Genomic DNA, 72,089 nt, shown 5'->3' with positions numbered 1-72,089 from the left:
TGGCAGCACCTAGTGGAACGCAGCCATTTTTCCCTCCACAATAGAAAGCATGAGCAGGGAACAAAGGCGGTCTTTATGTCCCTTTCCCACCCTCTTGCCTTCTCCCTCTCCTTCCTTCCCTTTCTCTCCTCAGCACCATTGTGTTCTTGAGGAGCAATGTCAGGAGTAAGGAACACCGAGCTTGTTTCCTGCTTTGTTATTTCATTTCGCCCTTCACCTGAGAGACGGCCGGTCTCTTGACAGGATGTGTTTGTTTAAGCACTTAAAGTACTTTTATAAAGATATTTTTTGGATGGGTCTAGCCAAAACTGGCAATTTTTTTTCTTTATTGGGGGGTTCTTCAACTGCAGACACTTTAAACTGCTTTAAAAAGTGGTTTATTTTTATGTTTTACTACATTCTTCAACACATACAAGATATACACTCACCTAAAGGATTATTAGGAACACCTGTTCAATTTCTCATTAATGCAATTATCTAATCAACCAATCAATCACATGGCAGTTGCTTCAATGCATTTAGGGGTGTGGTCCTGGTCAAGACAATCTCCTGAACTCCAAACTGAATGTCAGAATAGGAAAGAAAGATGATTTAAGCAATTTTGAGCGTGGCATGGTTGTTGGTGTCAGACGGGTCTAAGTATTTCACAATCTGCTTAGTTACTAGGATTTTCACGCACAACCATTTATATGGTTTACAAAGAATGGTGTGAAAAGGGAAAAACATCCAGTATGTGGCAGTCCTGTGGGCAAAAAAGCCTTGTTGATGCTAGAGGTCAGAGGAGAATGGGACGACTGATTCAAGCTTAAAGAAGAGAAACTTTGACTGAAATAACCACTCGTTACATCTGAGGTATGCAGCAAAGCATTTGTGAAGCCACAACACGCACAACCTTGAGGCGGATGGGCTACAACAGCAGAAGACCCCACCGGGTACAACTCATATCCACTACAAATAGGAAAAAGAGGCTACAATTTGCACAAGCTTACCAAAATTGGACAGTTGAAGACTGGAAAAATGTTGCCTGGTCTGATGAGTCTCGATTTCAGTTGAGACATTCAGATGGTAGAGTCAGAATTTGGCGTAAACAGAATGAGAACATGGATCCATCATGCCTTGTTAACACTGTGCAGGCTGGTGGTGTAATGGTGTGGGGGATGTTTTCTTGGCACACTTTAGGCCCCTTAGTGCCAATTGGGCATTGTTTAAATGCCACAGCCTTACCTGAGCATTGTTTCTGACATTGTCCATCCCTTTATGACCACCATGTACCCATTCTCTGATGGCTACTTCCAGCAGGATAATGCACCATGTCACAAAGCTTAAATCATTCAAATTGGTTTCTTGAACATGACAATGAGTTCACTGTACTAAAATGGCCCCCACAGTCACCAGATCTCAACCCAACAGAGCATCTTTGGGATGTGGAGGAACAGGAGCTTCGTGCCCTAGATGTGCATCCCACAAATCTCGATCAACTGCAAGATGCTATCCTATCAATATGGGCCAACATTTCTAAAGAATGCTTTCAGCACCTTGTTGAATCAATGCCACATAGAATTAAGGCAGTTCTGAAGGCGAAAGGGGGTCAAACAAGGGGGTGCAATGAATGTATCCAAATTTTGTTTCAGAAATGTCTAGAATTTCATATAATAAATGAATAAATACTGTAGTATCTTCACATGTTATTGACATCATTGTAACTTCAATGAAAATGATGCAAAATAGATCAAAGATTGAAGTTCTGTATTGAAGTAAAGTTAAAGTGTCTCTAGTTCATTTGCACTTAGTTCATGCAGCCCTTTATTATTTATAAAATAGGGAAAAATAGAGTAAGGAGATCTTCTCAAAACCATCCTTTCATCTCTGACTTGCCTATGTGCTCATCTTCCCTGGATGTCACCATCCTTTATCTTTCATTTCGGTCCTTTTCACAAGAGAATGCTTCAATTCCTCAAATCCTTATTCAAAGCCAATTTCACAGCACTGGAGGAGAGGCGTGAAGTGCTGACGCAGCATAGCGATAGCAGGAGGACAGGAAGTGAATAGAACGGAGAGGATGAGAGGAGCATTGTGAAGGGATGGACAGATAAAAAGAGAAGGATTTGGACAGTTGTGCATGGGAAAAGACACATAGAAATGATGGAGAGAATAAAACACAATGCAAAGTATGTCAGGGGAGTGAAACAACTTTTCCCTCTATTACAAGCATTTTGTAATCACTTCACATTCACTACATATTTTCCATTCCAGTAGTGGAAACTTGCATGCAAGAAATTCCACTCCCAAGTCAGTCCACAGTAAGATTTGCATTGTACTGTAGACACTGTAAACACTGTTTTTATCATGTCTGGGCACAAAATGTATTTAGTGAGTTCACACTTGCATTAGTATGATGAAACTTCATCTATTTATTTCCACAATGCATGTTAAAGTTTGTAACAAGTAAGATTCCATTCCACAGAAATTTTTCGTTGTTTACTTTCTTTTTACTTACCATGGTCCACTTTGTATTCATTTCTTTTTCATTCTAATGCAAGGCTAATAATTAGTCACACTCTTGTTTTTCTCTGGGATTTTTTTCAGTTGCATCATGGGCCATTAAAGCGTTCTGTGTTGGGTTTTAGATGCATTGTAAAACATTCTTGGTAAAAATTCAGCTCCATACTTGTTTCCACACTGAAATGCTTACATCCTCTGGTAGAAAGATAGGAAGAGCAGCTTGGAGAGGAAATAAAATAAAATTATCTTGGCCTGAGAAGTGCAAAACAAAACAACAAATTAAAAACACAAATGCAAATCTAAAAACAAAATGCCAAGTCAAAAAAAAAACACAATAACAAATGATAAAACAAAACAACAAATGAGAAAATAAAATAACAAGTCAGGAAACAAAATAAGAAGTAAGAAAACACAACAATAAATTTACAAACCGGAAAAGGTAGTTACATTGCGGAAATAGAATTAACCTATTGCTAAGCCCCACCCTTCGAATGCAGACGAGCCAATGGCAGTTGAGTATCAGTTGCACTGGGACCGGAACTTGGACATAGAAAAGCACAGACTGATCTCACGGAACGTCGTGTTATAGTCACAAAAAATGTATTAATTTAGTCGTGTCCATGGCACAAAATTCAGCTTTTTTCGTGCCTTGAGCATGAATGTCTTTTTCGTGTCACTCGTACAAATTTCTATGAATAGTTTTTCTTTTTTGTGGCATTTTATGTATTGTTTTCTTATTGTTTTTTTCATATTTTCTTACCATTATCGCTTGGGGTTGGGGTTAGAATCACTTTCTGTTACATTTTTAGACATCCAAACCCCAACTCTAACCCGAACTCCAGACGAGAATATTTTTAAAAGCGGAGAAAAAACATGTAGAAACCATCCCCAAACCCCAAATCCAGTGTTGGGCAAGTTACTGAAAATTAGTAATTAGTTACATTTACTAGTTATTTATTTTAAAAGTAATTGAGTTACTCTACCAGTTACTGTATATCAAAAGTAATTAGTTACTAGGGAAAGTAACTTTTAAGTTACTTTTATGACTGTTACTGAACAGTCAAACAATAACATGATATGGATGGGTTATTTTACACGTAAGACTCTAATATATCACATACTGTAGGAGCCTATTTTGCTTTAGATTCAGCCGTTGAATATTTTTATTAGAAATTATCTTAATATGTAAGCTTAGTTTATTTATGTATATCATTTAGATCATTTAGACAAATATTCTGTGTTTACATTGAAAATATTTAGTGTGTTAAAATTGTGTATTGTCTCTTTAAGAATTTGGAGACAATTGTGTCAACATGTCATATTTTCTAAAAAAAATTATCATTTTTCTGATTCCATATTTATTTTAATAAGCCAGAAACGTCTCTGATGTGTCCTGCTGACAGGCGCGGTGTGCGCGTCCAGCAGCTGATGCAAATTATGGGTCCTCCGAATGTTAGACCGTCTCATTTCAGTTCTCTTTGCGAACTTCTGAGGCTTCCACCTTGACTGAGTGCTCACCTTTTTAGGTCGCATGCTTAGCAGGGCACGGCCATGGAATTGGGACACCGCTTGTGAAGCTTGCGGCGGTAGTGCGCTCTTTGGGCAAATATTGTTTGTATATGTTTTCTGTTGGATTTAAATGATACTCAGGATTAAAGGAAGATATTTAATCAGAAAACGTAGTACGTGGATTGTTTTGTCCGACGGACACAGAGCGAGTGGATTGTTTTGTCGAAGCGAGTGAAACTGAAACTAAATGCACACTCACACATACTATGGAGTTTTAACACGTTTTAACATTTGTACAGCGCAGTGTGAATATTTTTCTGGAAACAACAATCACGGATCGCTCTCTTCCATGAAGGCCGATGTAAACATCTAAGATATATATTAACATTTCTCAGATTTATTGCTTTTGTGGACTACAAATGCAAGTTAATATCATACTGGGATTGCTTGGCAAAGATAATTTACAAACACGCGACCAGATGGATTATGACTTGCGCACAATTTTTAAACAAAGCTATGTTGTCCCGTTCATATTTTTCATGTTCATTCTATATGCACTGTCAGCCATGATGAAGTTTAATGATTCATTGCGCCGCCCACCACGGTCATGAGATGTTAAATCAGAAATGTTTTGTTTGTAATTGTTATTTTTTTACAAAATAAAGTAACGCGAGTAACGAACTCATTTAAATTTTTGTAATTGTAATTGCGTTACTTGATTTAAAAAAATACTCGTTACTGATAAAAGTAGTGGAATTACAGTACTTACTTTGTACTTTTTAATTACTTTGTAACGCGTTACTCCCATCACTGGCCAAATCTAACCCCAACCCCAAGCGACAATGATTTAGAAATGGGGGGGGGGGCAATTCATAAAATGACACGAAAAAGAAAGTCGTGCCATGGACACGAAAACTATTTATAGAAATTTGTGCGCGTAAATCCACAGTAAGGCCAATACAGAGTCTATTTACACGTGCACACTGTGCTATCAGCTGTACTGTATTTCGGTGTATCTTGATTGACAGAGGTGTCGTCCAATCAGCAGTAACCATTCTATTTGTGCAATATACTTACCTTCCGGTTTGTAGATTTGTTGTTGTGTTTTCTGACTTGTTATTTTGTTATTTTAAAATTTCCATTTGTGGTTTTAATTTGTTATTTTAATTGGTTGTTTTGTTTTGCACTTATTGGCCACTGTATGGAATAGATTCATTTTGCTCTCAATATGGCAAAATGGTTAATTGAGAGTGGGGTGAAGACACGGAAAAGAGCATTTAGAGGTGGAATGAAGGAGGGAGAAATGTAAAGGCGGGCGCTTCTCTCCTGCAACCTAACAGCACGTGCGAGTATGTGTGCCACATTCACCCCCCTTTCTGCTCGATTATATGCGTGTTTATGTAAATCAGGTCATTAGGAAGATGCATTGTGTTCTTTTGGGGTAGGGGCAGATGGAAAATGAGGAGCGGAAATAATATCCTTCCTTTTAGTGTTGCTTCCTAAACGTAACGTGATCTTTACATTGAAGCGCCACTGCACACTGTCTACCTCTACCAAACCTTATCTTTTCAGCTTATATCCACTGTTTGCGAGTTTATCATCCGTGCTCTGTCATTTCCTGCCTCTGACATTAAACTGCTTTGTAATCTGGACCCAGTTTTTGTACTGCAAGAAGAGCTCTGGCACACCAAGTTCTCCGGAGCTAAAAGAGCTTTGAAAGTCCTTTATATCTCTGTTCGCCCTCTAGATTCTCCACTCTTGCTCTCTCAAAGGCCTTGATGCTCTATTGAAATGCCAGTCAATCGAAAGCTCATTTTCTTTCTCATTTACAGCCTCGTCTTTCCATGTGCTTTTTTCACAAGTCAGAATTGACACAAACGCAGAGGTATAAAAACATACTTGTGGCTTTGTGGGCATATAACACGCTAAGCCCAGTGTGTTACACACATATTGCGTACATGCAGTGCACCTGCTTATGCATATTGCAGTTTCTTCATGCCAGATTGCATATGGCACATGCGGTCTCTGTCATGTTATGACAGAAGCCAAGCTGAATGAGTCTCGATTCTTCATCTCCAAAGTTCCTTTAATGTCACATTGATCTATGGTTTTCAAGTGATTTTGCATGAGAGCTGCTGTCGTCTTTGCTAGTCATTATCTAGACCTGCTTTTGATCCACAATATAATGCACAATATCATGGCTGCATGACAGTGTGTTGTTTTATAAATCATATTTATTTATTTTATATTATTTTTATTGATGAAAAGCAATTCCCGCACACTATCTGCTTGCTGAAAAATGTAATAATTGTTGCATTGCAACGTTTCAGGTGACTTGATGTTTCTCCATTGTGATTGGTCAGTTGTCCATTTTAAATTTGATGTTGTTTGTAACAATTGTAGTTGCCTGAGGAAGATCAATCGATCGAAACATTGCAACGCAACAATTATTAAATTTTTCAGCAAGCAGATAGTGTGCGGGAATTGCTTTTTTTGTATATTATGAGACTTCTTGTCTTCTTATACCACGCACCTATCCATTCACTTCAGGTGTGCGATGCTAATCTGTTTGAGTTTTTTTGTTATATTATTATTATTATTTTTTTAAATACAACATAATTAGTCTGCTATAGCAGTGGTTTTCAAACTGGGGGCCGCGAGATGGTGCCAGGGGGGCCCCAGTTTTATGACATTTTATGAAATACATTAATGTATTATGAATTCTGTGTAATTAAACCTTAAAAAATAAGGCTACTAACCAAAAGCACTACTTTTTTGTATAATTTAATGGTTATTTTTATTAAAATGTTGAGTTTTAGAACAGTTTTTTGTAACAAATTTTCTTTGGGGGCCCGCGAAGGAATGCACCATACACAAGGGGGGCCGCACGCTGAAAAAGTTTGGGAACCACTGTGCTATAGCATATGGGAAAACACTGTATCTGCCATACAATAAATACATATACCTTAACCTGTTAGCCCTCATTCCATTTTCCGAACCCCCCCACAAAAACTGTCATAGCCAAACTAAAATAGATACAGTTTATAAAGTCTTTGCACTAAAAGCATAAGTTTGGTCTCATTTGAAAGCAGACACTTGGAAGTTTATTAAGAGGTGAACATTAGTTACATTCATAATGAAAAAAGTTGTTATAGAGAGCTTAAATTATTCTTTTTTATAAACTCCACCAAACATGTATGAAATATTGTTATGAAAATCTAAATGAAATTGGCCTTGGAGCAATCTAGAAATGCTCTGCAGTTAAAGCCACAGGTCTGACCATGTTCTGTTTTAAATCTGAAGATGATACCTCTAAAACTCTCTATTTTATGAAATGTTTTTTAGACCCATGTCATGTAAATTTATTTAGAGAAAACAGCAAAAATGCTAAGCTAATGTTTGTTTATTCATATCTCACAACATCCTTTCAGTTTATTGTCCTATTGCTCCGTGTTTTAAACAGACTCATTAAATAAGCATCCGGATGAGTCATTAACAACTTTAATCCGGGATATGGCTGTCTAAATGTTTATTTTATTATTATAAACAATATAATAATTGCTCATAATTTCTATTTAGTGTTTTATTTCCTCCTTTTGTCTCAATTCACTTTCTTTTTATTAAAGTCCTTTCTTACAAAAAGAAACTTACCTTAAAGAAGCTTTACCAGTCAAAATTATTCCTAGAAACACATATCTCATATCTCAAGACAGCAGATGTTTACAGAACAGCTAGTACGTTAGCTTAGCATACCATCAAAACACTACAAATAAAAGCATTTATAATAAAACTCACATTATAACTAGGGATGCACCGATACCACTTTTTCCATCTCCGATCCGATTCCGATACCCGAATTCTGAGTATCGGCCGATTCCGATACCTGCCGATCCGATACTACTGTATTTTTCTTGAGCAATTTAAATTACACACAGACACACACACACACACACACACACACACACACACACACAGACATACACTATATAAATGTCTAAATCTAGCATAATATAATTATATTATATATATATAATTATACTTTTAAATTAAAAACCAATAATTTAAAATGATTTACAAGTTACAAGAACATTAGTAATTATTAACCATGGCAGTGTTTAGGAGAAAATAAAATAGGCACGTTTGATCAAATAAGTATGCTAAATATATTTTCCTTAATTGCGCAAAAAGTCACAGTAAAAAAGCTTTAGTGTGCAGATGATTATTTTTCGGAATTATGCACTTAACCGGACCTTTTATGCACATTTCGGGTGCAGGATTGATGCGCCTAAATCATATTGAGTGCGCATTCTGCGCAATACTGTGCAGCATTGATGCTCTAGAAGCGTCCTCACACTCGCATGGGAATCCTCGCTCCGCAATGGAAAGCTAAGTTCATAACTATTAAAACACAAAAAGATTTGATGCATCGTGTGCTCAGCACATACTGAATTGCATCCATCCAACAACTTACTGAGACTTTATAAAATCAGATCTTTAAAACAGCCTACAGTTATTGAGGGTTCGTGTGTTGAATGACGCGTTTCATCCGTCCGCTTCACCTGTGAATCCTCAGCACATAGTGAATTGCATCCATCCAACAGCTTACTGAGACTTTATGAAATAAGATCTTAAATAAAGCCTAACGTTACAGTTATTGTGTGTGTTATTGTGTGTGTGCCTGTGTTGAATGACGCGTTTTTATCCGTCCGCTTCTCATCAGTGGATTAACTCAGTTTGCAAGTAAGTTACAGTGTTTCTGTGAACATGAATATTTTTAAATGTGCGTTTGTTCCTTCACATGAAGCTATTGAGTGTAAGATGACTTTGATTATAGTGCATAAAAACGTTTATGGTGCTTTTATAATACTTTGACGTTTTAATCGCTTGTCAGTGACAACCATGGGTAATGCGCAGTATCGGAATTGGATCGGTCCTGTTAGTCCGATATCCGATCCAGCAAAAAATGCCGGATCGGCCCCGATACCGATCCAGAATATCGGATCGGTGCATCCCTAATTATAACATCAAAAGTCGAGTGCTTAAACAATCATGCGTGATCTGATGTGGCTTTGGATCATAAAATAAGACCGAAAATAAACAATTTTATGTTATTTATGCTGTTAGCTTAGCATAGCATTATAATATACAGTACTGTTATAAAAATAATAGACATAGCGTTAAAAATACAGACAAACCATATATAATCTTAATCGTGTTTATTGTCTCCATGGTTTTAAAACATCAAAACATCTTTATTTACATGTTATTATAAAAACAGCGATCGCTCGTTGCAGGTGACTGTTCAAGTTCACGTCTGACTGACAGCTGCTGCTGAGCTGACTGACGTCTTATTCTTTCTATGAAAGTTTATGAAAGAGTTTCAGACTTTAGCGCCCTCCGGCTTCACGTATGAATGAAACAAACTGAGTGTGAATGACTGAAGACTAAACTTGCTCATATCGCCATATTTGGAATAAAAATGGGTGAAATATTACCCCCACTGCAGAAATTTGAAGTAAACATATAAAATTTAAGTAATATTTCTCCAAATATGCATACTTTGAATTAAAAGCCCCGATAGATGTTGTTTTATGGAGTGCTTTCATGACGATCACGGAGGAGTATTTTTATCAATGAGTGCGGCTGAGGGTTATATTTCAAATTAAAGGTATGTACCGTTTTTCATTTTCATAACGCCTGACAAAAATGAAGAAATTACTGTTACTAGGATTCTCAGATTAAAATAAAGGTCAAAAACTAAATCTTAAATCAAAACACTTTTTAATGATGTATATTAAACATAATAATCATTATGTCGGAAAAGGATCGGGATGAAGCTGAAGCTTATGAAGCCAAGTTTGGAAAGTGTTTCTGTAACGGAGGCCAGCTATTGAGTAGTTGTGCAGTAAGTAAACCTCACTTCCCAACCTCAATAGGCCCTGTAGTGACAAATGTGCCTGCTTAGAGCGCCTGACTCCCATGCCAGGCCGATGCATGTTTTTAGCATTGTAACAACATTGTAATTAATTTAGTGTGTAATTTAATGTTAAGGGCGTACATCCCGACTGAAACGTCACAGTTGTGTGTTATGTTGAGATTGGCTTGTTTTCCAGCGGTCTTTTGCATGCATGAGCTTTATATAGCAAAAAGGAAACAATAGTGTTTGATAGTTAAATGCAGTTTCAATTCTACGGCACATTTAATATTTTCCTAAAATATATTTTGTTGTTCCTGTGTAGCCTATCTGGTGGAACTTTGCTTTCGAATTCACATATAAAATATGTACAGACTGTAATTTACTTTGGATAAACGCATCTGCCAAATGTATCCACAAAATCCCCATCCAAGTATCAGCTGAGGGACACAAATAACACACGTTTCGTATAATGTTTGTACTGCATATATATAGCTGTCATTTGGCCCTGTACAGCATAATATAAGTGCAACAGTACAAACATGAGCAATGCTAATCTTAAAAAAATAGACTGTGTGCTGCTCACATCTTGGCATTTCTTTTAATAGGCAACAATAACAGTTGCCATGTTGTCAAATCCCTGTTCTGTACTGTCTGTTTTGCAGGATGGCTGCGGTTTTTTTTTTTTACAGAAACTGCTTTGCTGGCTAATTCTAACTAAACAAACCTCTGTGCCAGCCGTCTGTCAATCGAACAGTGCGCCATGCCGACAGGCCTCTTGGGGGCGGGATTAGATGAGAGTTACTCTGTACAAGATGCTAAGATATAAAAGCTGTTTTCTTGGCATCCAGGTGTGCCAGGTCATTTATAACCTTGATAGTATGAGCATTATAGGCTGTTGAATGCACCTACAAATACCTCTCTCTCTCACTGCAAGGTCTCCACCAGTGGCGGCTCGTGACTGCTCTTCCGAAGGCGCGCAAATTCAAAATATGTGTTCGGAGTGTCATGTGTGTTGCTCGTGTTTTCAAAATATGTGTTTGTTGCATCATGTGAACCATGTACATCATGTGTTTTGTCAAAATAAGTGCCTGCTGCACAAATGTCAAAACCGTTTATGATAAAAGAGATGCTCACGTTCACAAAATACACGCAAGACACTCCCTTAACAGTAAACTCTGATTATGCATGAGATTATGCGAGTATCTGGCAAACACGAGCGTCTCTTTTATCATAAACCCTTTTGACACGTCTGCAGCAGGCGCTTACCGTATTTTCCGGACTATAAGTCAAACTTTTTTTCATAGTTTGGTTGGTCCTGCGACTTATAGTCAAGTGCGACTTATATGCCAAAATTAACATGAACCAATATAAAACATTAATGTCTATAGCCACCAGAGGGCGTTTTATGCTGCTCTTCTAGCCCACCCCTGAAAAAATTAACTGAAAACAATTGAAACTGTAAACTTAAAGACAACTGAGAAAGACTTAACAAAATAAACCCAAAAAGAATATCATATTCTGCAGATTACAAACTGCAATTATTAAAATGTGCAGCCGGAAAAAATGCAACTTATAGTCCAGTGCGACTTATATATGTTTTTTTCCTCTTCATGATGCATTTTTTGACTAATGCGACTTATACTCCGGAGCGACTTATAGTCCGAAAAATACGGTATTTTGACAAGACACGTGATGCACATAGGTTCACTTGACGCACTGAACACATATTTTGAAATTACGAACCACACACATGACGGGCTACATACATGTTGTGAAAGAACTTCGCATAGAACGCCCTCGAAAAAGAAGTCTATACAAAAGAATGTATAGAAATTTCGTGTAGCTTTTGTAAATTATCTTCAGTGTGAATAAATCTTATTAGGATGTGCCTCGTTGTAATAAATATGGTCTTGATGGTAATAATATTGCCTTTTTATATTATTGCCTTAGTTATTTAGTGCTGAAATAATGGGTTTAAATTTCATCTAACAGTTGGGATAGACAATAAAAATGTATTTCTCAAGAGTAAGTGGACATAAATATTATAGCCAAAATTGTAGTTGTAAATTGCATTAGATTTGTGCTTACTAAAATGACTTAACCTGTTTATTAGAAGTAGGTGTCCCAAAACATTTTTATAGTGTAGGTACCTTTTAGGTACTAATATGTACTTTTCAGCACAAAAGTGTACTTTTTGAAAGGGTTTTGCCCCAGTGACAGCTTATGCACTTTTTTTGTTAACAGTTTGGGGTAGGTCCTGACCCCCCAATCCCCACATGATTTCCACCTATGCCCCTGATACCCCTCAGGGTCCCTGTCATGTTTCGACACCAGAATATTGCAGACAAATGATGGTGGATTTGTTTGACCTGAGGCGGTGTATTGAGGACCTTGGGGCCACTGGCATATCTTAGCATCAGAATATCATACAGGAATGTGGGTGTTTTTTTAACTCATTTCACAGTACAGAGTAAAACTACAATGTTTTGCACTAAAAGTGCCACTTACAAATAAAAATGTATTTCAATGTCTCTCTTCTTCAGAAATAAGTGTAGTGTAGTACTGTGCTGTTTCTAGGATTTTTTTTTTGCTTTGCACACTGGTTAAATCAGTCTGGAAATGTTACTGAGATGTTTTTATTTTCATTTTGATGTCTCTTTTAATGAGGCATGTTATTAAAGCTGCAGTCATTATAAGACAGCACCCTGAATGGCTGAGCTGTCACTCTGCTAAGTCCCCTTAAAATGAACCTGTCTCTCTCTGTATTATCTAATACATTCACATTAACTTTCCTGGACTTAGCTTCGACTGTAAAGCTCGGAATGGCAAGCTGTCTGATGCTAATACCCCTAAACAGCAGTATGTCGTTTTGCATAGCCAAGCCTGGCCTAGTAGGACAACTGATATGGCTTATGCTGCTAAAACAGATTGCAACGATAGTACTAACAAATCGTTAATCCACTGGCATCTATTCCTGTGGGCCCAAGTGTGACATAGCTCATTACAGAGGCCATCTCCAAAGAAATGAGGAGGGACAGAGCAGGAACTGTGAGAGACGGTTCGGTGAGATCCAGACAAGGGGATTAAGGGGGTAGAGTCAGATTCGTGATCAGGTTAAGATGTGGCTTTTTAAAATGACTTCTTTGGAATTTGTTGTACTTTTGTTATCTTTACTATTATATATGTGTCGAAGCTAACCCATAGGAAGGCATTTTAATGGGACATTTCACTTTTTTTGAAAATATGCAAATTTTCCAGCTTCCCTAGAGTTAAACATTTGATTCTTACCGTTTTGGAATTCATCAAGCTGATCTCCGGATCTGCCACTATTAGCATAGCTTAGCATAATCTATTGAATCGGATTAGCATCGCGCTAACAAATAACCAAAGAGTTTCGATATTTTTCCTATTTAAAACTTGACTCTTCTGTAGTTACATTGGTGTACTGAGACTGACGGAAAATTAAAAGTTGCAATTTTCTAGGCAGATATGGCTATGAACTATACTCTCATTCTGGTGTAATAATCAAGGACTTTGCTGATGTAATATGGGTGCAGCAGGCATAGTGATATTACGCACTGCCCGAAAATAATCCCCTTGGTTACTTTCAATAGCAGGGGACTATTTTCCGGCACTGTATAATATCACTATGCCTGCTGCCGCCATGTAACAGCAGCAAAGTCCTGTCATGTAACTATAGAAGAGTCAAGTTTTAAATAGGAAAAATATCGAAACTCTTTGGTTATTTTTAGCATGATGCTAATGGTCTAATCAGATTCAATGGATTGTGCTAAGCTATGCTAAAAAGTGGTAGCGCCAGACCCGGAGATCAGCTGAATGGATTCCAAAACGATAAAAATCAATTATTTAACTCTAGGGGATCTGGAAATGGGCATATTTTTTTAAAAAAAGTGGAACGTCCCTTTAAATGTTCCTCCTGAGTCTAAATGGAGATCAGCTTCCTGTAGCTAAGTTGGTAACACATTGCATTAACATTTCAAAAGATCATGGGTTCGATCCCAAGGATTGGCAAGGAACACAGATATTGATTAAATGTAAAGCATGTAATGCACTGTAAGTCGCTTTAATGTCTGCCAAATGCATAAAATGCAAATGTCTGCTGCTTCTCAGTATTTTTCCAGAGAAACCATAGTCGAAGGGCAGACATTTCAATATCAATTCAAATATGAATCATCAAAGTCCTCTAAGACCAAATTGTCTAGGCTATGCTTTCCACATTAATTTTGTAATTTTATACTCCTGCTTTATGACCACTATAGCCTTTCTTTACTATCTTCAAAAGAAAGTTGATATCTGAGTGAAAGCACTGAAATTTGAGAAGTCGAGAGCTATAAAAGAACAATCTGAGCAATAATATTTTCCTCTGGGAACATACTAAGTTAATGTGTTGTGTATTGTTGATAGTGGCTACACTGCTGCATGACTTTATGTTTGTTGATCTTACTGACATTGTAATTATCAGGTTTGAAGAATGCACTAGCATGGCTGCATTTGCGCTAAAGGCCGGGCTCCCTGCTGGTCGCTGACTGAAGTCATAGAATATAAGCATAAATCGATTTCACAATGTAACTCTACCAAGAAATTTGACAGAATTCGCTTGCACCCTGTTAAGACACCGCGGTTGCCTCGCTGATGCATTCATGCATTGATAAGCGAGACAGCGTAGTCTTCAGTGCTCAATTATAGAAGATGCGGCCCGGTTAATCCAGCAAATCAGCAGACCGAGCATAGGCCATGATGTTAGCCACAGAGCAAAGCGACAGTTCATCCAGACTACGGTCACGCTCCAGGAGTGAGCATTGCAATCCCATTTAACTTGTGTTATTTATTATTTATTTGTGCTGGCGCATTCCTTCATTCAATATCAAATTGGATTCGTTCCTCTTTTATTTTATCTCTCAACGCTGTTCTTAAGTGCTAGAAATGTGTGACACTTCCCAGGGTATAAAAGTAGCTGTGATTCCCAAAAAAGTCTGCATATGATGCCGGCCAACTTAATTTGCTTACTGCATGGCCATAGACATAATGACAGAGCGGTCTTGAAGTGATACAACTATTGAAGCTCCAAATTGAATTGCACGGCTGCCAAACCTCACTCTAGCGGTCGCAAGCATGTGAGAGCCACAGAGTAGCAAAACGTAATTGTCAGCAAAATGAGATACTGACTAACATCTTATTCATAATAAAAACAGCAATTACGTTTCGGTGAGTACACATTATTTCACCCTCGTACACACATTGGTTTAGTAATTAATTGTAGGGGGTTTTGCACGGTCAGGAGAAGTGCGAATGTGTTTTGGGTAATGACTTTAATTGTTTTGTGAATTGCAAAGAATGCCTTTCGGAGATGATGTCCAGTTAATGGTGAGCATATTGATAATAAATACACAGTACACATTGAATATCTTTTATACAGACTCTGTATACAGTGCAGTGTATATATATATATATATATATATATATATATATATATATATATATATATATATATATATATATATATATATAATCTTTCTGGTTCACTTACAGTGCATTCAAGCTTTACATTTTATCAGCGTGTGCATTACTTGGCACTCGAATCCATAACCTTGGCACTGCTACTGCTACCACATTATGAATGTAAAATCAGAGATGAGATCTTTCCAGGTTCACTTACAGTGCATTCAGGCTTTCATTTTATCTTCATGTGCGTTGTTTTCAATCCATGACCTTGGCATTGTTGCCGCAGTGCTCTACCACAGTGGTTCTCAAACTGGGGGCCGGGGCCCACAGGGGGGCTGCGAGATGGTGCCAGAATTAATTATAAAATACATTAATTCATCATGAATTCTGTGTAATTAAACCTAACAAAAATACGGCTACTAACCAACAGCACTACTTTGTTTAACTTAATATGTTTTGTTTAATTAAAATGTTAAATTTTAGAGCAGTTTTTTGTTATACATTTTCTTTGGGGGGGCCGCGAAAGTAATGCACCGTACATAAGGGGGGCCGCACGCGGAAAAAGTTTGAGAACCACTGCTCTACCACATTAAAAAAATGAATCACAGATGAGATTTCTTTAATTTCTCAGTTGTTTCTCCTAGACAGCAATTTAATTGAATGAAGTGTGAATGATTACTTGTGCTTAAAAGCACTATAACATAGAGGACTGTTGCTTTACAAAATAAACTCTTGGAGGATATTGATAGAATTTGTTACTGAATTGGTTATATTCATACATGAGAGACTAACACGGATAAGGCGCGCTAAACTTTGAGTCCTGTGGTGGCATTGGCTGCATGTAGGTAAGTGGCAAGAGGGAATAGAGTGATAAAAAAGACACATGCACCCTGGTCAAAAGGATTTCAAGGGCTTTTAGTATGTGTGTGCGTGTCTTGTGAAAATATCAAAAGGCTTTAATGTGTTTGACCATTTTGCTTGAGCTATGGCTCTTACTTCCACTATTCATATTAATCGCTCTTTCTCTCTCTCTCTTTCTCTCTCTCTTTCTCTCTCTCTCTCTCTCTCTCTGCCTTTAAATTCTAATTAGTTGGCATGACAAAAACTGTACTTTTTTATTGCCCAAGCGTAGCTGTAAGAATGAGACATTTTGAAATGTTTAATAAAAGTAAAATACAATAGAGAACATAGTGCTTACAAAGTGATGTACAAAATGAAATATCAGTAATGTTCAGTAATATAAAAAGAAATAACGATACCGAGAACACCACAGCAATTAATTTTAAACAGAATAATTCATTTTAATTACGTAATTTTACTTTATTAACACTCATTTAACATTGACAAAATTCTAATACAGAATATATAAGCAGTGTTCTTGACCATACCATAGTAATTTTACTTTAAAGTGAGATGAGAGGGAGTCAAGAGAAGAAAAAGATTAAGAAACTGTGAAACATTGAGAAAATCAATAAGAAACTTTAAATGAAGCAAATTAGCTGAAGCGTGACACGTCTAAATGAATTGGAAATGGAGCACTCTTAAAGGCCCACTGAAGTGCCTTCGAATGTGCGGCATTATTTGATAATTAATGGCACTGTCCAGCAAAGACGTACCGTGACGAGACGTGCGGGACGCTTCAGCATCAGTGGGGGCTCGTGACTGCTCATCCGAGGGACGCAAATTCAAAATAAGTGTTCAGAGTGTCGTGTGTTGCTCGTGTTTTCAAAATATGTGTTTGTTGCGTCATGTGAACCATGTGCATCACTTGTTTTGTCAAAATAAGTGCCTGCTGCACACGAGGCAAAACCGTTTATGATAAAAGAGACGCTCACGTCCACAAAATACACACAAGACACTCCCTTAACAGTAAACTCTGATTACGCATGAGATTATGCAAGGATCTGGCAAAGTGAGCGTCTCTTTTAAACCCTTTAGACGCGTCTGCAGCAGGCACTTATTTTGACAAGACACGTAATGCACATAGGATAACTCGACACGCAGAACACACATATTGAAATTCTGAACCACATGACGGGCTACTTCACATCGAGCGCCCTCGGAAACAGAAGTCACAACAAAAAGTTATGATTCAGCTTTTTGACACAGAGGATTAAAATGCAGATTAACATTCACAATGAGATTTGTCTCCAAACTGGAAAGAGACAGAGATCAGGGAGCTCCTTACTATCTACGCTGAAGTTGAGATCAGTCACCAGCATAATAGAACATCACGTCACACACTCCTTCATGATCTTATCACAAACAAAGATGCACGTGTGTCACCACAACAATAAATTATTGTTCAGCTCTTTGACACAGGGTTTTAAATGCAGTTCAACATTCACAACGAGAAATGTGTCAAACTGGGCTGATGCAGAGATCAGGGAGCTCACCGCTATCCGCGCTGAAGGTATGATCTTTAGCATGACAGAATAGCGCATCACACGCTCCTTTATGATCTAATCATAAACAAAAATCCTACAGAGAGAAATCACGGATAATTAGCAAACTTCAAAAACGTACCAAATAGTGCAAGACTTTAAATATATCACGTGTCTTAAGGGATCTTTAGGCATATGTGTAAATGCATGCACAGATTCTGAAAAATTCATGAACAGTGTGAATGAACCATAATTAAAGATCCCGGGAAAAATTCCCGGATGCATTTTCCGTATATTTTCCGTAATCTGTGTGAAAAGGGCTAGAGATTTAAATCACATCACTAAAAACAATACAAAAATGTTATTTAATTTGAACGTGCAAAAAGAAGCAACAGATCCACAACAGAACCAGGACTCTAACATTATCACATTTTCAGGCAACATTACATTATCAAAGAGCAGGGCGAATTGTCTCTTTTTCATCTACAACAGTGGCCAATTGACATTTTAAAAAGTTTAGCTTTTTTCTCTGTTTGTGCAAAAAGGGAGATGTTTATGTGCGGACACCTGCAAGACGGAGACGGACCATGTCCATCTTGCGCACACACGTGCGTCTCTGTGCAGCTTTAAAGGGTGATTTCATCGATAGGGACATTAATCTTTGTTGAAAGTGGGTCATATTTGTAGTCGAAATGTAACATAAATTTAGAATTTTGTGCCTATTTGACAGAGAAAAGATAGAACGTGACTTTAGAGCACATTTGTATGAAAAACTACAACTCCCACTATGCACCACAATGCACAGCCACTCCCATTAATCGGAACACGGCTCAGACATGCTATTGTGTACATAATGCCACGTTATTAAAACATAAGAAAATAGCCATCACTGTGTCTGACAGATACCAATAATGATTTACTTTTAAACGTGATGTTACATTGTGTTACACACAATAACACTCTGGCCTGGTGTGTAGCAAAGTCTTATTCAAACAGTAACGTGCGGTTTCAGATCCGCAGTACAAATGTCTTTCCAAGTACTTAAAAAAGGGTATGCATTTTAAATGTTTATTTAGTTTTACCAATTTTATTTTTGTCTCTTGTTTACTGTAATTACATCTGTGTAATATCAGCCTCATTGCTTTCACATAGACATATAAAACACCGCTCAGATATGCTATTGTGTACATAAATGCCACGTTAGTATAACAAAGAAAATAGAAACACTCACTTTACAGTCAGACGTCCGTTTATCCCACAAACGCGTCCCCTGCACAATATCTCCACAGACACGCTGCCTCAGCTCTTGGAGCTTGTGCTCGTAAGCCGAAACACGTCTTTGAAATAAGCAAGTGCAAAGTGCCCCGAAACATTCACAAAACAAACGTTTATATCCTTTTCTGATGGAGAAATGTTAAACCGAAAGCACACAGCGAGAGTCCGTCCAAGCTCATATACTCCGCAGCGCATCTGCTCGTAAGTCGAAACACGTCTGTGAAATAAACATGTCCAAACACGCGCAAAGTTGCTCTCTTGCCTGGAAACATTCACCAAACAAACGTCCATATCCTTATCTGATGCAGAAATGTTATAAAGCAAGCACACAGCTAAAGTAGAGGCACTATCAGTCCAAGCTTCTCTACGCAGCAGAGGCCGATGGTTGTGGCGTCTTCCCCGGGCTCCTCTACTCAGCCGAAGCCCAGGCTCCGGCCTACTCATCGGGCTTCTGTTCCTCCATCTGCCTGAGCTCTTTGCTGTATTGTGGCTCATAAAGGTGCAATGAACAGCAGATTAGAGCATCACGCTTGCAAAATCACCCTCTTCTATATCATATTGACTAATTTCCGCTGTTATTGTAACACGAAGTCTGGCTCGCTCCACAACGTCTGTTTAGCTTAGCTTAGCATAAAGATGGCGGATGATCGTTTTTTTCCGTCTGTGTTCGTATATTTTCGTAAGTCCCACCCACTGATCTGTAATAGGTCTGTAGCCCATAGCCCCCAACTTGGAAAAATGAGGAATGAGTGTCTGTAGTCTTTCACCCTCGACAAAGATACAGGACTTCCTTCTTTCAATGATGCAAAATGACGATTTTTACATCATTGAAAGAAGGAAGTGCCTCACTGAAATGAGTATTTCTCCAGTCTCAGGGAATGATGCACGACCATTTAAAAACATGACTGGGGTTCTAACGATACAAAGCTTAATGCAAATGGGTGAAGTTTCCCTTTAAAACCATACTCAAGCACGGACACATCCAGTACAAATGATTTCTCATACAAATTACTTTACCAGACCGTCAGGGCACCACTTATTTGCTTCATTTACAGGACATTTACAAGGTCACTTGTAAATATCTTCATTAGGTTTTCAGCATGTTTGTGTATTTTTACTAGATAAAATGGGATACATGTAATACTGGAACTTTGTAAATAATTATCTTATTCTTTTAAATTTAAGAATTTTAGAATTTGTGTGGTGGTGCACCCATTATGTTACATTTATGCATTTGACAAATCCTATAATAGAATGCAATTTAAAGTAATTTTTGTCAGTTTGTGTTCACTAGTAATTAAACCCATGACCTAGCCGTTGCATGCGTTTTAAAAAACACACCCAGTTCTGTTAAGCATATAGCTCAGTTCTTTATTCATACAAGAAAAGTGAGTTTGTAAAGGTTTAAATGCAAGGTAAATATGTTTAAGGTGAGCTGTCATTTTAAAATCGAAGCGTCAGCCCTACTGTAGCTCTCTAGGGCTTCCTGAAGCTTTATAGCAATACAGCGTGAGAGTGTGTTTGTTCTCCCATTAGGAGTGCTAATGTGTTTTAGCGTTAAAACACGAGAGACTTACCGCAGCGCTCTCACTGTAAGAGTGAGATGAGAGGGAGTCAAGAGAAGAAAGAGATTAAGAAACTGTGAAACATTGAGGAAATCAACAAGAACCTCCAAGTGAAGCAAATTAGCCGAAAGCGTGACACCTCTAAATGAATGGGAAATGGAGCACTCTTAAAGGCCCACTGAAGTGCCTTCGAATGAGCAGCATTATTTGATAATTCATGACACGGTCCAGCAAAGACATACCGTAACAAGATGTGTGGGACACTTCAAGATCTAAAGAACATTTGATTGGACAGGAAATATGATGTGTAGGGTGATGTCATTTTTTAATTTTTTTTTACACATTTTTACACGCACATACCAAACTGTAGGTTTTGAATGCTTACATCTGTATTAGAATTTCGTCAGGGTTATGGACCATACCAGTTTATATTTATTCTTAAGCCTAAATACTAAAAGGAAAAAGTGTAATTTTAATTTCATGGGGACTTAAAAAAAATAGGATCTCTGTCAGGCGCAGAGAAATTGTTATTTTAAGAACCTTTAACTGAAAAGCTCATTGTGGAGTAGTTTTGGGCGATATGCCCCATTTTGAGATCGTTCTATCGTCTGCCTGTTAGAATCACTGATACACGATAGTATTGGGGGGCGGGGCAGTAGTTTACTCATTTATTTATTTGTTAATTTTTTTACTTATTTAAGACAAGTCACTTGATTGGTGGACGAAAAAGAAGCAAGGGCAACAATGTCATGACCGCAACCTTTTTAAAACTGATGCCATTAATTCATTCGCGTCATTAAGTCCAGATGCTCTAATGCTGCGTTTACACCAACTGCGTTTAAGGCATCAAATCGCATCTACCGCGCCTAGTTTGCCGCTTGAACAATTTGAATGCATTTGCGCGTCTAGAGCGAAGTAGACGTGCGGGAAGAGCAAGCATTTGATGCGCGTCAGAAGCAAAATCCGCTTCTTGTGGGAGGGGCAAGTGCTATGTTGTTGTTTGTTTGCAAGATGACTGATGTTGATGTGCATTTATAGAGAGAGTTACCGGTTTGTATTTAGTCACCTTACTATAGGGGGAAACATCACTTTGAAAGTGAAATGTGTATTTACCACTTACCAGGTTGCCCAATGTCCTCTCTGACACTCTTCCAAGCGAGGTCCTTTTTATTCCTGTCTCTATAGACCGTTTCAGCAGTAACAACATAAACAAGCGGCTGTCGCGATCCGCACGTAACTTCCGGTAAAGTCCACTAAGAATAAATAACAACAAAGTTCTTTAAACGTAGTTTATTTATATAACAAGCAAAAAAACAACACATAGATTACCTAGGAAACCAAAACCTTTCTTTATTTTCGACGAGGCATTTGTTTAAGAGATCAGTTAAGCAACTAGTCAGACCATTAAAAAAACGAAACCGGAAGTAAGGTTCGGACCCAGACGTGTATCACGTGCGTCCGATGAAACCGTCTATAGAAATAAGAACTTGTGTCGTATAGCTCCGGTGACTGCTTACGGACAATATCAACTGTTCCTTCAGATTGAATGAGTGACTCCGTGCGGGGCTGCTGCCACAGCAGCAAGCAGGCTCCTGATTGGTTAACGCGGCGCGAAATTCCGCCAAAGTTCAAAATTTTCAACTCGGGCATCAGCTACAAATTCGCATCAAAAGCAAAATGCACATAATGCACAAAAAGCACAATTTGCACGTATCGCGAACTAGACGCGCAAATGAAGCGGAAACACGTTTTCCGTGCCGCACCAAACGCCTCATTCGCGCCTCGAGACCTTGACGCGCATCTTCACATTGACTTAACATTGAAATCACTCGCGCTTCATGCCTCTACCGAGGCTGGTGTAAACGCAGCATAAAATTTCCTGCGTGGCAGGCACCTCGTTGGTTTTAACCCTCTGAGTGCCCAACAACATCTCTAGTGCAAGGAAATGTCAGAGTCGCGCGTATTACAAGTTCAGGTGCTAAAAGGAGTTCATGCCGCGTGCATTCAGGTCCGAGCAAGAGTCCAAGACGCACGCATTACAAGCACTCTCATGCAGAATTAAGCCCACAAACCTTCTCATGCGAGGAAAAGCACACAATGCGTATGTTAATGTGAAACTATGATGATGATAATACTAATAACTATCGCCAACTATTGTCGTTAAAGCCCGCTATTAGCGATATGTCTGACGATCGTCGATACACGATACTATCGTCTATCAGTACAACCCTATTGTGGAGCCAAAAACGTTTCTTCTGTAAAGAACCCTTTTAGCACCTTTATGTTTAATAGTGAAGCACTTCATTGAAAAGCACTAAAGCCTTGTCCTTTTATTTGTCTGTTTCTAATCGCCCTCTTTCTCTCTTTGATTGTCCATGGCTGCGTTTCTCCTGTTTAGCTGTGTTTACAGTCATAATGGCTTCGCATAGAGGCTTTTTAGATGTTGAGGAGCTCTGGCACCTCAGCAGCTACTCAGAGAGAGACGAAAAGGGGAAAAATGACAAATTAGATTCAGCTCATCACCACAGCAACACTGACAGTACGTAGATTTTGTGTTCTGGGACAAAACGAAAGTGGCTTGTTAGATTTAATTGAAGTGAGCGGGGCTAATGGAACCTTATGGAGGACCGAGAGACTTGGAGTCAGGCGAGTTAGGTTTCTCCGTAAACCTCATCCACACTCACGGCTCTGCATGCGGTCGGTGAATGAGCGGGGTCGTAGCGCAATATGCTGTCCTGTATTCTTTACGGATTTGGAGTTGTTTTATTTCGGTCTTCTTGAAAGCAGAACAGATGACAGAACGGCTTAGCCCTGGCACACGCGGACGCCAGAACATGGCACCAGCACAATATGAGCAAATCAAACTCTCTCTCTCTCTCTCTCTCTCTTCCAGTTTGTCTATTAAAATGAGCGATTCCAAGTTATTTGTTTAGCTGTAGATTCTATTTCAGAGCTTGTATTGACCCGAATTGCACCCTTGGGTACTAATGTCTCTCTTTATCTTCTCCTTCCTTAGGCTGCTGCTCCGTCGCCATGACGACCGAGGAGTGTCCCGTGCCGCTTGGCGTGAGCCAGGTGGGGGTGGGGCGGTGCGAGGACTTTGGCTCCTCTCAGGGAGATGACATCATCGAAGAGGTGGGGCCTTGCAATGACGCAAGCAGCGATCTCAGCACCTTGGTCGTGCCGTTTCCTGAGTTGGCGCCAGTGGTTTTCTTCTGTCTCAAACAGACCACCTGCCCACGTAGCTGGTGCATTCGCATGGTGTTGAGCCCATATCCTTTATTACCCACCCAGTACCCTGGGGTTGTGACTTTTCCTGTAGAGATTGGCTACTTAACTTCGGTCCTGGAGGTGCAAAAACTAAACAAGGTCTAGAGCAGGTCTTTATGTTTGTTACGCTTGGTAGTAAACTTTGCTAGGCATTGACCCTCCAGGACCTGAGTTGATTTGCACTGTTGTGAGCACTGGAAAGTTGACTTAGCAAAAGTATAGGCACAATAGACCGTTTACTTAATCCAGCTGGTGTTTAGTCAGAAAGTCAGTGATTAAGTGCTGTGGGATCGCAGTGACAAGCTGATCTAAATGCGGGTGCTGACAACTTCCCACAAGCAGCTTGCCGTCCCTCTCGTCTGATCCACGACACTTAAACAAGTCATTGACATTGATATTAAGTTAAAATGTCAACATGTGAAAATACAGCCCGAAAGACTCTGAAGATTGTTGTGTGTTAAGTCGCATCAATAATATACAATGTGAAATCTTGCGGTTAAATAACGGCTTACAGGACTGTATTATTAATGAAAAGCTTGAATTACATCGGTATGGGTTTTAAAGCACATCGATAAAGTATTCTTGGCGCGGCTTGACTTTTCCTTGCCGTTTGAAGTTAGATTTTTCTCTTTTTGTGCATTCCTGCCAGCCAGCCGTGGCCGCCTTGGGGCCTTAGGCTTCTTTGGAAAGTGTCTTAAATCGTATTTCACGTCTCTGTGTCGTTTGGCTAGGCTCAGCGAAGGCCTTTTATAGACGATGGACACAGGTCTTTTTTTCCACAGAGGCCCAAATCTTTCATGCTGTAGCTTCAATAGTGGGCACCAATCAGCATCTTTCCCTGTTACCACAAAGCTGAACACCCTCAGATCATACCGAACGCTGTATCTGTCTGCAGTCACTGGCTGGCTACAGAGCACAGGGAGGAATTCTGCACACGGAGGCAGTTTTAGAGGAGACAGTAGCGCTTGCATCTACCCAGCATGCCAATTTTTTTCAGTGCGCTAATAGGATGTCTGAGTAACTTGTTAGGACATTAATATGTGTGTTGTAGAGAGGAGGGGTGCGAGAGAGAACCACTGACGACTTCATTAATGGTCAGAAGTATGCCGCGATTGTTAAAAAGGCTTTGAGGGACTGAGGCCATTTTTGCTGGGATGCAGAGACAGAAATTTATTTCACACTTATGGGAAAACATGGAACCGTGGGCTTATTGGTATCAAATGGTTTACATTTCAGAAATGTTGAAATGAATGGAATGCTCTTTATCATGCCCAGGGGCCAATTTGCTAATTATTTAGTATTAAGATATATTAGATAAGGGAGGAGAGAGAGGGTATTACCCCCCCTCCACTTTTCCCTGCACATTTAATGTGTTGGGAAAATTGATCATTATCTTTTTAATAGTTTATATGCACATTGTTGCCCTTGTCAGATCATTTTAATTGGTGATTTATTGTTTAGATATGTGACCCTCAAAGTGTTTGATGTCACTTGGTGTTTGTTTGGATATGAGGTACAGCGTAACCGCAGGGTTTCTCACAGCCAATTAGCTGGTGATTTACATTCGGTTCAGAGTAAAAAATTGCATATTCTTTAACATTTCTATAAAATATTTTTGAAGAATCTATTTGCAGTTTTATTACATACAATAACAGTTCATAGTGCCCAAAAATAACTATAAACCACCATATTCTCATGTCATGCGCTAGCTTTTTGAGTCAAACCTCTTCTGCCTTAGCCATTTGCACCTTTTTTTAATGTGAGTGAAAGTGTTTTGCGCCATTCAAGTAGCCTATCAGGAAGTTTAAGTTATCAGGCTACTGAACCTAATAACTATACACAAATAGACCCACAAATAGTCTTTCTAAGAGAGGACGTTCCCAGCTTCCAGCTATCAGCGGCAAAACTTTATGCAACTCCTGCTACGCTAGCTCCAACTAGGCTACAAGAAGCATCAACAAAGGTCGCAGTGTCTCAGTGGTGGTGACGTGATGGATCATATGTTGCGTGTGTGATGGTAATTTAGACATACAAATATTGCACATATTTTCATTCGCGCTCTACCTGCCCACACTGAGTTAATTATCCACCTGCATCCCCGCTCGTAAATTTTGGGAATGTCACAATCCACCTGTCTTAGACATTTTTATGTTTTATGTTTCAGGACTCTGAAGGGAAGCTTATTAGGATAATTTTTAAAGGTGGGGTGCATGATCTCTGAAAGCCAGTGTTGACATTTGAAAATCGACCTTCTGTTGATAGACCTGCCCCACACATACGCAACCCAGGCAACGATGTTGGTTAGTGGACACGCCCCTTATTAATGATTGGCTACAAGTGTGTTTTGGTACTCGGCCTGACTCCCTTTTCCAAAGTGTTTTACAAAAATTATGCACCTGCCTTTAATGACAACATTTTTGATTCTTTTACAATAGACCTTTGACTTTTCCAACATTTTAACAGCTTTGTTCAGTATGGAATAAAAAGCTCACTAAGATTCTTCTGTTCCGCAGAAGCAAAGCAACATTTAAAGGTTAAGAAGGATAGAGGACGTGTAAATATTTATGGAATTTAAATTTTGTGGTGAATTATTCCTTTGGATCTGGTTATGCCATTCCGCTGAAATTCAAATCATATTAAACTGGATAGATCATCCAGCGGCTTCAAAAGTTTGCATTGTAAAAATGTTTTAGAGATGTATTGTATCGGTGTGCATTTCAAAATAATGTTAAGTAGTCTTAGAAGTAGCATTCTTTCGTTATTCCTGGAGAGACCAATGAATGCTGAACTCTAATTGCTATCTGAATCTAGAACAAAGCATTCAACCACCTTCAACCGCCTCATTGCAATGCCTCCTAGACATCAATCCCCCTCACAGCATACCAACCATTTTAACGCCCATCATTCCAGTGCCCTAATGGAATAATGATATTCCAGACCTTTGACTCCCAGTACGAGGGAGAAGATTAGAATCTGTCAGCGCTTCCGAATACATTTAGTATCGGTTTTCAATCTATACCCTTTTCCTCCTTATAGTTTTCCTTATTTTGGAGGACCTTCAGTTAATAGAATCTATGGGCTCAAATATCTGTGTGTATTTAATGCCTTTATACGTTGTTAAAGTAGATATTGTAGTATGATGGTGATAGAGACTGTCAAAATGAAACACTTGTCATTCTAAAACAAGATTTATATGTAGCTTCGGGGTATTGCTATCGGAGTTGCCAAAATTCTTGATTTTTCTTTCGGTGTAAAATAGGTGTAGCTAATAGAGCCGAATCTCTCGCGTACATCACAGTGTCTGTGCCAGACTGTGGCGGGCTGAGAGACAGGAGTTATAATGCTGATCTTCAGGTCTGATTGCTTTGTGGATGTTCTCTGACTCTGTGTTGCTATGACAGCTCATCACACAGACAAGACAGATGCTCGCTCACCTCCTCAACCTTCTCAGTCTCATCCTGTGTATTTTAAGTTCTTCAGTCATTTTTCAATAGTAGCTTTCTCCTCGTATACCTTTCAGAAATCAAACAAAAAAGTTCCACTGAATGAAGCGTGTTTTGGTGCAGTTAAGAAATGAGGAGCTCATTTCCAAAACACGATAAATCCATTTCAAAAATTGTTTTCAGGAAAAGGACATTTTTTGCCTAGACCCACACATTTTGTGAATATTTAATTTATGTTTTTAGGCTCAGTCTAAAGATGTTGATCAATGATTATTAAATCAAACAACAATATTGTTTAAAAAGCTTTTAAAAAATTCAAAACGCAATAAATCCATTGATTTTTTTTCCTCAAAACGCTAAATCAATCTATTTTTTTTCTAAAATGCTAAAAATGCATATTTTTTCCATAACGATGTAAATCTATTCATTTATTTCCAAAACGCTATAAATCCATAGATTTTTTCTAAAATGCTAAAAATTCATATTTTTTTCCCATAACAATATAAATCTAGCCTGACGTTGTCATACTCAATTCTAGTCAGAATTTGTGACCTGATCCAGCAAAATGAGTCACAGTGACCCAAATTTCAAAATTGAGATTTTGGTATCGATGAAAAGAGGAGACCATAAGCTTTCAAATTATATCCTAATCAAAGTCATACCTTGAATGGTTTTAAAGATATGGACATTTGAATTAAGGTTGTCTGTGCTCTTTTTCCAACTGAAAACCTGAGAAAAACGCCTTTAAAGTTTTTTGCCCGTTTTTTGTAGATATCTTTCAAAATCCATTGCATTTTTAAAGGGTTAAACGATTTATTTTACAGCTTAATTTGACAAAAGACATTAATATAAATGCCATTACAGTAAACCAGGAAACTAGCTTATAAATCAAACAGAATGATGTTTATTGAAAATGTGAAGTAACAGAAAGGTTTCTGTGATTGTTGGGGTTTGAGTTAGGGGAAGGGAATAGAACATTACGTATATGGAATGTCCCCACAAAACAATGTGTGTTTGTGTGTGTGTGTGTGTGTGTGTGTGTGTGTGTGTGTGTGTGTGTGTGTGTGTGTGTGTGTGTTTGTTTTTATCACTTTGTGGGGACCGCAACCTGACAGCACACTCACGTTGTGGGGCCCGAAAAACTTTGTGGGGCCATTTTGCTGGACCCCACAAGGATTATCATTGGAATGAATAGAAAACACTTTGCTGATGTCTAGTGTAGAAATCTGAGTTTGGCCCACAAGTGATGAAAAAAAAAAAATATGTGTTTAAGTGTGCTAAGATTTTGCTCACTACTGCCCCCTTATTTCGCTTAATGGTAGTGCACTCTCACACACTCGCACACTCGCAGCCAATGAACGGCATGCTTGTTTGTCACGTGGGTCAGTAATTGACGTGAAGTCACCTGAAGTGTCGTAATGAAGACGGTTGAGGACATCTTGATGATTACACGAGGTCAGAAGGTCCACGATGGAAATATATCTTCGCTGGAATAATCATTTGGAATATTCATCATAAGGTAATGTACCGAATTACACGTTTGTGATACCTATGCTATGAATAATGAAGAAATCAATAACCTAGATTACGTTAAAAAACTTTGTTACAGAAAGTAGATAGGGCTAACGTTAAATGCTAGCATTAGCAACGTTAGCGCCAGCAGTCAGCCTTCCGTTAAGACCTTACTAACTTAGCTCAGCTAGCGTTATTATCTTAGTAGACACTAATTAACATTTGAACCACCAAAAGTCCCTAGTTTCTGGGCAGCGGAGGTCAGGCACCTCTTTGCAGGACCTCCGCGGGGGTAGGCGAACGCCGGGCATCGGCGGCCGAGAGGGTCGAGGGGGCCTGAAGATTAAACCGCGTCCCGCGGGAGGCTCCGCCACGCGTGTTCCTGGGTAAATTGAGTAAATTTGTACTTTTACTTCGTTACACTGTGCGGCGTTCCTTCGTTACTTTATTTTAATTCATTACGAAATGTGTATTTTATTTTAAAATTGCTGTCTCGTGTTTCTGGGACTAATGACTCGATTGAGTCGGTTCCTTACAATGTATTGAAAATAAATGAATCGTTTGAGTCGTTTTTTTTGCAAAGTGCGCCAAACGTTTTGAATTGTTTTGCGAATCAGTTCGAATGAATTGTTCAGATCGCCTGAAAAACTGAATCTCGATGCGGATTCATCCACAAACACACATAACATACAGTGTTGAATGACTTGAATATGAATGAATCTACTATATTTATTTACTAAAAGCAGAACTTTACACGTGTACCCGCCATTATATACGCGCGACCTGCTCATTGTCAGATACACGCGCAACCTCCGGAAATACCTCCAGAGTTAATTTTTATAGAAATGCTTATCTATTATGTGTTTGTGTAAAGTATTATTTAACTTGCACTGTTTGTGTATGCTGCAATTTTACACATACCGTTACATAGTGTGCCCTTCTTAAGTATTGGGAAAATACAGGCAAACATTTTCTGCTATGGAGTCAAGAAATGTATAACATTAAAAGGTGAATGAGACAAAAGTACAGAATGTAGGTATGACAAAATTTTCAAAAATCCCAAAGGTATGATATTTTTAATATTAGAAATCATTGGAAAAAGTTATATATTGATGTCTATCGAAGCTGTGTGACCGAAAATGTTGTATTCACATGTTTTTACTTATAACTTTATCATTTTATCAAATATCTGCCTAAAATTTTATTTCAAATTAAATCATTAACATTTACTGTTTTAGTCAAAATGGGCATCAGACCCATGGTAACCATGATAACCAATAAAATGTGACATTCTGTTATTTTGATATTTATCTGACCATTTTCTGGTCTCCACAGAAAACAGAGAAATATGTCTTTACTGTACGAATATTTTTTCCAAGAGTAAGTAGTAACTTGCTAATTGTTTTTTTTTTTTCATTGCATACTTTTTTACTTTTACTCAAGTACATTTTTTAAAGTAACACGTTTAGGACTAAAACATATTTTTTTATATACAGCAAACATATCCTCACTATCTGCTAGCTGCCTGTCCCCTTAACACACTGTAAAAAATGCGGTCTCTGTAGACAGCCCAGGCTCCAAGACAAGATGGATTTAGGAGTGGGGGTTGGGCACCCTTATGACTTTACATGAAGCACGGAAGGGAGGGGGAGGGGTGAGCTATCCTCAGTTTGGTTTGATAATACTTTTGATAATTATTTATCCATCTAGAAAAAAATAGCCAACTCAATTTTATGTCACAAGCCAAAAAAAAACAAACATGCACACATCCTTGTTTTTGATAATTTGCGAGGCACCATGACTGGGACATCACTTGTGGGATCCACCCTTTCTAAAAGAGGTATGCGCCTTAAAAAAATCACGCAAGATCAGAAAACATTCATAAACGCATATCTCACTTGATAAGCTCAAATTTAAGAACTGTTGCATTACATGAAATTGGTAGCTTCTTTTAAATTAAGCACCAATTAAATTCAACGTGAAGTGAAATCGCATACAACATGGCACTTGACATAATCTGCAAGTCAGTGAAATGGTTGTGCCAGTATGTTTGACAAAATTTTCTAAAGTAGAAAATCATCATACCCTGTCAAAATCGATACCTTTTGTCATAATGTACACCCTGAAAATTGAAATAAATTAAACCTACATTTTGCCAGCTGTATTTACACATTAAAATCTACGCATCAAAATAAAATGGCATTTACAAAAATTCAGAACAATTATTTCAATTTGATTAGTGAAAATACCTGGTTTGGATAAGTGATCAGCCCCTTAGAGTAACCAATATGAAATTGCTTGGGTACAACCAGTCACTTTCCAGATAATACACCATTCTAAATGTTTTTTTTATACTTGTTACAGACAAGTGGACAAGCATTAATGTCAATCCCTGATGATTCAGATTATTGCAGAGGTCTTTAAACAGTGGTACAAAAAAATATATATTTTTAGAAAAACAGTTGGGTGATTTGAGGATGATCATTTTGTGAGTCATATCAGATTAAATGGTCCAACTGCGCAAAAATCATATTTAACAAGTTTTTTTTGTCAACAGGTTTTAAAGTAATTGCCCTGGCAATGCAGATACACAAGGTAAGTACAGTTTAAGTAGTAGCCATATTGAGTAGTTGAATGACAAAATACAGTATACTGTCTTATTGAATTCTTTTGAGTAACTTTGCTGAAAAAGTATTTTTATTGTTGTGAAATGGGCAACTCGCCGTGAGAATAAATCTCAAACTTGTATGCATACACAATGGAGTTGCATAAAGTTCCTGGAATATCTAATTTGGAGTTATTGTCGGTCATGTTCCTAATATAATAAAATGTTCATAAATTTTGTTTTGTGGTGTATCACATGAAATTGTGTTAACAATTAGTTGTAGCCTAAATAGTGCAATTAAATTATTTGGCACAGGAAGAAGTCACTAGGAAGAGGAAGCGGCTAAAACCAGAAGCTGTAGCACTGCAACATGTCCGTAGTGCCACAGACAGCACATGTTTTTTGGAGGCACGACACATAAATCAAATAAAAGGCAAGTTTAACATGAAATGTTTTACAAATTTGATTTACCACAATTCTGGATTATTTATGTATATTTTTGTACAGTGAATTTTGATAGCCTTTACTGTCAATAAAAAGTGGTTACATGGTGCACTTGCATTCTTGCCACATCAGATGTTATATCTTTATGCATTTTATGTTGATAGGTCGTGGTGTGTTTGCACTGTCCCCATTTCAAAAAGGGGATTTTGTTGTGGAGTACAGAGGAGAAATGATAGACTCTGCTGAAGCTCAAGCTAGAAGGAATAAGTATCATCCATCACAGGCAGTTTTTATGTTTGACTTCTACTGGCATGACAAACAATGGTGGTAAGAATCTAGTCAGCATTCAAACAGTTTACTTTTTGAATAGCATACATGTATCCTTCAATAACAAGTTCACTTTTTCAAAACTCTGGGGAAAAAGTGAACTCGTTATCAACCATATTATGTCCCAATCTGAAAAAAAAATATATAAACAGTGTTAAAGGGGATATCCAACAAAAATTCTATGTCTATGTTCCTAAGTCACTAAGTCATAATTTGACTGTCACTCACTCTGTCACTTATCAAGCAGCTCTCTTACCAAGGGAGATGAGGGCTGAGCTATTAGGATTGCTACATCAGCTGGAGACATGGACTGTGTTCTGTCCAATTGGCTAAGATAGAACTTTTGTGAAATAATGAGTAAATGTGTGAAAATCAAATGTTCCTTCTCTGAGATAACACAACCTTGGTGGTTCAATGGCTTTTGTTTAGTTTAGTTTATTTGTTTAACAGGGACAATGCACATTAATGAACATGATTGTAAACGTGCCAGAATTAGCCCAAAGGTTATTTTTCATCTGTAGCCCTCTGACAGAATATTAGACACACTGTTTATATTTATTTTATGTGATAAATGTTAGTCGCGTGGCTTATAGCTAACTTTCTGACTTGTATGCTAAAGATGGAAAAAAGCCAGCTTGCGGGCTTCATGCACGTATGCACAGTTGTCGCGTGCACGACAGCTCTACCCGGGAAAACATTATAGTGCAAAATATTTTTTTCCTCTAATATAGACTAGGGCTGTCGCGGTAACCGCAATCCTGTATTACCGTGCTGCTGAGAAGCTTAACCGCATGGAGGACAAATAAAGGGCAACAACCGCGCTTTTTACGTTAAATTCATATATAGCTATGCCCTTCTTGTTTTTCACATCATACATGTATAATAAAGGCCAAATAGACTGAAAGAGTTAAGAGAGTAACTTGTTTTTCGTAAATTTCATTTCAAAATGTAATACTATGCTATTCATATTTCGTTAAATCATACAGTGAATGTGTGAACGAAGTGAAACTATGACAGAATAACTGCGTCGCCTGCATCTAGATGCAGTTTTAAAGATTAAAATTACTTTAATTTAACTGATCAACATAAATACAAAGCGCCATAATATAACTGATTGCTTACCAGCATTAAAACCACTTTATAACAACCTTTATAGTTTTTTTTCTTTGTGTATCTACAGCGTCCGCTCCGTGGACAAGGAAACTGCAGCCAATAACGCTGGTTGCTTTATTATTAACTGACTGAACACTTGACTCTTACCTGGATATTTAGATTTTAAAGTTTTTCATCAACAGTATCTGCGTGAAACATTATAAACATTGATTATCATCTGCCGACTCAATTGCTTCCGCGCGTTCTCTATTTTACAGAGAGTCCGCTTAATTAACGGCTTTTCGCTCGGTCCACGTGAGCTAAACATTGTTATTCTGTAATTTGTTCTCACATAGGCTATATTTCTACATTTTTCTACCAAGAAACACTCGGGATATAATGTAAGTTGTTATAAATAGCATTTAAGCTTGATCGAAATGATGACAAATCAGTCTGACCAAAAATGATCTATCCAGATGAATTTAGCCAAATTATTCATTAGCCAAAATATTAGTTTTCATACTTAATAGATACAGATTAATTTATCTACTAATATACTATGGAAAATGCCGTAAATATTCATTGCCTTCTGTATTGCATTCGTTTTGTACTTTAATTTATTTTTAAGACACTGGTGTGTTCTGTATTTACCGATGCTCTGTAAAATTGCACTTAAAAAACTTCTTGTTAAGAAATTGTTCTTTAATTTATTAATTTTTTTCCAAAAAATATATTTATATAATAGTATAGCTTGTTAACCTTTTTCACATAAGGGAAAAGACATGTAGCCTACCTGCTTCTACATCAGTGCACCTCGTTATTCTGTTACTCTGGAGACCTTTTCAAATTCAACACGTAATAAAAATGTTAAATCTCCCTCTCGCTGGTGTATGTGTTCCCGGACCTTTGAACTTACAAAATAAGCACTGCTATCCATGCCACAAATCCAGGATTTGATTCAACCACACACCAAAAATGTGACCTTGATCTCAAGCTTATGTTGAGCAATAGAAAGGCCTTTATATTCTTTCAGGTCCTGTAAATGATTTGTATTTATCATTTTGCCTTCTTTTAGCATTGATGCTGCTGTGGAAAATGGATCATTGGGGAGACTGGTCAATGATGACCATGTTAATCCTAACTGCCGGATAAAAAAAATTGTTGCAGACGGAAAGCCACATCTAGTCCTGTTTGCTTTACAAAACATAGAGAGAGGAGACGAGATCACATATGATTATGGTGGAAGTGATTGGCCTTGGAGGGTAAGTTACATTATATTACAAAGTGTGGGTTAAAAAAAGTTACTTTCAATTTTGTTGTCATCTTTTCCATCGTAATGTTACAAGAGGTACTAACTTTCCTAGCAGAATTGGACAACTATTGGTTGCTTGAGCAATGATTGAAGAATTGACTGTAATCCATGTTTTAGGTTAATGAAAACAACCAGGAACTGGTGGAAAGTTCCAACACAAGGACGCAAGACGGCAATGAGGTTTCCCCTTCGATTCTGAAGGTGAGTCTTCGTGTTTGGTGAACATGCTAATATACTTTTACCATTCAAGTGGGAAGCAGCAATCATATTCCAAGTTTATGTAACTTATTTTGTCCACTGTTCTACCCTTGTGGGGTCCAAATATCAATATCTTCTACATTTCTGATTTCCTATTCATTTTGTCATTGTAACAAGAAACATTCCTTTTAATTGGAGTTTCTTTTGGTAATGACAAATAGATTTCATCCATCACTTGGTCATTTGTAAGTCTATAGAAGTACATGTTTATACACGCATAGACTGGTCTACCCTTGTGGGGTCCAAATATCAATATTGCTGATAAAAGTCTTATAAATTTCTGATTTCCTATTCATTTTGTCATTGTAACAAGAAACATTGCTTTTAATTGGAGTTTCTTTTGGTAATGACAAATAGATTTCATCCATCACTTGGTCATTTGTAAGTCTATAGAAGTACATGTTTATACACGCATAGACTGGTCTACCCTTGTGGGGTCCAAATATCAATATGACTGATAAAAGTCTTATAAATGTCTGATTTCCTATTCATTTTGTCATTGTAACAAGAAACATTGCTTTTAATTGGAGTTTCTTTTGGTAATGACAAATAGATTTCATCCATCACTTGGTCATTTGTAAGTCTATAGAAGTACATGTTTATACACGCATAGACTGGTCTACCCTTGTGGGGTCCAAATATCAATATGACTGATAAAAGTCTTATAAATTTCTGATTTCCTATTCATTTTGTCATTGTAACAAGAAACATTGCTTTTAATTGGAGTTTCTTTTGGTAATGACAAATAGATTTCATCCATCACTTGGTCATTTGTAAGTCTATAGAAGTACATGTTTATACACGCATAGACTGGTCTACCCTTGTGGGGTCCAAATATCAATATGACTGATAAAAGTCTTATAAATTTCTGATTTCCTATTCATTTTGTCATTGTAACAAGAAACATTGCTTTTAATTGGAGTTTCTTTTGGTAATGACAAATAGATTTCATCCATCACTTGGTCATTTGTAAGTCTATAGAAGTACATGTTTATACACGCATAGACTGGTCTACCCTTGTGGGGTCCAAATATCAATATTGCTGATAAAAGACTTCCTTCAGTTCAAAATCAACAATGTATATCATGTAGTGTTAATGCCTTGATGACTGAACAAAAGAGCTTGCAAATGAATTGGTGTTATGATGAATCATATGTGTTATAATGCGTACAAACATGTTGTTGTTGTTCATGGGTTTACTGCTTTAGGGTTTAAATTCACAATTATTAAATGTAATTCATGTTACAGGTTGATGGTGCACATTCTACCAATGTGGGCTTTGAACAAAACAACCAGGAACTGGTGGAAAGTTCCAATACAAGGATACAAGACGGCAATGAGGTTTCCCCTTCGATTCTGAAGGTGAGTGTCAGGGCTCTACACAAACCTTTTCCACTGGTGTTACTTGAGCTACTAACTTTTTTTAATTACTGGCTCAAAACACGATGATTTGGTATCACAAATGTTTTCACTGCGTGCCTATGACCTAACTTCAAATTCCATGAATGTCATTGCTGGTTGTTACTGACAGCATAGGGGATTTTCTATTAAAGGGGTGGTTCAATGGTATTTTAAGCATTCTGACTTATTAACACAGTTATAGAGTTGTTTCCTCATGCTAAACGTAGGCAAAGTGTCAAAAAAGCAGTTGTGCATGTTACAGAGTCTTTCTGTGCCGAATGCACTTCGACAGAGTTCGTACAAGTTTCAGAAAGTTTTTTTCGAATACAGTTCCAGCTGACGTTTCAGGGGTACGCTATACGTATCACTTCTTTTTATGGGCACTTCTCCCGGAAAACCACGCACGCACGGCAATCAGCGGGAGACACTAGAACTTTCAAACATCATATCACGCGAGAGAGCACCAAAGATAAAGTGTGTTTTTGGATGTAAGGAGAAGAAAGTCAGCCTTATGAAAACAATGGATATAGTTTATTATCCGTGGTAGCAGCGGAGTTTTGCGTGTGTGTTTGGTGAGCTGAATTTTCCCCACCTGGGTCATGAGTTGCACGCGGTAAGACTTCTGTCTTATGTTGGAAATAGGTGCGTGCATATTATATAAATGACACGAACATGTAGTGAATCATAAGTTATAAGTGTTGCATGACTCGTACTCGCTCTTCCCGCGGTATAACTCCTCCATTTTTTCGTACGTTATCGGAAAGATTCGGTAAAGCTAATCTTTCTTTCATAAATCTGATTAAACTAAAGATTCTCCGGTGATGTAAAGGTTGTAATACTACTCTATAGGTACTCCAGATTGACATCAGAAATGCAGAAACGTGAGCTTTAAGACGTCATGGTGATTATATTGTTTTTGTGGGTTTTTTTTCCCAGCTATGATTATGTCTGTTTTTCAGTCATAATCACATTTTTATTTGAGCATTAGAATAATCATCAATGTGTAGATTTAATACCATTTTACAAGTTCTCTTTTTCGTAAAACATTTGTTATTGCAATTCTATATTCATACAGGTTACAAAGAAACCAATGAATTCCTTAGTTCAGTACACAGACTCTGAAGTCAGCTCTGGACCAGATTTTTCTTCTCCACAACCTGATACGGTTTCAGATTTACCATGTAGCAGTATACAGGTTGGTTCTTTCTGATTTGCATTAACTGTTTCATTTATCTATTGTTTTCATTACAAAACTGCACTTTCAGTAGATGCCATCCTGTTTATAATTTGTTTCTCCTTTATAGCAATTCAGTAGCAAAAGTACTGTGGAAGGAGAACATGAGCTTAGAAGGCCAAAGCTTAGAAGGATTAAAGGCATTCCGGTAAGACAAGCAGCATTTTTACAGATAGTTGTTGTATTTATAGGCACCTATTGCATGTTTGGTCCCTATTTAGAATTTTTCTCCATTAGTCAAGTCCAATGTTTTTATGTGGTGACACTGTGTGAACATGCCAGTTACAACCCCTGCCTCTTTGACAGCTTTGGTGTATCATGTACATTTTAAACATGTACATGCTCTATAGTCAGCTGCAAATATATGGTTTGACCCTAAACAATTCTAACAAAAGGTTTCTCTGTGGTTTACAGTAGTATCAGATGTATTTAAAAACATACTAAAAGTTTACCAAAGTTTGACTCCAAGAAAGGCTCAATTTTCAAAATGGCCCCCGTCAGGTCCCTAAAATGACCATTACTCCATTGTATTCCCCCTAAACCAGGAATACTGGTGGCGGATACATGTTTTGACCATGTAATATTTTAATAAGCATATTTGAATAATAGATGAGTATTTACAAGTACAATTAAATATTAAAGAAATTGGTTACAAGCATATTTATGCGAAAAACAAGTACAAGAAATTGCATATTTCTCCTTTCCCATATAGTGTTGGTGGTTTTTGTAGTTAACCATTCTTTTCATTCCAATAAAAATTAAATTCATTAGAACTGTATGTGGTACTGTAAAATTAGTCAAAAGAGGGCTGCTATGTGAAGGCTCAGTACCGTTAACTGCTTTTATTTATTTATTTTTAAAATTTTAGAATTTTTTTTGCTTTTTTTAATACTTTTCTTATTTATACATATTTTTTATTTTCTTCAGTTGTTTCCTCTTATTCTAGTTTATTTTGTATACTTTTTTGCGCTGTGACCTTCACTAGATTTACCATTAGTCTGCACATTCTTTCTCCCATAGAGGTTGATTATAGTGATTCTCACAATTTCCAACTTGACATGGTCCACAAGTAGTCCATATGCCCTGCAACTGCACTGTTGTGTTCGGCAGACAGTTGTGCAATTACAGTGGATCATCTGCAGGAGGCTTTCTGGAGCAGCAGTCTTTCCATTGCATAGACCCCACAGGTCGGGTCGTGCAAGCTCACTTTACTTTGGCTTGGTTAGTACCACTTCAGAGTGGTTTGGTTGTGCTGGCTGGAAGTACATTGCAGTAGTCCAGTCTGGACAGGACAAGAGCCTGGGACTAGAACTTGTGTAGCATGCTCAGACAGAAAAGGTCTATTTTTACGTTGTAGAGAATGAATCTATCAGAGCGGGCGGTGCTGGCAACATGCTCTGTGAAACTAAGCTGACCATCATGCACCAAACCCAGGTTTCTGGCTGTCCTGAAAGGCGTAATGGTCAAAGAACCAAGTTGAATGAAAAGATTGTGATGAATCTTCGGGCCAGATGATATGACAAGCAGTTTTGTCTTTGCGAGGTTCAGCTGGATATGATAATCCTTTATCCAGAGTGGCATAGCAGAGGTAGGAAAAGCCATGTTTCTTGAATGATAGAACCCAGGAATGTCATGTCAATGTCATAGAAAAGAGCAGTGGTCCAAGCACTGAGCAACATGATCTCACAAAGTTCCGTGGGATAGTCACGGAATTTTGTGCTCATTTTTCCGTGGCCCTGCTACGGACTGTCTTTTTCCGTGGCATTCTCATGGATTGGTTACTCAACTGCTTTTTCCTATTTTCAAACCATTTTCACTTCGGTTTAGGGTTAGATTTGGTGTTTGCGTTAGTATGTCACTTTAACTATTGGTTTATACTATTTTTTTTCTGATTTATTCTTTTATATTTTCTAAACTTTAAACAATTGTCGCCTGGAGTTGGGGTTAGAGTTGGGTTTTGGTAGGGATGTCATTTCATGTAAATCCAACCCTAAACTGAATCGAAAATGGGAAGAAAATAGGGCAAAACAGTTGAGTAACCAATCCGTAGCAGGGCCACAGAAAAATGCGGAGATCCGTGAGAATGCCACGGAAAAATGAGCACAAAATTCCGTGATTATGCCATGGAAATTCGTGAGATCAGGTTGGCCTTGAGGTACCCCGGTATTGAGACGTTGGGGTTCAGAGACGTCACCTCTCCAGGATACTCTAAATGACCTCCCTGAGAGGTAAGACCTGAACCATAGTAGCGCCGTGCCAGAGACAACCATAGCCTTGAGGGTCAACAGGAGGATGTGGGGATTGACAATGTCAACAGTGGCAGATAGATCCAGTAAGGTCAGTACAGATTATTTGCCCTTGTCTGCCTTAAAGCTTCCATGACTGAGCACAGTTTCAGTGTAGTGACCGCTCTTGAAACCAGACTGGTTGCTGTCTAGGAGGTTATTTTGTGTGAAGGAGGAGGAGAGCTGGTCTAAAACCACATGCTCAAGAGTCTTGGCAATAAAGGCAAGGAGAGATATACCGGTCTGTAGTTTTCTAACATTGCAAGATTAATTTTGGGTTTCTTCAGCAGTGGTGTTATCCGGGCCTCTTTAAAAGCTGTGGGAAATGTACCAGTGTAAAGAGATTAATTTGTCATGTGGGTGAGAGCAGGGATAATTAATGGAGGAATGGCCTGAAGGAGATGGGTGGGTATAGGATCTATCGGCTCCTACGGTAAAATTAATCTTGCATTTAGCGATGATGCTGGTAATGATGATTCTCTGTTATCTACAGTGCTTTCACATCATGTTTAGCATCAGCTCAGCTTGCTTGGAACCTCAACTGAGGTTGTACTAAAAAAGTATTGTTTACTACATACTGTACCCAGTAAAAGCCCCCAAAAGTGAGCTGAAAAGCTTCATCCTGGTTGTCCACCAGTTTCCATTCCTAAATCTGGGTGGGGGTGTGTGGTTTAAGTAGTCAAGGATGTATTTTGTTTGAACAAAATGGAATACACTTTGCTGCAATATCAAATGTCAGTATTCTCTTCCACCATCTTCTTAATTGCTAACAATTGTGAATATAGTTTTGTTAGGTTTAGTATAATGCCACTTCTATACTCAAAAACATCTATAGAGGATGCATTACAGATGTAATACCATATCCAAATTGAAATGAATAACCATTTTAGAGGGCTCACACAAAGACCTCTGTTCAGGCTAATTCAGAGTTGTTTATGATCAAAGTTACACAACTCCAATTTAATTTTTTTTGGGGGGGCAATACATTTTACATTGAATGTCAATTCTGTGTTTTAGCAAGAAAAGGGTATGTGTCTAAAGACACGTATTGAGTAGGATCTACATGGCATAGGCTACATCGTTTACATCTCTGGTTCACCCCAAACAAAGATAAAACCTTACACTAAACTTACAAAATCATGTATTCCATAAGTATATAATCATGTCAGTGAAATTAAGACAAGTCCAATGGATTCAAAGACCCGTAAATCATGGGGTTAGACACGCATATTACTTGGCTAGCTCAAATAATGGAGTTAGGATTTTTTAATGGCTTTCTGTCTGTCTTGGATGCCATCTTGAAAATTACACCTTTCTAGTGGTCAAACTTTGATAAACTTTTAGTATGTTATTAGGGACACCTAATACTACAAAAAACAGCTGAGAAACCTTTTGTTAGAATTTTTTTAGGGTTAGGTGTTTTTTTCATATATGCAGCCGCCTACTAGCTCAGGGGTTCTCAAACTCATTCCTGGAGGGCTGGTGTTCTGCAGAGTTTAGCTCCAACCCTAATCAAACACACCTGAAGCAGTTAATTAAGGTCTTACTAAGCATAGAAACTAAGCATAGAAAGCATAAAGGCCCTGTAGGAAAGAGTTTAAGAACCCCTGATCTAGCTTTATATTTTTATTTGTAAATGATTCATGATTTCACCAAACAGTTTTATTTATCAGCCTCTGGCACATTGTAGTGTTTTGTAAGAAAATAGCACAATTATTCCTCAGAATCTGTGAAATGTTAAAATTTCATTCATTGTTTTTTAAGATGGAGGAGACTCTTCATTGGTCTGAAGAGCTTTTTGACAGTCCAGATGAAGAAAATATTCAAGCAGTTGTGCCACGATTGAAGCGGACAAGAAGAAGTTTTGACTCAAGTACAGATGAGGATGAAGATAACGTGGTACATAAAACTGTGCCAAGACATATGAAGTCAAGAAGCATTTTGGTAAGCACCCATAGTTCAAGGCGTGATGTGTAAGAATGTATGTTCCTTGATAAGTAGTGTTGTTTCTGAAAATCTACTCTGTTACTATGAAAATGTTTTATAATATGCATTACCCATGATCAGTACGACATATTGCATTAAGGAGTAGGTTAAGTATTTTTGCCAGTAAATCCTTAAATGGCAAGTAAAATACTCGGTGCTTGAAACAAGGGGCTCTATCCTGCAACCGGCGCAGTGCAACACAAAGCTCAACGCAAGTTGTGTTTAATAGTATAAGACCAATGCAGCTGCCAATTTTCCATCAAGCGCTCATGTCGTTAAAATAGCAAATCGCCCTGCCCACATTTTTGAGCTCATGGGCGTGCTGGTCTTATTGGGAGGTGTGTCCAGGATAATTCTTGGTGTATTGCGATCTTAATACATCTGAAAGTGACCGTGCCAATGACCCACAAAAACCTGGTCTAAAGTCAATAGCGTGCATTCTAGTATTATTTTAACAGCACACCATAAAATGTGCCTTTAGGAGAGAACAACTGTAGACCATCGAGCTGCTTCATCTGTAGCCTGGTAAGAAAGCTCAGTGTGTATGTAAAAGTGCATTTATGTGGATATTTAATCCTACCCATTCCTGCCAAGATGCGCACAAATGACATGCAGTGTGATTATCGTGCAATAGATACACCAAATTCAGCTTTTGAGTAATGCTAAATAATTATTCTTCTAAATATCAAAAAACAAATATTACAAATTGTCATGCAATTTTTAATGTGTCTTTAATCCCACTTCCCTGTTTTCTCTTCTTTGCCGTCTTCCGTGTGTCAATAGCGCAAAATGAGGGCGTGGGGGAAGCGTAGACTTGAATTTATATGGGCATGTTTTTCTAATTACGATCATTTTCAGCCGCGGCATTTATGAAGGGCAGGTATTGCTTACACTTGAATTTCAAAGGTGCGCTCAACTTCATAAATCAGGCGGTGAGAGGAGTGTAAGCATAATCTTACGCCAACAAATACGCCCATTTCTACGCAAGAATGATAAATGATAAATGGATATTATTGATATTTAGAAGAATAATTATTTAGCATTACTCAAAAGCTGAATTTGGTGTATCTATTGCACGATAATCACACTGCATGTCATTTGTGCGCATCTTGGCAGGAATGGGTAGGATTAAATATCCACATAAATGCACTTTTACATACACACTGAGCTTTCTTACCAGGCTACAGATGAAGCAGCTCGATGGTCTACAGTTGTTCTCTCCTAAAGGCACATTTTATGACCCACGTGATTTTTATTACTTTCAAGACGGATATATCAAAAGCGAACAAGTTTTACTCTAGAAGCATTTTATGTACAAAATTATTAAGAAATGTAGACTTAAAAAATAGACATTTGAGACGAGAATGCACATGATAATCTAAGGTATTCTTACATAATTATATTTGCATCCTGTGACTTTGTTGTGAACAACAACAGGCTTTAGCCATGAAAATAGAAAAACTATTGTAACCAATAATATTTAGATTTTATACATTATCACTGTAGTCATCTGTGTAGCTATAATTAAATTACTCCTATTGGAAAAACCTAGTTGTGTGTTGTGTAGCTTATTTGTTGTTATATTTGTATAGGTTAATCAGAAGATTTCTGTTCGAACTGAAAAACTAAGTGAATCAAGCCTGGACAGTGGAGAAGAATATGTTCCATCCACAAGCGGGGATAGTACAGATAGTAGCATGAGCCAAGAACTATCATTAAAAAGTCAAGCTGATGCTACAGTAGGTCGTTCACTTCCATGCAAGCGCAAATTCAAGACACCTCTTGCTAAATTCCAGGACAATGACAGAATTGCTGCTATTACACACATCCAACATAATGTTCCTGACAGCAACACATCAAGTAAAGCAACAGTTGGAGATGTATCAGTACTTGTTCCTGCTGTCGTCAGAAAGAGTAATGGATCTCGAATGTACAACAAGCGACAGTACTGCTTATATTGTAGTTCAGCGGTCCAAAAAATGTCTAGGCACTTGGAGCGTGCTCACCTAAACGAGACTGAGGTTTCAAGAGCATTGAGTTTTCCAAAGGGATCCCGTCAAAGGAAATTGCAGCTTGAATTTTTGAGAAACAAAGGAAACTTTGCACATAATGCCGAAGTTATAAAAACAGGGTCTGGAATTCTTGTTCCCTTCAAACAACCAAAAGAAAAGTGTGAGGGTCAAGACTTCATTCACTGTGTGTACTGTCAAGGGTTGTTTCTGAAAAGAGTGCTTTGGAGACACGTGCAGAGCTGTAAATTCAAACCTAGTAGTGTTAAATCTAAACCTGGAAAAACTAGAGTCCAATCCCTCTGTGCGTTTGCTGAACCGGCACCCTCTGCGGTTAGTGAAAGTGTTTGGAAGCTGGTGAGCAACATGACACAAGATGATATCTCTTTTGAAGTAAAAAATGATCAGTGCATCATGGAGTTTGGAAAACATCTATATAACAGGCTTGGAGCTGATGTCAGCAAGCATGAATACATTCGTCAAAAGTTGAGGGAGCTTGGTCGGCTGCGTTTACATGGTAAAGAGGTTACACCACTGCAAACTATCAAAGATTATGTCACACCAGAAAACTTCATGTTAGCAGTTACTGCAGTAAAACACACAGCGGGTTTCAACGAGGAAACTAGCAAATACAAAACCGCAACACTTGCTCTAAAGCTTGGACATGGACTGAAAAATGTGTCCATGCTCCTTGAAACCGATGCAATGATGAAAGGTGATCATGATGGTGCAAAAGCGGCTCGTTGCTTTCGTCAGGTTTATGATGCCAGGTGGAATGAGCTTATATCAGCCAAAGCCTTACAGGGTCTCACAGAGTCCAAGTGGAATTCCCCACAGCTGTTACCTTTTACAGAAGATGTAAGAACTCTGCATTGCTACCTGGATGACAAGCAGCGCCAGTTCTACAGTGACTTGACATCAGAATGCTCATCTTGCAATTGGGCTAACTTGACCAAAGTAACTCTTGCACAAGTTATTTTATTCAATAGGCGTAGAGAAGGAGAAGTGTCCAAAATGCTTGTTTCAACATTCATCCTAAGAGACAAATCAGATCCTCATGAAGATGTCAATGTAGCTCTCTCTGAGCTAGAGAAAAGTCTCTGCAAGCATTTTGTGAGACTTGAAATAAGAGGTAAGAGAGGACGGAAGGTGCCTGTGCTCTTAACTCCTGCGATGGTAGATTCCCTTAATTTGCTTGTGGAGAAGAGAAAAGAATGTGGAGTGGCTGATAACAACTCATACATTTTTGCACGGCCATATGCAATGTCCCACTACAGAGGGTCAGATTGCATTCGTGACTTTGTGAAAGCTTGTGGAGCCAAGAACCCCCTCTCACTCACCTCTACAAAGCTCAGAAAGCATGTTGCTACACTCTCAAAAGTACTCAATCTCAATGACACGGAGCTTGATCAACTAGCAGATTTCCTTGGACATGATATCAGAGTCCATCGCCAGTTCTATCGCTTACCTGAGGGCACTCTCCAGCTTGCAAAGATCAGTAAGATTCTCATGGCCCTTGAGCAGGGGCGTTTATCGGAGTTTAAAGGAAAGACCCTAGATGATATCAACATCTCCCCAAATGGTACCAATGCCTTTTTATTAGACAACTATAAGAAAATGCAGATATTGTTTTTGTAGTACACTCCGAATTGCGCTGTGATGGTTTTGTAACCTGCCTTTTTATTTCAGAGACAATCCTGTGTGACAAAGAAATCCAAGAGACCAGGCTGGAGGAGACCAGGCTGGAGGAGAACATGCCAGGTATTCATTTCAATACTTGCTGTACTTGTAGATGCATCAGTTTTTCCTGTCTTAGGTATTTGCTTCCAGAAAGATATGATCTGATTTTCAGTATGGTTTTGAGTGTGTATTAGTACATGTTAACGATATTCACAAAGTACATACCTAAAAGTAAACGATGGTGCAAGTTATTGTCTCCAACGTTCTAGGACTACAAAAACAATCCGATTGTAGGCAACAGTTTACTTCCTGGGACTTATGATGCAATAGAGACAGACATTATCATAATTCCTCCTGCTTTGACTCAAAGCCTGTAAGTTAGCTCCTGTTAGCATTGCATTGTGACCGAATCTTTCAAACATGGCAGTTTCCGGCGGACTTCAGAGGTATTCAGGCCAATCACAACATACAGATTAGCCAACCTGATCTCACGAATTTCTGTGGCATAGTCACAGAATTTTTTGCTAATTTTTCCGTGGCATTCTCACGGATCTCCGCATATTTCCTTCCATGGCATTCTCACGGATTGGTTACTCAACTGTTTTGTCCTATTTTCTTACCATTGTCGCTTCGGTTTAGGGTTAGATTTACATAAAATTACATCCCTACTAGGGGTGGCACGGTTCATGAAAAAAATCCGAACTGTTCGGAGCGCGTGTGTGTCGTACGGTTCATGGCATGCGGCAATGTATGTAGCCTCGTGCCCTGTATGTGACCTCAGATAGCGTGTTCCCCTTTCGCAAATAGCGCGAAAGAAGAGGTGACTGGTGTGGAGAGTGAGTGCTGCCGGTCATGTTACGTGTAGAAATGGCAAGAGGGAGATTAAAAGAAGTCTGCCCGCAGTTGGAGGATGCGCCAGCGTCGTATAAGTTTGGTGTGTGGAAACATTTTTTATTTCATGTTACCTATGATGACAGCGGAAATAAAACAATAGATACAGCCACACGCGACAGCCTTCTCTCCGACCATTTATCTAATCTGAGGTAATGAACACTCTTTTACGTCTTTTCGTATTCAGCGCTATTTTTAGCCTTTCATTGATAAAACGAAAGCGGCTGATTTCCGCGTAGTTTCATTTAGCGTGTGAAAGTTGCGCGATCTTATTTCATAAACTGCCCCTTAAAGTAACAGTTAATAAAGACAGAAATGGTCAAAAGTGGACAAAAGAGACGGATTTAAATATTACAGGTGTAAACGTTGTGTTTCTCTCTCGTTCACATATTCTCTCTGCAGTATTTAAGCAGTTTCTCAGTGAGAAATCTTAGAGCTACACTGAAGTTGGCATTTTGATAAATGCAAGTTATCTTTGTGTGCTAAAAATGCACACAAAGTTCATGTAGATGGCAATACACACTATTTTTTGCCAAATAAATGAAAAGCATGTTGAAATCATCAATGTCTTCCCTCTCGCTGTGTCAACAGCTCGCCTGGCTTTCCTCAGGGATGTTCCCAATAATGTGCTTAAAGTCAAATTCAGTTTGTGCATGATTACATGATGTAACTTTTTTAATACTGTATCCTAAATTATGGATAATTAATACATTAATAAGATAATACATTTCTGGAGTGTTAAAAAAATAACAACAAGAACCGTAACAACCATAGAACCGTGATACGAACCGAACCGAGGGTTTTGTGAACCGTGCCACCCCTAATCCCTACCCAAACCCAACTCTAACCCCAACTCCAGGCGACAATTGATTAAAGTTTAGAAAATATAAAAGAATACATCAGAAAATTTTTTATAAACCAATACTTACAGTGACAAACTAACGCAAACACCAAATCTAACCCTAAACCGAAGCGACAATGGTTTGACAATAGGAAAAAGCAGTTGAGTAACCAATCTGTGAGAATGCCAGGGAAGTCCGTGGCTCTTTAACACAATTTGTAATGTTCTCTTTCTTTACGAAGCCAAATCCAAAAAAGCTAATTTGTTTTTGTAAACAGAAATTAATCTAACCTCTCAACCAACTGACTAGTCAAAATTAAAATTGAAAATGAAGAGTTTGGTTCCAAAACGCAATAAATCCATTTTGACAAATTTCAGTAAAAATGTGTTTTCTATACCAAGAAAGTGACAAGATGAAAACCACTATTTTCTGTTACAAACTTTCACATAGCATCTTTAGGTTATGGATTTCATAAAAACGAATTATTTTTTCCACAAAATGCAATAAATCCATGACAGGTTTTTTTCAAAATGCTATACATCTATTCAATCAATGTATAAATGTGCATTCATCTTTGCCATTTTATATTAATTTAGTTGAACAGTTGTACACATTGATTAAAAAATTTACTTTAATGGCATTAATCAAAACACTTACTTTGTCATATTAATAACACTGTCATTGCTGCGGTTATACTTGACGTCATCATCTAACATTTTTTACAGCGATCATTCCGTTTTATTTTTTCCCCAAATTCTGTTTTGTCCGTTTTAATTTTTGCAAATTCCGTTTTGTCTGTTTTAATATTTAGCAATTATTTTTTGACCCGTTCCTGTTATTTTAGTCATAAAAAGAGTGTGCCTTTAATGTTAATGATTAAAATGAACACAAATACAATAGGAATGACCTTAAATTTATTGAGGTAAAAATTTTTTACATCCCCTGTTTGAAACGCGCACACAGACATAAACATTTTACTCAATTCAATGCATTGTTTAGTGTTGCACAAGGCTACGCGTGTCAAAGCAGTGGTGCCTTAAGAAGTGCCTTAAACACATTGGTCCAGCGCAACGCGATCCATATTTTAAACACAGTTGCTTGAAATGCATATAACTTTACAAACATACACAGGATTATTACTTACTGATCTGACTTCAGACAGCATGAACGCGCAGCTCTCTACACGTGAGGATTTGTGTTCGGACTTCAGACAGATATGATAGCACGTGCACGTGAGAGATGTGCAGCGAGAGAGACATGGATGAGAGAGTGCATGTATCTTCGCGCTCCCAGTCAATGGAATGTTGACAAAGCTTACAAAAAAAACAGTTCTCCGGTCACATAAGTCACGTGAGAACTAGTGTTGGGCGATATGCCCTATTTTCAGATCGTCCTATCGTCAGCCTGTGAGATCGGCGATACACGATATTATCGGGGGCGGGGCAGTAGTTTACTCATTTTTTTATTTGTTAATTTTTTACTCATTATAAAAAGTCACTTGATGGGTGGACAAAAAAAGCAACACCGTCATGACCGCAACCTTCTTAAAACTGATGCCATTAATGCCAGCGCATCATTAAAACCCTATCATGAATTATTAACTGTAAAAACATGCATCTGCGCATGCACACACACGTGCGCGCACATACAAACAATTCAATGCATTTGTTTGGTGCTGTTGCAGAAGACTACACGTGTCAAGCAGTGGTGCTCTCATGAGGTGCCTTTTTAAACGCATCGGTCCAGCGGAACGCGATCATATTTTAAACACAATCATATATTAAACACGAGGGACCTGTTGCTACAACTCATTGAAATGCATATCATAAACAGGATTAATACCTAGTGATCTGACTTCGGACAGAGCGCAGCTCTTTCTGCACGTACGCGAGAGTGAGAGAGAGGCGCTAATATGCAGCGGGTCATATTTTAAACAAAAAGTAAAGTTTGCCTCAGCTCGCATGAAACGCATTAAACTGAATAAATACACAAGGATTACAGTTTAGTTTATGTTTAGATTTCGGACAGATGCGAGAGCACGTGCACGTGAGACAGAGAGAAGCGCAGCTGCTCATGACGCGGCGCGCTGGATTAGTGGTATAAGGAGACCAAGACGCGTGCATTAAGTGCAGGTACGTGCAAGAAGTAATTCTCTCTTTACAAGCTCTCTGCGTAAAGTGAAGCCCACAAACCCTCATGTGAGGAAAAGCATGCATCGTGGGTGTTAATATAAAACTATGATGATGATAATAATAATAACCATTCGCCAACTATCGTCATGACTATCGCCATGAAAGCCTGCCATTGGCGATATGTCTGAAGATCGTCGATACACGATACTATCGTCTATCGGCACAACCCTAGTGAGAACTGCTTGCAACTGAGGGCTTAGCGTAGAGTCGTGGAGAGCCGCTTCGCCATCGTTTCAGTGTTTTGGAGGGGGTCTGAAATGACGGGAGGGGATGTGTCGCCCAGATTTGCTTACCCCGGTCTGCATTTTCCACAGACATACGTTGTTCTCCCACACAAAGAAAGAATTTTATTCAAAATATGCAAAATTCATCGAAATTCCGCGTTAACGCTACATTCCGTGTTAATTAGCCAATTCCGCGATTCCGTCCGCGATTCCGTGATCGTGGAAATTATAGGGCCCTAGTCAATGTGTTATCATGACAGAAACTTAATGCTGTTGGCCCGGGCAAACAAGCACCCTTCTCCTGAGTGTGCCTCTCACGTAAATTATTAGATGTTGATGGCTTACGTTTCTTTCCCGTCACAGAAAGCCATCACAGGTTTATCAATCACATCAAAGTATTTTGTTTTGTTTGTTAGAGTAGATGAGGACATTGTTTGTTTACGTTGTGTGGAATGATGCGCTGTAATTTGTGGAGTGGATTTATTGCATTCAGTAAAGTAGGAGTGGTGTTTATTGTGTTTTGGGAAAAAGGGATAAAAGATGACAGAATAGACCTTTTACGCACTTCCGCATGTTTCGACTGGAATACGTCAACAAAGTGTATTACAACTTCCTGTTATCGTAGCGGCAGATACGAAAAATAGCAGAGTCAAAAAGTCGCATTTCTGTGGTGTTCAAGGCTGTTCGTCTTCCAACCAGAAACAGCCCTACCTTTATAATAGTATATAATAGTAATAGTAAGTGAAGAAAGTGCCGCAGCAAGAAGTGTGAAGAGTGCAAGAACGGGAAACTTTTGCCAACCGGCATTCTGTCTGTATTAAAACCTCCAGTTTGTGAGGCTCCTGTCTCTCTCATTGATCTGAAGCATCTACCTCTCACTACTACCTGTCCCTGTAGTATATTTGATACTTTAACTGCATGTAACAAGAAAACATTGCGTGTTATCTCTCATATAGAAATACACAACTTTACAGCAGACTGCAAGTAACGTTTACCTAGTACAGCAGCTACACCAAATTACTGGTTATGTTAATGTCATGCCATTTCACCTAAACATAACTTACACACGACATATTCACTGCAATGTGTTAAATCTTATATTACAAATTCACAACAACTAGATTTACAATTAACGTAAACGGAGTTATAGCCGGTTTTGTAGCTAAAGCTTACCTTGATAAATGTGGATAAACTCCGCGTGGAAGAATTTATATCCCTTATCCAGTTTGTTCCCTTTAGTGGACGAATGTATACCCACACTCTTCACCACATCGGCGCTGGTGAACTTTGGTAGACAAGTTAGGAAAGTTGGAAACACTCTAGCTGCCATTTCTCCACCAACAACGAAGCTTATTTTTTTATTAGATTTTTTGGTCAACAAAAAATTCCATTTGCATCATTTTGCACATGAAAACATAAAAACTTATAAGTACATACATACAGTTTTGCATATACACATACAAAATCATTCAAAAGAAAAAAAAACTTCCCTTCCATTACACTTTTATTGACCAAAAGGTGTAGGCTGAAGCAAAAGCTTAAACCCCTACTACTATCCCTGCTTATACCGGAATTGCGTTTACACTTTGACGTATTTCCGTTTTTTGCGTAAATGGTCTATAACACGGCGGATATTGGATTTTGCATTAAATTAAGAATTTACTTTTAAATACTGACTTGATATAATACTGATTTTGGCAGTAATTTTTTTTCCAAAAATGGCGTTTATCGCGTTTTGAAACCAAACTCTTCAAATATTGTTCCCAACTCCAACAATGCAGTAATAACAAAGAATACAATGTAAGGATGTGCAAAAGAATATGGGCACAATCTCTATCAATTACCATATTGTAAGAAGGTGGCCAAAGAATTAAGCATAATATATAAATATATATAAAGTATGTACATGTAAACAGTAGCTTGTAGCGACAATATACTACTTGTGGAGTCAGTAGTGTCATCATTATCTAAAGTGACGCAGTAAAAGAATGTACAGTGCCTATAAAAAAAATCATCATACCCCTTTGAAATAGTTGTTTTGGTCTTACAGCCTTAAATCAAAACCCATTAAACATGTTTTTAGTGAGTTACTCCATTAGGTAAAAGTGAAAACCTGCATACTCTAGGCCACCATGGAAGGGTTTGGACACCCCTGACTTAATTAATTGATTAAATATCCGGTTTTGTTAAGTAAATTTAAGAATTATTCTAAGTTTTTCTTAAATGTTGTTTTTGCTTTGATGTCATGGGTTATATGTACATAGACATGGCAAATCATTTTATATATATATTAATTTCCAGGGTGTAATGTGACAAAAGATGAGGATTTCCACAGAGTATGATGATTTTCTATAGGCACTGTATACTTATGAAGACTATACTAATCACAATAGGCTCATGTGCAGTATTTGTTCTTTTTTTAATTAAACAGATTCTGTGGTGAGCACACGATTGTCCAATGTGACATCTCAAAATGAAAATCAGCATCCAAGGAACAAGGATTGTGTTGAGGACACAACTGAGTCACCATGTGCTTCAGGCAGTCGGATGCGAAATTACACAAAGAAAAACTCTCAAGCTATGCAATTATCATCTCCAAAAAAGGGTGAGTGACTTGTGTGAATGATCTGATTAACTGAAACACAGTGCTACTGTTCTCCAACAGTATTTGTAGTGCAGAGGTGTCAAGTAACGAAGAACAAATACTTCGTTACCTTACTTAAGTAAAGTATAGATACCCAAAATATCTACTTTAGTAATTATTTTTCAGACGACTTTTTACTTCTACTCCTTACATTTTCACGCAATTATCTGTAATTTCTACTCCTTACATTTTAAAAATTGCCTCGTTACTTCTATTAATTTTGGCTTGTTTTATTTTTTTTACATTCCGGTTCGTCATCGTTAAAAAAACCTATCTTGATAAATTGCATCATCCAGATGAATGCGATTGTGGTTGGATGAGAAGTATAAACATACACCATTCCGAAACCCTATTGGTTTGTACGCAATCCCCGCCGTACGCAATCCCCGCCCCCCCAGCTGACTGCAGATGATCAAAAGTTTGTTCGATAGCGCTGCACAGAGAAACATAAAAGAACCGCGAGAGCGATTAGAAAGCATGCGGAGCAGTTTGCTCTCGCGATGCTTTGATATCATCCACCATAAGTTTGTACAGTAACAGAACGTGGCATTCTGTCTTCAAATGGAAAAGTACGAAATAAAACTCGCGCATCACTTTCAGGTCAGTTCACATTGACAAGCCTGTGTAAATATATAGCTGGCTGCTGACACCAACCCATCTGTGTGATTTTAAATAGCATAACAATGTACCAATTTATATCATGTAACTTCAGTTGTTCAACTTAAATGACATTGTGCTGCGTTGCGTTTTGAAGCATGGCAAAGATATCTATGCCAAAGACATCTGTTGTTTTGTATTATACCAAGGGTCTGTTGAATGCTGCATTCTGATTGGCTGAGAAATGTTCTATGGGTGTTGATTATTTTTCTGTAAACCGCACACCTAACTTGTCAAATGTCTTAAAAATAGGCACCAGAGCAATGTTTGTGGTAACCGTGGTATAAGAGGAATGATTGACTCCGGTCCTTTGAATTGTTTGAAAATAGTGCACACCTGCGGTGTAACGTCGTGCCGCGTTGCCACCTTGGTGTGCATTGTTTTCTTATAATTCAATGGCCCGTCGTCAATTATTCCTTACATAACTGCCCTAAATTTTATTTGCATTAACAAAACCTACTTAGCTAAATGCTTGAGTGTTAAATCAATGAAACACATAACCATACATACCAACTTTTGCTTTTGTTAATAGACATCAGCTGTTTCCTTAAACCTGACTTAATTTACTTACAAGAAAGACATAATTCTCCAAAATTGCTTGGATTTATACTGACATGTAAGATCAGTTTTGTCACATTAGATTTAGCTAAACTCCATTAGCTAACACAAGTACAGATGCAGAAATATAGGCTATAATATAATTGCATATTTGTATAATTGTAGTTTGTGTTGCTGTCAAAATACAATTATAAATGATAACAATAGCATATTTCTATTCTCACACATACTATAGTTGTGTGTGATTTTGTTGTTTTTTAACTAAAGAGGTCACCACTGTAAAAGTTTGGCCAGCAGCGGCCCTGCTCTGAAGTTTGACTTTTTACTATTAAAATATTTATAGGCAACTAGTCATTATATCTTTCTCTCTATGGAACACATGTTAATGCTCAGTAGTACACACATGGTTCTTTTAATGCAGTGGTTATCAAACCTTTTTTTTCGGCCTCCCTTGTGCACGGTGGATTCCTTCGCGGCCCCCCAAAGAAAATGTATGACATAAACATTATAAAACTTAAAATTTGAATTAAACAAAACATATTAAATTAATCAATGTATTGCTTTTGTTTAGTTACCTTATTTTTCTGAGGTTTAATTACACAGAATTTATAATAAAGTAATGTTTTTCATAAAATATTATAAAATTGGGGCCCCTGGCACCATCTCGCGGTGCCCAGTTTGAGAACCACTGCTTTAATGTATTTGTTTGCATTGTACTAAAATGCGTTCATTTTTAATGGGCATATACCGTATGTGGTTGAAACAGATAGCCTAGTGCAGGGGTAGGCAACGTTGGCCCTGGAGTGCTGATGTCCTGCAGTATTTAGCTCCAGGTTTAATCAAGCAGACCTGAACAAACTAATCAAGGTCTAAAAAGTCACCTGAAACTACAGGTAGCCATGGTTTTATAAGGGTTGGAGCTAAAATCTGTAGAACATCGGCACTCCAGGACGGACGTTGCCTACCCCTGGCCCTAGTGCATCCCACATTTTTTAACATTAACATTTTAACAACACTATAGTTATTATGGCCTTTAGAAATGTTTTTTTTTTTTAGATGAGATAGGGTAGTGCACAAAAGGCCCCTGTGGCGTGGCCTAGGCTTTTTCCGTAATGAAATTGTTTTTCCTTACATTACTTTTACTTTTATACTTCAAGTAGGTTTGAAACCAGTACTTTTTCACTTTTACTTGAGTAAAAAGCTTGAGTTGATACTTCAACTTCTACAAAAGTCTTTTTAAAACCTAGTATCTATACTTCTACTTGAGTAATGAATATGAATACTTTTGACACCACTGTTGTAGTGAAGAACTCAGTTTAATTTAAAGGAAGTGTTTTTAGCAAGTGATTTGTTTTGTTTATGGGTTTATAAGTTTGGTTATAGGGTTGAGAATACTATTAAAACTTTAAAAATTTGTCCTGCTTTCAAGTTTAGTAATTTCATTCTCATTTAGGTCGCAAACCAGTCAAGAAGAAGAATTGGCAGAAGGTGGAGGTTGATGCAGTTGAAAAACACATGATGCACTTCATTGAATCCTGTCGTGTTCCAGGAAAGGCTGCCTGCGATTTGTGCCTCAAATCTGAGCCGGAAGCCCTAAAACAGAGGGACTGGCTGGCTATTAAATTTTACATCAAAAACCGGATATCTGCTCTGAAAAGAAACATATGCTCCTGAGCTGCAAGTATCATTTGTAAATGGCTAAATGTTATATGGTCAGATTTTAGGGAATTTTAAATGTTTTTCCAAATTGAATGTTTTCAACATCTGGGCAAAATGTGGTTTTAAAATCAGCCTTTTTAGTTCTAAAGGTAAACTAATTCTTCAGTTCCAGCTTGTTCTTTTGCCGTCTACAGTTATAGACAAGTGTTTTTTCTGTCCATTTATGTCGTTATGAGCGACAGTGTTACATCGTTACATATGATTAAATAAAACGAAAGGTTACAGCAACGTTTTTTTGTCTAATGTATTATCTCATGAAAAACTGGTTTAATGTTTAATTGTCTTAAAGCAACACCAAAGATTTTTTTACCTTAAAATAATGTTTACAAAAAGTTTGTCATTCATCCACTCGAAACAGGGTGAACGGCACTTTCACATTCGCTTTGCAGCCCTCTATCGGCCAAAACCGCCCTAAAGAAGTTTCCAACCATCGGGATCGCAGTCCTGTAGTTCGAGTGAAAACTACAAAAACTTGCTTTACGGGCAGACCTACAATCCAATAAGAGCCAGCTTTGCTGCAGTATTTACGACAGTGGTAATGGACAATTATGCTTCTAACCTGTAGGGGGAGCAAATAGCAAAAACTCTTTTTGCTTTAACATGGAAATGTTATAGACGGTTTAAGCAGTAACAACAAAAACAAGCGGTTCTCGCGGTCCGCACGTAACTTCCGGTAAACTCCGCTAATAATAAATAACCACAAAGTACTTTAAACGTAGTTTATTTATATAACAAGAAAAAAAACAACACATGGATTACCTAGGAAACCAAAACATATTGTTATTTTCGACGAGGCATTTGTTCAAGAGATAAGTTTAGCAACTAGTCAGACCATTAAAAAAACGAAAGCGGAACGTTTTCAAGACGTTTATCACGTGCGTCCGATGAAACCTTCTATACATTAACTACACATACTTGCTTGTGATTTCACAGTCATCGGGTCCTGGAAAGTACTAAAAATAAGATAAGTGGTGCTGTTAAATTTTTAAATGTTTTAATGTGTTCTGATCTTGCCTGATTTGAAACAAAGCATAAAACATCAAAGAGAAATGTCCCACAAAATAGGGTGTATAAACCTGTAAATATACATTAATATGTATGTATGAGAGGCAAATATCCAAAAGCATCTTAATATCAACTCAAATGCTGTTTACTTTGTTCAAGTGATACTGTGAAGTAAAGGATATAGATTTTTATTCAACTGAAAGACAATGTGCAAAGGGCCCCACAACTACTGAATAGTAAATGCATGGCCTCACGAAGTATGTAAAACCTGAAGTGTGTGTAGGTGGACCCACAAGGAAAACCAGTTTGGGATCCCACATGTGACGGCCCAGTCAGGTCTTGTGCAAAAGTTCTTAAATTTGAGATTATCATGTGAGATATGTGTTGATGAATGTGTTCTGAGCTTGCATGATTTTTTTAAGAAGCGTACCTCTTCTAGAAAGGGTGGATCCCACAAGTGATGTCCCAGTCATGGGGCCTCGCAAAGTAACAAAAACAAGGATGTGTGTGTGTGTGTGTGTGTGTGTGTGTGTGTGTGCGTCCGTGCGTGTGTGTGTGTGCGTGCGTGAGCGCGCGCGCATGCGTGTTCGCGCACGTGTGTGTGTGTGTGTGTGTGTGTGTGTTCGCGTGTGTGCGCGCGCGCGTTCGCGTGTGAGAGAAATTGAGAGGCAGAGAGACAAGCAAAAAGAAAACAATAATGCTTGCCTATGTAATCATATCTTTGTGTAGGCTAGTTGACAATAACAGTGTAACCAATTCAAAAAGGAGTTAAATAGGAGAGGAGAGTGCTGTGAGTATGACAGGAGGATGGCTGGACCAATCGCGTGCCCCAGGGTTTCCCATTGACAAATAATCAGCCTTTATGAAGATTTCTGATTGGCTCTAAAACAACGTGTAACACCATATTTGGAGAGATAGTGACGTTTCAGGGGATCCCCCGAAATGCTTGGAGGTGACGAGAGGATTTGAGAGAAGCAATGTTCATTTCCAGCGAATTTAGTAAAACTGTTTCAACTTTAATAGTCATTTAAACACCTTTACTCAATTATTTGGACTACGAAACTTTGGGAGATTATTTTTTAATGTCTGTTCTTTGATATTAGCTAAAAATATTTTTTTTTGATAATTTCATTGTTTTTCCACATTATCGGCTCATATCTTAAAACGGAACGTTGCGACTTCCGACTCATTTCGCCAGAGCGGGTCACATTTGAGTCTGATACCGCTCCATTGAGCTATAATTATGAGGCGTGTCTCAACCGAAAAATGCCTCTGCACTCAATTGGATAGACCTACGACCAATCAGAGCAACGGAGTGTGTGACGTACGTTACGTCTTTTACAGCCTGACCGAACTGCTAGTTATTTCGCAACAATGACACTAACATTGTGATTATACTGAGTTAGCGAATGTACATCAACACCTACTATGTTTACAACATTTCGTTTATATCACAACATGAAGTATTTACTAAGTCATAGAGTAAGACTATCTCTTACCATTTGTACGTTAGGTGAACTTCATCCAAGACAATACCCATTACGTTTGCTTGAAAATATTGGAGCCTAGCATGTCCCTCACTTATTCAGCAACCATGATTCCGGGCTTCCGAAAAGAAGCTGGCAACGACCGCTAATTATATCCATCTCGTCGTGCACGCTGAGCTGCATCGCCGTGATAACGTTAGCCATTTCAGTTGCGACCAACTTTTGCCGAATAGGAAGGACGGCAAAAACATCAACAAATGCCCTGCTCGCGTTTCTCTGTTCCTCTTTTAAAATCAATGCTCTGTCGATATCTTTTAGAACAGACTCAATGTCAGAATCCACACATCTGAACTCTACAGCAGCAGCCATTCAACACACGCGCTCTTTGGTGACGTGGTTCATTACGTTACTGTTGATTATCAGTCCATCATCGTATAAAGGCCGCCCTCACAATTTGATTGGTTCAACCAGCATTTGTCCAAGCATAGTAGCTCCTCAACGGAGAAACGCCAGACCGATCTTCCTGTTTTCACATTCTTGTGGGCGGGGCTAAGATCGGCTGGCACCCAGGCTAATATAAATCTATATTTTTTTCGAAAACGCTATAAATCCGTAATTTTTTTTCCAAAACGCTATAAATCTATCAATTTTCCCCAAAACGCTAAAAATCCATCCATTTTTTTTAAACGCTATAAATCTATCATTTTTCCCCCAAAACACTATAAATCCATACATTTATTCCACTGTAAAAATACTTTGCTGCCTTAAATATTTTTGTTAAATCAACTCAGATTTACAAGTCATGTCAACAGAAATGAGTTGTCACAACTTATAAAATTAAGTTGACTTTTCTCAACTATATTTTTAAGTTATAACAACTCATCTGTAGTTATAACAACTCATCTGTAGTTATAACAACTCATCTCTAGTCAAGATAAATAATAGTAAGTTGAAATGACTTGTAAATCCGAGTTGATTCAACAAAAAATTTTAAGGCAGCAAAGTATTTTTTACAGTGTTCCAAAATGCTATAAATGCATTAATTTTTCCAAAGCGCTATAAATCCATTGATTTTTTCCATAACGCTATAAATCCATTTTTTTCCAAAACGTTATAAATCCATCCTTTTTTATTTCCAAAGCGCTAAAAATCCATCAATTTTTTTCCCCCAAAACGCTATAAATCCATACATTTTTTTCCAAAAATATATGGTTTGTTTTTTTAAAAAACCTTTTTTTGTCTTTTATTTTTCGTGTTTGCATTTATGGGGAAAAACAATGTTACGTGACAGTTCTCCCCCAGCAAACACAGAGGCCACTGCTCTGAAAGCGGCACTAAAAGACTTTCAATCTTTCACAGAGACCTCAAAACAGAAAGCACAAAGCCTCTCTTTAAAGCGAATTTTGTTTTGTACTAATTGTATCTTCATTTTAATCAATTTTACATTAACACATTTCCTGGATTTAATAAATAAAAAGTAAATATAGCAGACAATAGATAATCACAACAAAAGCTCCGGCGCCTGAGCTTATATCATCATGAACTGAATCTATACTCGCCTTAAAGGTCTAAAAAATGTCTCATTTAAATATTTTACATATTTATAATCAGTAGGCTACTTTTGCTGGTTCTTTGATAAGCTTTGGCGCTTATCGCAGTTTGGAAATACAGTATATAGTGATTTTGAATGAAATTTTGATGGAGCAGTGAATAGGTTCAGTAAACAGCGAAATGAAATGAAAAACTCATTTTTTAAAATGGCGTTTATCGCGTTTTGGAAAAGAGCTCTTCGAATGCATCCTCGGGTGTAACAAAAAAATCACGTGAACAAAGGTTTTGCTACACATTTAACTTTTTGCCTTTTTTTCTAAGGTAGATCATACTAAAATTTAGAAATGAGATCATACAAATTCTTATGAATTAGCCACCTTGTAAAATAGTTACGTATTGCCATGTGATTGCTGAATTTATTCTTTTAATTTTGAATGTTCTTAAAATATTAATACTTTAATTTGGTCAGGTTATGCCTTACTCTCAAAACTTTTCAGAACTTATTCTCAGAAAGCTTTTGTCTTAAAACTATATTGTACAGGGCCGGATTATCCATAGACGGGACTGGGCGAGTGCCCTGTGGCACCAGGCAATAGGGGGGCACCAAGGGCTCCAGACTGCGACCAACAAGTTTTTTTACAAGTACTCGCACATGTGCGGGCACTCGTGCCAAACATACGTAATGCGCGATCAGGTTTTAACCACTGAATTGCATGATGCGTCAATCGTTTAATCTCACCATGCGCTCAGTTGAATCTAAAGTCAACACATCTCACTCAGAAACGCGAGAGACGCGCAGGCGTGGGTTTGAAATTAGACATTACAGAGATGAGAGACAAAGAGAGCCGGAGAACTTCTAGCCAAAAACATTACAGATGAGAATAAAGGTTTTAGACATCAGTGCCCATTTAAAGGCACACCAGGCAAGTCTGAGTATTATTTCTCTACTAGCTCCCCCTAGTGTCTGGGAGTAAATGCTTTTTATATCTGAGACCTTACGAGACTGAATGACACCGGGTCGGATACAGCGAACTTGCAAGTGGGGTATTCTTCCTACAGACGGTAGGGGCGGGCGAGAGGGTCTTCATTCGTCATGTAATGAGTCATTTAACCATATACCGACTTACGAAGATGATTTATTAACATAAAAATGCTGCCTTGTGTCCCTTTAAGAAAAACTGGATAAAAGATGAGAAACGTTTAAAGGATACAATTATGTATATTGCCATGCCACTCATTTCATTACAATATGCTATCTGGATATAACTATAATTAGGGGATTGTTTAATTCTTTGGTGCATAACTTCCTATTCTGAAAGTTTCATTATTTGTGCATAATGACAGCAACTGCATAGAGTTAAGTCTATTTAGTATTTTTCAGTAATGCAGTTATATATATATATATATATATATATATATATATATATATATATATATATATATATATATATATATATATATATTAATATATATATATATATATATATATATATATATATATATATATATATATATATATATATATATATATTTTTTTTAATATATATTTATATATATATATATATATATATATATATATATATATATATATATATATATATATATATATATATATATATATATATATATATATATATATATATATATATATATATATATATATATATATATATATATATATATATATATATATATATATATATATATATATATATATATATATATATATATTAAAGGGCACTGCACTGTTTATACGGGCCTGATTTTGTCACTACTAGTATAGTAAATTACACAACAAACAAGTGTATAGGGTCAGTAGTATTATAGTATCAAGCATTATAAGTTCTTTAAAGTAATGATGCTTTCCTCATTATCTCTTACTCTCTCTGTCCTGCTGTCTCCACGCCATCCCGTCCCTCCTACCTCCTTCACCTCTGTCTCTTTTCTCGCCAGGCACTCAATAAGAATTCTCTGGTGTGTGATTTATGTCACAGCATATTAAAGTAATTACTGAGGACTACCATCTCTCTCTGTCTATCGCCCGTGTCTCCTCCCTTCGGTTTATACACTTATGTGCACATACACATACCAGCACTGTTTGTGTGTCTGAATCTGACACTATGCAGTAAATTTAGGCTAAGCACAGATCAGTCAGACTGCTGTGGTAATGAAACGTTAAGAGTCACTATATGGTGAGTGATGGTATAGCACTCATTCCAGATGAGGTGGATTTCGGATGGTGTTCGTAAATCTGACGCAAACTCCCTTTTTGGAAATCGGGCAGGACATTTCTTATCGTCGCTCAGTCTAATGTAGAAAGAGAGTACTAAGACCCTGTGGAGTTCATGTCTATTACTTTTGACGTTATCTGTATGCTGGTGTAAAAGTTGCTATATATATGGGCTTTAGCCGATATGGACGTTTTAAATGGACGTTTTCCCTCTCTCTATGACTCATTCTGCACTACACAGATTTTTGTCCAATCAGACGTCACTAGAATGCTGAATTTTTGGATGTGTAATGTGGCAGTGTTTTACTATTCTGTGTTCCATTATGATAAAAGTTAACATTGACAATGAACGGTACATTTACAACATTTATAAATCTTGGTAATGTTTATTTTAAATTTGTTAAAGACTATAAACATGTCCAGAATGAGAGCTTTATCTTCATCCATGTGAATGAAAAACTATTGCTCATAAACGCCTCATGTCTAAGAAACAGATGGTGTTGAGAAGTTTCATTTGATGGAATAGGTTTGGGACAACTAAAGCTGTGTTGGACTAACAGCAGTGTGTAGGGAAGGTATATAGCATACAGCAAAGAATAAGTTGTGTATGTGTTTTATCGTCTATTTGAGGTTGAATTCTGTTTTTCGGGTGCTCTTATTTGTCTTTGCTGGCTGAAAAACACAATTCTTACTTTTGTCAGGATGATAATGGGAACTGTTATTTGGCTTTTCGTCTCTACGTCTCAAATTGAAGTTTCTGAGTGGTGTACAGATGCCGTTGACCCACTAAAAGCGGATTTGCTTCAAAACAAGTAGATACGCACACGCAAACACAATCGTTTTTGGGTTTAGTCTTCTTGTCTGTTTTAGAAGCTATTCATGCTGTGGTCTCTGGGCGTTGTGTTGAACAGCAGGTTAGAACAGATTGTTTTCCTCACAAGCAGCACCTAGAAATGCCTGCACACTTCTGTTGAAAGCCAACTCTCTCTCTCTTTCTCTCTCTCTCTCTCTCTCTCTCGCTCTCTCTCTCACTGGCTGTCGCTCTCACACACACACACACACACACACACACACACACACACACACCCGTACGTGGGCGCACACACACACACACACACACACACACACACACGCGCGCACGTACACACACACACACACACACACACACAGCGAGAGAGAGAGAGGGATTTTTTTGTGTGCATCTTTTTATTTGTATTAGCATGATACAGTTTAGTGTCCTTGTCCTAGGTCATAACTAAACTGATTAATTCCTGCGGCCCCATCAGGTTTTAGTTGTAGGTATTTAAAACACGTTGCAACACATTTACATTTATGCATTTGACAGATGCTTTTATCCAAAGTGACTTACACTACATTTAAGGTATTCACCAGTATTGTTCCCTGGAAATTGAACTCACACCACCACCAAGTTGCCTGCCCTGTAACACCATAGTGGTCTTTTAATGGACTTTTGAAAGATGTTGCGCATATTGTATTATACAAGGATGCTGGTGACCACAAAAAGCTTTACTAATGCTGGGTACATACCAAAAGATTTTTTACATCTTATAAATGTTATATACCACAAACATGAGGATGAAAAAATCCTAGATTTAACCGTTTTGCACCTATGGTGTGGCAGACGATATGCATGAAGAAATTTCAATGATAGTGTTTGGAATGATTTTCACAGAAAATTCAAAATTCAAGGGAATAAAAGAAAAGGGTTTGGGTGAAGTCATGGAGACAGCGGGAACATGGTTTGTACTAGGGGTGTCAACAATAATCGATTCGGCAATGCATCGCAATGCGCGCATGCACGATTCAGCATCGATGCAGCAAAGTGCCATAATCGATTATGCCACTGTTTATTTTCTGGCCTCGAGTGGACAATAAAGTTGTGAAGTTTCAATTACTCTCAAGATGAGAGATGACAGTGATAGACGGGTAAATAAAAACGCACCCTTTTCAATGGAAAGTGGACATATAGGCACATTCCGGATTCTACGAAGCTAATGGGAAACTAGACAAGACTTACGCTGTGTGTAAATTCTCATCTCAGGTATATAAGTGTCATTGTCTTATAGCTGTTAAGCTTCCGTTTTTGTTGAGAATAGTTGCACTTGACTGATTAAAAATTTGCCTTGTTGTGTACAGTAGAATTCTGATGCATCGTAGAATCGAATTGAATTGAATCGTTACCTGGTGAATCGTAATTGGATCGAATTGTGAGGGCAGTGCCAATGCACACCCCTAGTCTGTACAAGTTCACGTGGCATCAACTTCACTTTGTGCTGCGCCATGACTGCTTCCGTCTTTCATCATCTCGCTTTCTGATTGGGTATTGTTTCATTTCACGTGATAATCTCAAGAGCGTGCGCGCGTTTATCCTCGAGGTTCCCCCCACACATCAGGATTTCTGATTCAATTGTAAATATTAAACATGTTTTGATATTTACAATTCGCGAACAGGACGCCTCCGACGTTCTACCGATCAGGTTCGGACACTCTTAACACACCCCACACCAAGGGAAAATCTGATAAGCTAACCATCAAGATAAGTGGGACATTGCTAGGATTGTCGAAAGGGGGGAATCGGTCGAAAATCTGTTTACGGGAGCAGGTCAGAGAAGTTAGGTGCAAGTTCCAGAAATTGGAAAAATCCTATGTTAAGAGAAAATAAATGCTTGAAATTTTTTTTTCACATTATACCCCTATATAATATTCACAATAACTGCAAACTTAGCAGACATGTGCTCCGGCAAATATCAATGAGATGTCCCTGTGTGTGACCTTTTTACAGTTTTTCATCATAAAGGCCAAAAAACTAACTTTTAGTCTCTAGTCTAGCCACCCATTACCCTCATTTGTCTCTCCCAAGAACTAATAAAATGTCTATAATACTTACTGTGACCAGCCTCGTAATATGTTTAATGGGTAAGACAGAGAAACACAATGGATGCTTTCAACCTTGCGGTGTGTGCGTGTGTGTATGTGTGTGTTCAAGAGCTGTCTGTTGAGTCTCTGTCAATAAACAGGTAGGTGGGCCACTGAGTCTCTAACTGTGCCGTTGGCAGGGGCTGTTATAGGCTGTGCCCAGAACAGCATGAAGCAATGACAGATAGAGAGAGCAGGGGAATGAACAGCAGACAAAAGCGAATGGAAGGAGGCCGTGCGAAGAGAAATCGGTTAGAAAACTGTATTTATTCCCATAGGTAATGCATGAAGAGAGATGAACAATGTCTCTGCGTTTGCTTTACTCAGTGACCTTTCACCTGGCAGAGCCAAGCCACCGGTGCGCTCAACTTGCACAGATAGATAGAGGTAGATGAAGAGAGAGAAATTGAGAGCCATGGGAGATGAGTAAAGTGCCAGTGCTTTGTCACTGTCAATGCGATTGGATCAGATCTCCTCCTGTGATACAGTAATGGTGCTGACAGCTGATATATTAGGATAGTATTTAATGCATGCATTTATTCATACCAATATATGCTATACTTACATGTGCATCTGATGAAAACATGCCAAGGTCACATTTCACCTCAGCAAGAAGGTGACACTGTACATTATGGTTCATGTGCTAATGTACCAGATGTGTTAAATCTGTGTTTAGTCTGGATAAAACTGCAGGTGGCTTATGCGGGACTTGTCGGGTGCATGTCAAGCGTAACTCGGATTGCTGAAAAGATTGTAATGGGCCCTAATCCACAGCCTTTACCACTGACTTCTGTCTTCTTAGACCTGTGGAGAGCTGTAATCAAGACATTCACTTTTACTAGCCTGGATCAGTGGATCCACTGTTCCCAATGACACCCAGCTTTCTTGGAGTCAATGGATTAACCAGAGAGAGAAAATCCTCAGGCATTCATACTGTAGTATCCAGATTAATGTCAAAAAGCTGTCAGCCTGACATGGAAAGAGAGAGAGAGAGAGAGATGTAAAAATGAGCAATGGTGTGATGATCTTGCTCGCACAGTGGATGCTGCTATTACACCTTGTTCTTGTTTTCATGTAGTTTTATTTTTATTAGTCATTATTTCTACACAAGTTCAGGTGACGTTGTAGATCAATGTACAATAGTTGACTTTTGCTCTCTTCGAACACAAAGATCTGCTCATCATTGTGTCCTCAGGCTGTTTTATGGGGGCCGTACCTGCGATTAGTGTCCTGTAAGGTGCTTTAAATAACAAATGTCTTCCTAATTCCCACACTTTATTCAAACCGTTTCAAAAGGTTTAATTCAAACTGTCACCATAATATAATAATGTTCATTATAATGATGTAGACTACAGCGGGCCGGGCAGATATTTTGTGGATTGAATTACAACAGGAGGAGAGGTGATTTTTAGGTGATCCAGTTTATGGATAACCGGTGGCTGATTCAGTTCTGGTGATGTGATATTTGTGTTGTAACCCTGTGACAGGTGTCGGGTTAATGTGACGGTATCCTCTAAACTGGAAATGCATCAGTGCTTACATAAACACATATCCAGGCTTTTTCACACGTACATGCTCAAACACATGGCTTAGTTGTCATAGAGATACATTCAGGCATCTGCTGCTATTCATTGCTGTTACTTTGGCTGAAAGGAACAAACAACAGTGATAACGGGTGTGTGATTCACGCGATAATAAAATCGACCCCGTGCATAGACCTATGCGGTATATTTTGACTAGATACTTTTCGTGCTTTTTCCCCAAATATGAATTGACGGAGCAATTCGGTTCAATTTACTTTTAAAGTATGAAGTGCCACAGAGCTCCAGTTCATCAGGATGATTCCTTTTGGCCAATTTCCCAGACAGATTAGGGAAGCAGACAGAGAAGTCCCAGGAGATCCATGCACAGCGTGGATGATGTTATCATAGCCCACAACAACAGTTTCTCACAGACCATGATCCATCTCACCTTCTGCAAACAAAGACTAAATGTTTATTGGTAATTCATTGAAGGACAGGTTCGGTATTTTGCACTTGAGGCCATTGTTTGTGATGAGGTTGAGCGGTTTTGACTGAAATTTGGACGTGTGATGCTGGCCTGAGAGTTTTCGAGTGTTTGTTGTATCACCCCACCACCTCTACAATGGCTGTGCACATAGGTGCACTGGAACAATCCTTCCTAAAATGCATTAAACTTTCGTTTACAAAGACGTGAAACTCACCGAGTGGTCAGGGGTGTTCACTGATATGCTCACATAAAAATCGCTGCAAAAGATGCTTTCCAACAGGTTTTATTGTAGTTTTTGTCCAGCTCCATTGACTTGTATTAGATGTGCTGTGAGGTACGGTATTACTCCGCCGCTGGGAATCTTGTTGGTATTCTTGCAATTTGCAAAGGCGGATTAGCGCCACCAACTGGGCTGGAGTGTCTATTATTCAAGCTCTCAACGGAAGAATATACGAGTGTGAGGCGTTTGGAAAATAGGTCCACAAGTTTACAACAAATGGTAAAAACACCTGTTGGAAAGCATCTTTTGCAGCGATTTTTGTGTGAGCATATCAGTCGGTGAGTTTCACGTCTTTGTAAACGAAAGTTTAATGCATTTTAGGAAGGATTGTTCCAGTGCACCTATACAGCCATTGTAGAGGTGGTGGGGTGATACAACAAACACCCGAAAATTCTCTGGCCAGCATCATATGTCCAAATTTCAGTCAAAACCGTTCTATTTCATCATAAACCATTTGAAAACAGGGCTTTAAGTTTAAAATACACAACTTGTCCTTTAATGGATACATTCAAACCGTGTTTGTAGTTGTGTTCTCGTGGATCTCGAAGTTGTTTGGTGAGGTTCAGGAGTTTTGTACAGCTTGTGAAAGTTCCTGCTTGGACCAGTCAATCATTTTTGCGGGCTGCTTTCTGTTACAGTGTCACGTTGATGGAAACTGAACTCTTTACCTCAAAAAATGGCTGAGTTATTTTTAAGCCATGTTTGGTCAATATTGGACAGAACACACCCGCTGGGTTAAAATTGACCCAATGCTTGGTTGTTTTAACCGAACTGCTGGGTTATTATAACCCATGGTTGCATAACAGTAAACCCATCATTAGTAGGAGTTGTCCACATAGTTTTGGCCATGCAGTGTATTTTGGTAGTATTTTCCAGAAAACGTAAAAATGTCAGCAGGTTCTTCTTATGGCCCTGAAGGTGGCTCTTAAAAGTGTGTGTTATTGTGCAGAATAAATTATATGGTGTATAGCCTTCTCTCTGACCCGCAGTTGAAAGAGTTTGTTTCACTCTCCAGTGTTTCATATTTAATGTATGTGCTGCATGATGGCAGTGTTTTCAGAAACGCTGTGATGTATTTACTGACAAACCTGAGATGGAATTGGAGGTGCAATTTCCAAGTCGTCACAGTGAAGTGCATTACAATCTTTTTTCTTTCTTTCTTTCTCTCTCTCTCACACACGCACGCACACACGCACGCACGCACGCACGCACACACACACACACACACACACACACACACACACACACATTCTGGTTTCCATGTTTTGTGGGGACATTCCATAGACGTAATGCATTTTATACTGTACAAACTGTATATTCTATTCCCCTTTCCTACCCCATTCCCTAAACCCAACCATCACAGAAAACTTTCTTGTACCTTAGATTTTCAATAAACATCATTTTGTTTGATTTATAAGCTTGTTTCCTCATGGGGACATCAAAATGTCCCCACAAGGTCACAAAAACACTGGTATTCCTATCTTTGTGGGGACAATTGGTCCCCACAACGTGATAATTACCAGGTACACACACACACACACACACACACACACACAAACACACATTGTTTTTGACCCTGCTCTGCTGTGACTGTGACTCATTGCTGGCGGTCCTCACGCTCTGCTCACCTGACATCAGTACCCCACGCCCATAAATACACAAATGCACCTGCTCTTCTGTCACTGAAAGCACTCACAGTCAAACACTTTAACCAATGTGTAATACACCTTGAATGCTGTGTTTGCGTGATAAAATGTCAGATGTTTTATTGTTTTTCTGACAATCAATCGAAATGAAATGTTATAACCTGTATTTGTTTTTATTGTCCGCTTTTCTTAACCCCTTCAGACCCTGAGTTCACTGAAATGGACCAATCAAAATATGGGTCTGAAGGGGTTAAACCATCAATACAATTTCATGGCAATATGCATGCCGTATTTTACAAGGTAGCTTATCTGTATGAATTTGTACATTCTCATTGGTCCAGTGATGTTGCGTTTAGGCGTGGAGTTTCATTTGTGCTTTTTTAGAATAATCTTATGTTTCACATCAAAAAGCACATCTAAAACTTAAAACTAATTTTTGAGCATCTTAATAGGATATATAAAAGTTTTACCTGTCACAGTAATTTCTTCATGCTTTAAAACAGTTTAAATGTAACTCTACACCAGGGGTCTTCAACTACATTTCTTCGAAGGACAGATTTTAAAATTGAAATTATGGTGCGGCCAAACTTTTACCCCTTTTTTATCTTTTATAGATTTTTTACTTTTACCTATTATATATTTTATTCTTTAATATTTTAAAGATATAGGCTGAACCACCTTTCCATTGTACACTACATTTGGATGTGACTGTCGGAGGTCGCCCCCTAGTGACAGTCGTAATGAAATTTCAGTTTAATCGTAAATCTGTGTCATCGTGGGAGAGAATCTCATTCCAGCGCAAAAACCTTTAAAGGTGCAATGTGTAGATTTTAGCGGCATCTAGCAGTGAGATTGTGAATTGCAACCAACGGCTCAGTCCACCATTCACCGAAACACATAGATAAGCTACGGTAGCTGCCACGCCACAGGACAAACATGTTGTCGTTTAAGACAAAATACAGTAGTACTCTATAGAGCAGTTTGTCCGTTTAGGGCTACTGTAGAAACATGGCTGCACAAAATGGCGACTTCCATATAAAGGGACCCCCAGTGTATGTAGATAAAATTGGCTCATTCTTAGGTAATAAACACATAACAGTTCATTAAGTATAGTCTTTATACACCACTGGTAATATAGTTATGTAGATTATATTGCATTTCTGTCAAGAGATCCTTCTAAATGTTACACACTGTACCTTTAATCTATGAATATATTGATAATCAATCATTTTTAAAGGATTCAAGTGTTACTGATAAAGTTACAAAAAAAATTAATAATACTTTCCCCCTTTGCACTGTTTTGATTTGAAAAACACGGATATACGTCACTTCCGGTCGGCGTGTCATGCGGTGTAGTCGCACAAATTATTTACAGTAAATTTTTTATACATCCAAAGCTCAAATTCAATCCGATAACTACACACACGCAGATGGCTGGCACCCCACGCAGCCCCCATCCGGTTTATCGGCCGTCATTTGTCATGTACAGTGGAAAGGTAAACGTAACCCCACTGTTTTTAAATCAGACAAAGATGACAGGTGGGCCAGATAAAGATGATTGAAGGGCCGCATTTGGCCCGGGGGCTGCCAGTTGACTAGCCCTGCTCTACACCCTTCCCTCATTCAGTTTCAGACACATAACTGCTAAGTTCGGTTTCACACACTGCGCATTGCAGCACTCATCTTTTAGCGCTGATGTTAACAGGTTACAGCACTCATCCTGCATGTGTGATCATCACAGGAGCACAGCTGAAGTAGCTGTGCTGCAATTGTTTCAACGCCCAGTTTATGCAACATCCATACATAATATCTATGACACGGCCTACTGATTCACGCTTTCAACTGTGTTGATATGATTGGTCACATTTGTGACATTGGAAAGGCGATTCTCTAGTTTTATAGAGAAAATACCCAGCAATGGTGTTGAATGATGAATTTCCACATAGCTTGTCTTAAAGCATATTAAAAACCACATAGACATATAAACAACAATAAAACCTTGATTTTCTCAACAGGGAGACTTTAAAGGAATAGTCAATTTTCTTAAAAGAAAAACCAGATAATTTACTCACCACTATGTCATCCAAAATGTTGATGTCTTTCTTTGTTCAGTCGAAAAGAATTTTTTTTTTTTTTGAGAAAAACATTGCAGGATTTTTCTCATTTTAATTTACTTTAATAGAGCCCAACACATAATACTTAACTCAACACTTAACAGTTTTTTTTCAACTGAGTTTCAAAGGACTATAAATGATCTCAAACGAGGCATAAGTGTCTTATCTAGCAAAATGATTGTCATTTTTGACAAGAAAAATTAAAAATATGCACTATTAAACCACAACTTCTCTTCACAGGACCGGACCTAGACGAGAAGCTGTGGTTTAAAAGTGCATATTTTTTATTTATTTTTTAAAATGACAATCGTTTTGCTAGGTAAGACCCTTATGCCTCGTTTGGGATCGTTTATAGTCCTTTGAAACTCCGTTGAAAAAACTGTTAAGTGTTGAGTTAAGTATTAAGCGTTGGGCTCTATTAAAGTCCATTAAAAAAATTCAGAAAATGGACTATTCCTTTAATATCAGGCTGGTCCTATGACTGCACCCTAACTTTAAATGGCAAACCATATTGTTTTTGTTTTACTCTCCATTTATATATATACATATATATATGAAGAGTTTGGTTCCAAAACGCAATAAATCCATTTTGACAAATTTCGGTAAAAACGTGTTTTCTATACCAAGAAAGTGACAAGATGAAAACCACTATTTTCTGTTACAAACTTTCACATAGCATCTTTAGGTTATAAAAACATAAAAAATTCAAATCCATAACTTGATTTTCAAAGATTTATTACACACTAAGAAAGGATGTGTTAATTTTAACACATTGTTTTGTGTTAAACTATTTAACACATTATGTGTTATTTTAAAACACTGTGTGTCATTTCGTGTAGAATGTGAGCTTAAATAAATGAAATGGACAACACAAGATGTGTTAAAACAACACAAAGTGTGTTATTCCAAAAATAACACAGAGATGTGTTAAGTTAAGGACAACACACTAGATGTGTTGTCCTTAACTAGACACAAGATGTGTTAATTTAACACATTCATTTTAAGAGTGTATAAAAACGGATTATTTTTTCCACAAAATGCAATAAATCCATGACAAGTTTTTATTCAAAATGCTATAAATCTATTGAATCAATCACCTATATAAATGTCCATTCATCTTTGCCATGTTATATTCAGTTGACTAGTTGTACACACTAATTAAAAATATAAACATTCATGTCATTAATCAAAACACTTACTTTGTGATATTAAGAAGTCATCGGTTAAACTTGACGTCATCGCTTAACGTTTTTCAAAGCGATCAGCTGTAAAATGTTTTGATCCTGCTCGATTTTCGTTGACTTTGAGTAAAATTATGGAAAGTTTTTCATAAGATCCCCTGGGGTCAATGTGTTATCATGACAGTAACTTGATGCTGTCGGCCCGGCCAAACAAGCAACGGTCTCCCGAGTTCCTCTGCGTAAATTATTACATGTTGATGGCTTACGTTTCTTTCCCGTCACAGAAAACTATCACAGGTTTATCAATGCTATCAAAGTATTATTTTGTTTTTGTTTGTTTGGTAATCACGAAGTACAAAGTAGATGAGGAAAACTAGGATTCCGTGTACTCAGCGCGCCGCCATTCTTTGTTTACATTGCGTGAGGTGCGCTGTAATCTGTGGAGGAG

General features: G+C 38.0%; 1 protein-coding gene across 2 annotated transcripts; it reads left to right on the top strand.

Moving 5' to 3' along the window:
- The first annotated feature begins 28,456 nt into the window (after positions 1–28,456).
- On the top strand, positions 28,457–55,805 carry LOC129434877 (uncharacterized). Of its 2 annotated transcripts, XM_073857334.1 has the most exons (15): positions 28,457–28,847; positions 30,176–30,220; positions 31,398–31,435; positions 31,761–31,878; positions 32,054–32,216; positions 34,384–34,570; positions 34,738–34,821; positions 36,127–36,240; positions 37,355–37,474; positions 37,584–37,661; positions 41,563–41,742; positions 43,377–45,375; positions 45,483–45,554; positions 52,054–52,227; positions 54,935–55,805. In XM_073857334.1, the coding sequence occupies exons 3-15, from the start codon at positions 31,421–31,423 to the stop codon at positions 55,153–55,155; spliced, it is 3,525 nt and encodes a 1,174-aa protein (XP_073713435.1). In that variant the 5' UTR covers positions 28,457–28,847; positions 30,176–30,220; positions 31,398–31,420; the 3' UTR covers positions 55,156–55,805. The 2 variants fall into 2 exon arrangements, with proteins under 2 accessions (XP_073713435.1, XP_073713434.1); XM_073857333.1 differs by lacking the exon at positions 30,176–30,220 and having other exon boundaries at positions 28,459–28,847.
- Positions 55,806–72,089: the final 16,284 nt, after the last annotated feature.

This window comes from Misgurnus anguillicaudatus, chromosome 19, assembly GCF_027580225.2.
Source record: "Misgurnus anguillicaudatus chromosome 19, ASM2758022v2, whole genome shotgun sequence".
Lineage (NCBI taxonomy): Eukaryota > Metazoa > Chordata > Actinopteri > Cypriniformes > Cobitidae > Misgurnus > Misgurnus anguillicaudatus.
This window is presented reverse-complemented; position numbering and strand designations above follow the sequence as displayed.

Bases quoted from the DNA above. Each gene is read 5' to 3' on its own strand.
- LOC129434877 (XM_073857334.1), top strand. The intron at 36,241-37,354 runs GTGAGTGTCAGG...ATATTCATACAG, and splicing joins TTTCCCCTTCGATTCTGAAG to GTTACAAAGAAACCAATGAA. The intron at 45,376-45,482 runs GTACCAATGCCT...TTTTTATTTCAG, and splicing joins TATCAACATCTCCCCAAATG to AGACAATCCTGTGTGACAAA.